General features: G+C 54.1%; 2 protein-coding genes and 1 long non-coding RNA gene across 3 annotated transcripts; all 3 read right to left on the bottom strand.

The window, feature by feature from the left end:
• Nucleotides 1–7,336: 7,336 nt before the first annotated feature.
• LOC133340829 (translocating chain-associated membrane protein 1-like) lies at nt 7,337–33,257 on the bottom strand. The gene is made up of 11 exons (XM_061549253.1): nt 32,990–33,257; nt 25,397–25,460; nt 23,611–23,726; nt 21,669–21,785; nt 19,800–19,858; nt 19,540–19,624; nt 16,927–16,997; nt 15,101–15,205; nt 12,554–12,697; nt 11,046–11,221; nt 7,337–10,380 (listed from the first exon to the last, which is right to left on the bottom strand). Exons 1-11 carry the CDS (start codon nt 33,107–33,109, stop codon nt 10,301–10,303), a joined length of 1,137 nt encoding a protein of 378 aa, XP_061405237.1. The 5' UTR covers nt 33,110–33,257; the 3' UTR covers nt 7,337–10,300.
• Nucleotides 33,258–42,076: 8,819 nt separating this feature from the next.
• Nucleotides 42,077–44,194, bottom strand: LOC133340760 (uncharacterized). The gene is made up of 2 exons (XR_009754936.1): nt 43,566–44,194; nt 42,077–43,213 (listed from the first exon to the last, which is right to left on the bottom strand). It is a non-coding gene; the product is annotated as an uncharacterized LOC133340760 (long non-coding RNA).
• Nucleotides 44,195–44,678: 484 nt separating this feature from the next.
• Nucleotides 44,679–69,841, bottom strand: LOC133340828 (COMM domain-containing protein 7-like). The gene is made up of 9 exons (XM_061549252.1): nt 68,808–69,841; nt 67,270–67,323; nt 64,553–64,643; nt 53,755–53,811; nt 53,506–53,543; nt 51,125–51,215; nt 48,518–48,567; nt 46,856–46,904; nt 44,679–44,786 (listed from the first exon to the last, which is right to left on the bottom strand). Exons 1-9 carry the CDS (start codon nt 68,928–68,930, stop codon nt 44,710–44,712), a joined length of 630 nt encoding a protein of 209 aa, XP_061405236.1. The 5' UTR covers nt 68,931–69,841; the 3' UTR covers nt 44,679–44,709.
• Nucleotides 69,842–72,089: the final 2,248 nt, after the last annotated feature.

Genomic DNA, 72,089 nt, shown 5'->3' with positions numbered 1-72,089 from the left:
GGGGGGTGGTGGTGGTGGTGGTGGGGGCTGCCGTGATTAATGACTCGGCTAATTAGCTCGTTACTGTGGCACGCGCCATCGTGTCAATGAGCGGGGCGTTAATTAGTGACACCTCAAGCGAGGGGCGCGAGCAAGTCACTCACACTCTCTCTCTCTTCGATTGCGACAACCTCGATTGGTGCTGTTTGTGTCTGGCCGTTTGGCGCCTCGGGGTCTTCGGGCTGGGCAACTGCCGTGGCTAGGAGATGTTAACTACCTCGCCTGGTCTACAGGAGGTCGTGGGTTCGATCCAGATCCTGACGCCTGCTGCTGTATATTTTGAGTTTGCGTGTCTCTCTCTCTCTCATCATCACGGTGGCTAGGAGATGTTAACTACCTCGCCTGGTCTACAGGAGGTCGTGGGTTCGATCCAGATCCTGACGCCTGCTGCTGTATATTTGGAGTTTGCGTGTCTCTCTCATCATCATCCTCACGGTGGCTAGGAGCTGTTAACTCCCTCGCCCGGTCTACAGGAGGTCGTGGGTTCGATCCAGATCCTGACGCCTGCTGCTGTATATTTTGAGTTTGCGTGTCTCTCTCTCTCTCATCATCACGGTGGCTAGGAGATGTTAACTCCCTCGCCTGGAATACAGGAGGACGTGGGTTCGATCCAGATCCTGACGCCTGCTGCTGTATATTTGGAGTTTGCGTGTCTCTCTCATCATCATCCTCACGGTGGCTAGGAGCTGTTAACTCCCTCGCCCGGTCTACAGGAGGTGGTGGGTTCGATCCAGATCCTGACGCCTGCTGCTGTATATTTGGAGTTTGCGTGTCTCTCTCATCATCATCCTCACGGTGGCTAGGAGCTGTTAACTCCCTCGCCTGGTATACAGGAGGTCGTGGGTTCGATCCAGATCCTAACGCCTGCTGCTGTATATTTGGAGTTTGCGTGTCTCTCTCATCATCATCACGGTGGCTAGGAGCTGTTAACTCCCTCGCCTGGTCTACAGGAGGTCGTGGGTTCGATCCCGACCCTGACGCCTGCTGCTGCTGCTGTATATTTGGAGTTTGCGTGTCTCTCTCTCTCTCACCCCGTGGTCGCGTGGATTTTTCTTGAGGTTCTCTGGTTTTCCCCCCTCCACATTTAGAATCAACATCGTTTAGAGAGCATTTGGGCTGCAATGAATTTCCACGTGATGATGATGATCGGCCCACTTTGGTGAACTATCGTTTATTAGCAGCCGGGTCGCGTCTGAAAACAACAGCTACACAGTTCAGTGGGCCTTACCTGGCAAAATCAAAACAAAAATCTTCTTGGTTCTTTCGGTAAAGTCACGTAGAATGGAAATAATAAAATAATGAAAATAAAACATCATAAAACAATTCTCACGACGTTTCGGCCACAACGCAAGCAGCCGTCCTCAGGTGGAGAACAGGTCTTGTCGAGAAGACAGAGTCTGAATGACACACCCCAGGCTTGGAGCGACTATTTAAGCTGGGATGGAGGGGGGAAGAGCGCCTTGACAATAGTGTGTAACATTCCATCCCTTTATTAATGTTACCCTTATCCCCTCCCTTTGATGCTGCTAATCCTGCATAATGCACGGGCATAATGACTTTAAACCCCCCGCCAAACCTCCTACGCATTTCACAAGTAGTACTAATCGCATATCTGCATTTCCCATAAATATGCTAAATCCCTCTTGATATGCAAATTACTTTGTCAAGGCGCTCTTCCCCCTCCATCCCAGCTTAAATAGTCGCTCCAAGCCTGGTGGTGTTTCATTCAGACGCTGTCTTCCCGACAGACCTGTTCTTCACCTGAGGACGGCTGCTTGCGTTGTGGCCGAAACGTCGTGAGAATTATTTTATTATGTTTTTTTTTATTATTTTATTATTTCCCTTCTACGTGATGACTTTACCGAAAGAACCAAGAAGAAAAATAGTTAATCGTCTATCATCCAATTGACCACCACGGGGAGATGGCACGATGACAAATACCTCCCCGCCCCGTACCGCCTTTGTCTCCCCACTACTCAGGTTTACACACCGGAGCACATGTTCGGGTTTTTTTGTTTTGTTTCAAGCTGAGTCGACCTAGGGGAGGCCCGGTCCTGTTGCCGATGTCACTCACCGCTGTTGTTGCCCGTGAGCGGGAATCGAACCCACGTGGGTCGTAAGCCGAGCGCCTCCACTCCCCCACACAGATAAAGTTCCCCCTTATAGCCTCACCATTCTGTTGGGGCAAGGGCTGTTAGCGAGTAGCAGCGCCTATGAAGGCCGGGGTGGAGTGGCGAGCACCACGCCCGGCCGCCTTTGTCTCCCCAGTAACCATTTGAGACTGAGGCGACCTCGGGGGAAGCCCAGGACCTGTCCACTGGTGTCTGTGGCCGTGAGCGGGAATCGATCTCGGCTCGCCGGGGTCGCTAACCGCTGCGCCACCGCTCCCCCATCCTCGCTCGCAGTTTGCAGAACGCACAGAGAACATGTCAACTCCAAACACAAACAACGGGGACCATCACAGGGTCCGGGATCGAACCCACGACCTCCTGAGTGGCAGGCGATGGCATTGAACGTCTCCTCGTCGTCACCGAGGCGAGAGGATTGCCTGTTCAACGGTTAACACGATAGGGTCGATCTTAATTTTGGAGCTTTCGTGACTGCGGGAATTACTCTTTGGTTCTTTCGGTAAAGTCACGTATAAAGATAAAATAATAAATTAAATAATAGCATACGCCGTTTCGATTGCAACACAAGCAATCATCATCAGGTATAGTGAAATAGCGACATAGAATCTAACCAGAAAACTATAGACAGACATATAAGCAGACAGATATCGCCAAGATACACAGAGAGAGAGTAACACAGGTACAGAGAGGGGTGATCGTCTCTGTGGGGTGGCCTTAAATAGACAGAGGGGGGGCGGAGGCAGAGAGAGGGAGGGGTTAGAGAAAACATTTACATGTCAATGAGTACGAAGAGACGTGACTTTACCGAAAGAACCAAAGAATAACGATAGGGTCGGGTCCGCTCACGGCTCACATCAGTGGCAGGCGAAGTCTGAAATAGCTCCCGGGCAACCACAGCCTTAGGGGCCGTCCATAAATGACGTCACGCGATTTTGGACGATTTTTGATCTCCCCCCCCCCCCCTTCGTCACACGGCGTCACAAAAAGTCAGACCCCCCCCCCCTCAAATATGACGTCACAAAGCTTTGCCCCCCCCCCCGAAAAAAAATATAAAACATGCTTCAAATCGCTTTAAACTATTGTTATTGTAGTGCGTATTTAATGTGGCGCTCTACTCTGATGTTGTAGGAGAAAATATTATTTAGAAGTCTATTTAATTAGGGAGAACGTGTTGTCTTTATTTATTTAAAGTTGCGCAATTTTGATGTGACGTCACATTTCTCACCCCCGCCCCCCTCCTCGTCACACATGTCTGACCCCCCCCCCACCCAGGTGCGTGACGTCATTTATGGACGGCCCCTTACGCACTGCCCAGCGTGGGTGAAGTATGATCAAACAGCCTCCTTCATCCAGCAGTGAATCGACAGATGACGTACACGCGTGTGTGTGTGTACTGTGTGTGTACTGTGTGTGTGCTATGTGTACTGTGAGTGTGTGCTATGTGTACTGTGTGTGTACTGTGTGTGTGTACTGTGTGTGTACTGTGTGTGTGTACTGTGTGTGTGTGCTATGTGTACTGTGTGTGTACTGTGTGTGTGTACTGTGTGTGTGTGTACTGTGTGTGTGTGCTATGTGTACTGTGTGTGTACTGTGTGTACTGTGTGTGTACTGTGTGTGTGCTATGTGTACTGTGAGTGTGTGCTATGTGTACTGTGTGTGTACTGTGTGTGTGTACTGTGTGTGTACTGTGTGTGTGTACTGTGTGTGTGTGCTATGTGTACTGTGTGTGTACTGTGTGTGTGTACTGTGTGTGTGTACTGTGTGTGTGTGCTATGTGTACTGTGTGTGTACTGTGTGTACTGTGTGTGTGCTATGTGTACTGTGTGTGTACTGTGTGTACTGTGTGTGAACTGTGTGTGTACTGTGTGTATACTGTGTGTACTGTGTGTGTGTACTGTGTGTATACTGTGTGTGTACTGTGCGTGTACTGTGTGTGTACTGTGTGTGTGTACTGTGTGTGTACTGTGTGTGTGTGCTATGTGTACTGTGTGTGTACTGTGTGTGAACTGTGTGTACTGTGTGTGTACTGTGTGTGTACCGTGTGTATACTGTGTGTACTGTGTGTGTACTGTGTGTGTACTGTGTGTGTGTACTGTGTGTATACTGTGTGTGTACTGTGCGTGTACTGTGTGTGTACTGTGTGTGTACTGTGTGCACTGTGTGTGTGTACTGTGTGTGTGCTATGTGTACTGTGTGTGTACTGTGTGTGTGTACTGTGTGTATACTGTGTACTGTGTGTACTGTATGTGTGTACTGTGTGTGTACTGTGTGTGTGTACTGTGTTTGTGTAGTGTGTACTGTGTGCTATGTATACTGTGTGTGTACTGTGTGTATACTGTGTGTATACTGTGTGTGTACTGTGTGTATACTGTGTGTGTACTGTGTACTGTGTGCTATGTGTACTGTGTGTGTACTGTGTGTATACTGTGTGTACTGTGTGTACTGTGTGTGTGTACTGTGTGTACTGTGTGTGTGTACTGTGTGTACTGTGTGTACTGTGTGTGTGTACTGTGTGTATACTGTGTGTACTGTGTGTGTGTACTGTGTGTGCTGTGTACTGTGTGTGTGTACTGTGTATACTGTGTGTGTACTGTGTATACTGTGTGTGTGTACCGTGTGTGTACTGCGTGTGTACTGTGTGTACTGTGTGTGTAGTGTGTGTGTACTGTGTGTACCGTGTGTGTGTACTGTGTGTACTGTGTGTGTACTATGTGTATACTGTGTGTATACTGTGTGTATACTGTGTGTGTTTATATGTCCTGGGCCTCCCCCGAGGTCGACTCAGCCTCACATGAGTACCCGGTGCGCAGTAACCATCGCCAGTGGGGAGACAAAGGCGGCCGGGCGAGGTGCTGGCCACCCACCCCCTCGTGTGCCACAGTGCCGGCCTTCATAGCTGCTGCTCGCGAACAGCACTTGCCCCAACAGTCTGTTGAGTCTTCATATGCATGTTTTTGTCTTTGAACCAATTGTGGGCCTCCTCAAGGTCGACTCAGCCGTAAGCGAGTAAAGCATCGGCAATGGGGAGATAAAGGCGGTCGGGCACGGTTCTGCCCGCACGTGCACAAACACATTCATCCTGCGGAGGGAGCTGGTAGGAACGGTGGGTTGCTCGGTCAATGGCCTGCAGGGTCAACGGCAGCGTGGCGTATTCCGCAAATATGCCCGACTGTGAGGGCGGGCACAAGCCGGCGTGAGTAGGTGAAACGTTGAGTTTTATAAGGGCACCACGGGGTGACCAGCCCCTCCCCACCCCCCACCCAGCCCCACCCCTCCCCACCCAGCCCCTCCCCACCCTTTCCACCCAGCCCCTCCCCACCCTGCCCCTCCCCATCCTCTCCACCCAGACCCTCCCCACCCTCTCCACCCAGCCCCTCCCCACCCAGCCCCTCCCCTCCCACCCCCCACCCAGCCCCACCCTCCCCTCCCAGCCCCTCCCCACCCCTCCCCACCCTTTCCACCCAGCCCCTCCCCACCCTCCCCTCTCCACCCAGCCCCACCCCTCCCATTATTGGATACACGACGGACGGACGGACACAATAATCCCCTGTGGACTGGTGCAACCAGGAGGTTCCTACCAGTATAAAACGCTGCTAAGCTCACGAGTTATCGGGCCGTTATTGATTGTGCTCAATCAATACTCAAGAGAACCGCACACGGAGGTCAGTCACGGGTACGAAGCCGCCGAGATGCTGCGTTCCAATCCGGCGTTTACCCGTTGCCTGCGACGAACCCCGACTCCCAAGCGGAGTGAGTCGATGGTCTAAGCCAAGTCACCAATGGCTCGCTGTGATATCCACTTCCGTGGGCTCTGTTGTGTGGATCAGTGTCACTTAAAGAATGGATCTCAGTGGTAGCGCTATGATGTCCACTTCCGTGGGCTCTGTGGTGTGGATCAGTGTCACTTAAAGAATAGATCTCAGTGGTAGTGCTATGATGTCCACTTCCGTGGGCTCTGTGGTGTGGATCAGTGTCACTTAAAGAATGTATCTCAGTGGTAGCGCTATCATATCCACTTCTGTGGGCTCTGTTGTGTAGATCAGTGTCACTTAAAGAATGGATCTCAGTGGTAGCGCTATGATGTCCACGTCCGTGGGCTCTGTTGTGTGGATCAGTGTCACCTAAAGAATGGACCTCAGAAGTAGCTCTGTGACATCCACTTAAGCGGGTTGCGTTCTCGAATAAACGCGTCGGGGCTCGCACCGCGGCGCGAGATTTCCGAATGGATTCCTCGGCGTGGGCGAGGTGGGGTGTGGTGGGGACGGGTCTTTCGTTAAGAATATAAAGAAAATCAATATACTGGTAGAAACCTCCTGCTTACACCAGCCGACATAGGGAATATTGTCCGTCCGTCGTACATTCAAAAATGAGAGGGGTGGGGCTGGGTGGAGAAGGGAGGGTGGGGAGGGGCTGGGTGGGGAGGGGAGGGTGGGGCTGGGTGGGGAGGGTGGGGCTGGGTGGGGGGTGGGAGGGGTGGGGCTGGGTGGGGAGGCGCTGGTCACCCCGTGGTGCCCTTATAAAACTCAACGTTTAACCTACTCACGCCGGCTTGTGCCCGCCCTCACAGTCGGGCATATTTGCGGAATACACCACGCCGCCGTTGACCCTGGCCATTGACCGAGCAACCCGACGTTCCTACCAGCTCCCTCCGCAGGAATGTGTTATATATAACACAAGCAGGTGTACCCGTTCTTCGCACGGAAATTAATAGTTTAGTCCGAGTGTGTACATATAGATTACCCCCCCCCCCCCAGCCGCGCATTTGTGCGGGGTACACGGCCTACGCGGAGGGTGGGGGGGATGCGTGACGTCAGTATGCACACTGCGTGACGTCAGCAGGCACACTGCGTGACGCTGCCGCATGCGGGTGACATCAGATCTGACGTCACCACTCACTTGCCGTGCAAAATATATCCATTATTGCACCCCCCCCCCCCCAAAAATACAAAAGTATATTTTTTTACTTTTTCCTTTATCTGAAGTCTGGAAGTTACCCACATGCCAAATTTCAAGTTTGTTGCATGTTGGGAAGTACGCTAAACATTTCGAACGGACACACATTTACAAATTTCCCTTTTTGTATATATATAGTAGATAGATATAGATGACTGAACAGCAAGGACACAAGAGTCACTCCCGTTTGGGAAAGGTGGCAGGCCACAGTTGTATTGTCTCATCGACGCCACACACACCACACACACACACAAACAACATCATCAGACGCACACTGGTGATGGTTGGCTGCAGGTCAAACACCAGAATCTTGCCCATAACCAACCAGCATCACCGCCACCCCCCCCCAACACACTCCCCGTATCCCAACCCCGCCCGCCCGTCTCTCCCCCGTCCTCTAACCTCAACCCGGGCAAGGAAACGCAGCCCACGGAGCAGAGGTCGCAAACGGTTTTGATTCCGTACCCGTACCCGGCCGCACTAGGGTCGCAATCAGGTACCCGATACCCGTACCCTACCTGATACCCGGCTACCCGTACCCGGCCGGGTATCGGGTAGGGTACGGATACCTGATTGCGACCTCTGGGATGAAGCCACGTTGCAGGCGCGGGTGGGTTGATTCTAGGAACTTGAATTGTGAGAGAGACAAGACGTTGGGAAATGAGTGACAAACGGTTACTCACCAGTGACTCACGGTCTACCCGTACCCGGCCGCACCAGGGTCGCAAACGGGTACCCGGCTACCCGTACCCGGCCGGGTATCGGGTAGGGTACGGGTACCTGATTGCGACCTCTGGGATGAAGCCATGTTGCAGGCGCGGGTGGGTTGATTCTAGGAACTTGAATTGTGAGAAGAGACAAGACGTTGGGAAATGAGTGACAAACGGTTACTCACCAGTGACTCACGGCCTACCCGTACCCGGCCGCACCAGAGTCGCAAACGGCTACCCGTACCCGGCCGGGTACGGGTAGCCGGGTATCGGGTAGGGTACGGGTATCGGGTACCCGGTTGCGACCTCTGCCACGGAGAGACCCCGCGCGTTGTTGCCAGCAGCCCAGGTAGACACTCGCCCAGGTAGACACTCGCCCTGTTGTCCCCCCACCCCACCCCCGCACCTCCGATTAGCACGGCCGGCTACGTACGATGGCAAAGAAGTTCAACATTCGCACAAACCGTCTCCCTTTCCTCCCGAGCCCTCGTATTAAAATCGTACTCTCATCAATTAAAAAGTCAACGGCACGGTACCGTCGCTGGTCACGTGGCGTGTCGGACCCGTGGCTCCACCCCCCCCCCCCCCTCCCTTGTGCTCGGCAAGCCGCGATTTGAAAAGAAATCATTCATCGAAAAAGGAAACCAAAATTACGGGCGCGCATCTCACGATCCGGCTGGTTGGCTACGTTGGCCCGCGTGGTGTTCGATGTTGTGGGGGGGGGAGCGGTGGCATTGCGGTTAGCGCACCCCAATCCCCCGCTTCACCGCCACCAGCAGCGTTTGACGAGTATCTAAACAGCGGTCACCGGCACTCCCCCGATGGTGTGTCCATCGCCGCGAGGGAGACAAAGGCGGCCGGGCGTGGCGGCGCGAGCCGCACCATCCCGCCGTGTGCCACGCCAGACCTCGCAGGAGGCGCTATTCGCTAACAGCACTTTGCTCCGAGTCTATCGAAGGCTCTACGGGGTGGGGGGAAGAGGAGGCTCGTGATCTCTGTAAAGTACATGTGCGCGCACGCGATCCTGCCCGGACACAAACACCGGGCGTCTTGCGATCCATCTGGTGGAGGCATCTTACGACCCAGATGGCAGCCGTCTTTACAACCCGGTGGAGACGCAGGAGTGGGTCTCACGACCACGAGGATATCGTACGAGGGGGGGGTTTGGGGGGGGGGGTTCGGTGGTGGCCACTGTAAACCTCCCACCGCCAGCTATAAAGGCGCAGCCCTGCAATCGCTTGCACAGGCCACTGCTGGCGGAACGGATCTCCACTGAGGGAGGGACCAATTATTCGTTTGTTATTGACCAAATAACATCGAATTATTTTTGCATTATTAATGAAGGGGGGGGGGCACAAGATGTGCTCCCCGGGGTCGTTGGTCGTCATTATTAACCACCTCGTGACCTCATCCTCCCTGAGTGGAGGTGAGTGGAGGTGAGTGGAGGTGAGTGGAGTACGAATTCATCACGATCCTGGAGAGAGCGGTGGGTGGGCGGGCGGGTGGTGGGGGGGGGGGGTCGTGAGTTTTGAATTTCACGACCACAAGGGAGGGTCATCACACTGCAAGCGCCCGCAACATACGGGGGGGGGGCATCGAAACATAATCGAGTCGGACAGACGCACCACTGCACTCGAAACGTCATCGGCGATCCATCGATAACCGATTGCAAGTCGTCGATTACCCATTTGTTGTCACAGGCCTGGAGGCGACTTCAAGGGAATAGGCGCGTTGAGGCGAGGGCGAGGCGAGTGGCGAGTGCCTTGTGGGGCTGGCGAGCAGAGCAACTCGCGAGTTGTCACGACGATGAGTCCGTGCCCGACTCATCGGCACGCCCGGCCACGAGAACAATCGCACGGGGGACTTGCAGTCGAACGTACACGCGCCACACACACACACACGCACGCACATGGCCTCAAGCGGTCACGCACACACGCAGGCACTCGCACACGCACAGCTAACACACACACAACCAACCCCTTTTCCTTGTGGCTCACACACACACACGCACACTAACCCGCACGCGCACACACTAACGCACACGCGCGCACACTAACACACACGCGCACACAATGACAAACTCAGAATAGCATCTACACAGGACAAAGCAAACGCAGGCACGGGCCGACTGGACGGCTAGGTGAGTGCGTGTTTCCGTGTGCATGTAAGTGAACGTGTGTGTGTGTGTAAGCGAATGTGCGGGTGCAAGCGAGTGAGCGCGTGTGGCGTGCGCGCATTTATGCCGAGGTACGCACGCACACACGCACGCACGGACGAACAAACTGACAGACACGTGGGTAGAGAGGCAGCCGGGCGGACGGCGTTGATGTCGCGGACGGTGGGCAGCGAGTGGGCAGCGAGCGTGCGGTGGCGGTGGCAACGGTGGGGGGGGCAATGCCCCCCCCCCACCCCTCGCAACCCGTGGCACCACGACGGCGGTCGTCACGGCGACGGACCCATCAGCCCCCTTCACTGAGACTTCTGCTTCTTGGCGAGGGCGCGCGGGGAGGCGTCGCTCTCACTCTTGGCCGCTCCGTTCACGTGCGACGCTGCGACACGCGGACACGCGGACACGCGGACACGCGGACACGCGGACACGCGGACACGCGGACACACGGACACACGGACACGCAGACACACGGACACGCAGACACACGGACACGCAGATACACGGACACGCAGACACACGGACACACGGACACGCAAACACGCGGACACGCAGACACACGGACACACGGACACACGGACGGGCACTTTCAATCACCGATTGTGTCAACCACGGCACCTATCCGCGGAGGAGTCCACCCACTCAGCGGATGATGGCCGAGCCGTGCCAATCGGCATCAATCGAACTCCGCCCACGGCTCCAGAGATATTGCAACTACTGCACTGCAGAGGCAACGAGGTGGATTTCGGGAACATGTCCGCCCGGTTTAAGCCACGGTGCGCAACTGGCAATGAACATTTCCACGAAAAACGAATGCACAACGGATTTTAGATCCTTCAATTCGGGGCTCAAGGGGGGCCAAATCCGCGAGCGATTAGTTCACGTCGAAATCCCGGGCCGCAAGTCGAAGAACAAACCGCACGCGGACAATGCGGGCAGCCGACTGCACGCCGCCTCTCAGGGCGCACGCCTTGCAAGCCTCGTCAGTAGAGGGCGACCACCGCCACGTACCGCCCCACCGCGTGCCCACCGAGGGCCCCGTCTCACCGGCGTCTTTGCGGCTCTTGCCCGAGCGCAGCGGGGGGCCCCCGCCGGCCTTGCGGGCGCCGGCGGCGGCGGCCTGGGCAGCGTGGCGGCTCTCGCGCCACCGCCGCAGCTGGAAGTTGAGGAACCGCCACATCATCCACACCTGGGTGAGGCACACGGCGGCCAGCGTGCTCATCCTGCACGCGCAGAGACACGCGCACACACAGAGAGACACACACACGGTCACACACTCATACATAGAGACACACTCACGGTCACACACACACGGTCACACATAGAGACACACACTCATACATAGAGACACACACACGGTCACACACATACACTCATACATAGAGACACACTCACGGTCACACACATACACTCATACATAGAGACACACACACGGTCACACACATACACTCATACATAGAGACACACTCACGGTCACACACACACGGTCACACATAGACACACACGGTCACACAGACACACAGACACACACTCATACATAGAGACACACACTCATACTTAGAGACACACTCATACATAGAGACACACACACGGTCACACACACACACTCATACATAGAGAGACACACACGGTCACACACACACACTCATACATAGAGACACACTCACGGTCACACACACACGGTCACACATAGACACACACTCATACATAGAGACACACTCACGGTCACACATAGACACACACGGTCACACAGACACACAGACACACACTCATACATAGAGACACACACTCATACATAGAGACACACACTCATACATAGAGACAACAACAGTCACACGCACGCACTCATACATAGAGACACACACGGTCAAACAAACACTCATGCACAAACACAGTCACACACAGATAATTTGTCATCATCGTTATCATCTGTGCGCATGTGCGTGCTCCATATGATGTGTGTGTTCCACGTGCGTGTGTGCCATGTGTGTGTTGCATGTTTATTGCATGAGACGCGTGTATTGCATGTGAGGTGTGTGTGCGTGTCCCACGTGTGTGCGCCACGCGTGCCACATGTCATGCGCGTGCATGCGTGTTCCGCGCGTGTGCTGCATGTGTGTGCGTGTCCCACGTGTGTGTGTGTGCGTGTCCCACGTGTGTGCGTGCGTGCTGCGTGTGTGTCCCACGTGTGTGCGTGCGTGCTGCGTGCGTGCTGCGTGTGTGTCCCACGTGTGTGCGTGCGCACTGCGTGTGTGTGCGTGTGTGCTGCATGTGCGTGCGTTTCACACGTGTGTGTGCGTGTCCCACGTGCGTGCGTGCTGCGTGCGTGCTGCGTGTGTGTCCCACGTGTGTGCGTGCTGCGTGCGTGCTACGTGTGTGTCCCACGTGCGTGCGTGCTGCGTGCGTGCTGCGTGCGTGCTGCGTGCGTGCTGCGTGCGTGCTGCGTGCGTGCTGCGTGTGCCTGCGTGTCCCACGTGTGTGTGTGTGTCCCACGTGTGTGTGTGTGCGTGTCCCACGTGTGTGTGCGTGTGTGCGTGCGTGCTCACGCCGCGTACCGCACGGTGACCGTGTTGAAGTTTCCGGTCGCCAGGTCGAGCCCCTGGGGGAGCGAGCGCGCGAGTCCAAACCACACTGTGAGCACAGTGAGGGTGAGCGTGGCGAGGCGCGCCACCACGAACAGCACGGCCCACACCGTGAACCTGCCCCACGGGGGGGGGGGGGGGGGTGACACAGAGGGCAATACAGCCATGAGGACGCATGGAAACACGGGGAGGCATGGGGGGACATGGGGCGTGTGTGTATTGCATGTTTTGTGCACGTGTGTGTGAGTGAGCGAGTGTGTGAGTGTGCTGTGTGTGTGAGTGTGCTGTGTGAGTGTGCTGTGTGTGTAAGTGTGCTGTGTATGTGAGTGTATGAGTGTGTGAGTGTGCTGTGTGTGTGAGTGTGCTGTGTGTGAGTGTGCTGTGTGTGTGAGTGTATGAGTGTGTGAGTGTGCTGTGTGTGTGAGCGAGCGTGTGTGAGTGAGCGTGTGTGTGAGTGAGCGAATGTGTGAGTGTGCTGTGTGTGTGAGTATATGAGTGTGTGAGTGTGCTGTGTGTGTGAGTGAGCGTGTGTGTGAGTGTGCTGTGTGTGTGAGTGAGCGTGTGTGTGAGTGAGCGTGTGTGTGAGTGAGCGTGTGTGTGAGTGTGTGAGTGAGCGAGTGTGCATGTCTGTGAGTGAGCGTGTGTATGAGTGTGCTGTGTGTGTGAGTGTGCCGAGTGTGCGAGTGAGCGAGTGTGCGAGTGAGCGTGTGTGCGAGTGAGCGTGTGTGAGCGTGTGTGTGAGTGAGCGAGTGTGTGAGTGAGTGTGTGTGCGAATGAGCGAGTGTGTGTGTGAGTGAGCGAGTGTGTGAGTGAGCGAGTGTGTGAGTGAGCGAGTGTGTGTATGTGTGAGCGAGTGAGCGAGTGTGTGAGTGTGTGTGCGAGTGAGCGTGTGTGAGTGAGCGTGTGTGCGAGTGACCATGTGTGCGATTGAGCGAGTGTGTGAGTTTTGTCTTGATTCAAAGCTTTCGTGACTGCAGGAATCCATACTCTTTAGTTCTTTCGGTGAAGTCACGGAGGTAGAAAATAAAATTTTATATAGCGACGTTTCCATCGCAACACAAGGGGTCGAAAGAAAATAAAAAAAACTGCTGGTTCAGCAGTTCCACTGCTGGATTATTTATTTATTCATTTCACCTGAGGACGACCGCTTGCGTTGCGATCGAAAAGTCGTGAGATCTTCATTATTTGTTCTACCTACGTGACTTTACCGAAAGAACCAAAGAATATGAGTGTGTGTGCGAGTGTTGTGCGTGTGTGTGACGTGTGTGTGTGTGACGCGTGTGTGTGTGTGACGTGTGTGTGTGTGACGCGTGTGTGTGACGCGTGTGACGCGTGTGACGTGTGTGTGACGTGTGTGTGTGACGTGTGTGTGTGTGTGACGTGTGTGACGTGTGCGACGTGTGTGTATGACGTGTGTGTGTGACGCGTGTGTGACGCGTGTGTGACGCGTGTGTGACGCGTGTGACGTGTGTGTGACGTGTGTGTGTGTGACGTGTGTGACGTGTGCGACGTGTGTGTGTGACGTGTGTGTGTGACGTGTGTGTGTGTGACGTGTGTGACGTGTGCGACGTGTGTGTGACGTGTGTGTGTGACGCGTGTGTGACGCGTGTGACGTGTGTGTGACGTGTGTGTGTGACGTGTGTGTGTGTGACGTGTGTATGTGTGTGTGACGTGTGTGTGTGTGACGTGTGCGACGTGTGTGTGTGACGTGTGTGTGTGTGTGACGTGTGTGTGATGTGTGTGTTGTGTGTGTGTGACGTGTCTGTGTGTGACTGTGTGTGTGTGTGACGCGTGTGTGTGACGCGTGTGTGACGTGTGTGTGTGTGACGTGTGTATGTGTGTGTGACGTGTGTGTGTGTGACGTGTGTGTGTGTGACGTGTGTGTGTGTGACGTGTGTGTGTGTGTGACGTGTGTGTGATGTGTGTGTTGTGTGTGTGTGACGTGTGTAGGTCTGTGTGTGACTGTGTGTGTGTGTGACATGTGTGTGTGTGACGTGTGTGTGTGACGTTGTGTGACGTGTGTGACGTGTGTGACGTGTGTGTGTGTGTGAGACGTGTGTGTGACGTGTGTGTGTGACGTGTGTGTGTGACGTGTGTGTGTGTGACGTGTGTGTGTGTGACGTGTGTGTGTGTTGTGCGTGTGTGAGTGACGTGTGTGTGTGTGACGTGTGTGTGACGTGTGTGTGTGTGACGTGTGTGTGTGGCGTGTGTGACGTGTGTGACGTGTGTGTGTGTGACGTGTGTGTGTGTGACGTGTGTGTGTGTGACGTGTGTGTGTGTGACGTGTGTGTGACGTGTGTGTGTGTGACGTGTGTGTGTGACGTGTGAGTGTGTGCGAGCGCGCGAGTGTGTAAGTGAGCGAGTGTGTTGTGTGTGTGAGCGAGTGTGTTGTGCGTGCGTGAGCGAGTGTGTTGTGCGTGCGTGAGCGAGTGTGTTGTGCGTGCGTGAGCGAGTGTGTTGTGCGTGCGTGAGCGACTGTGTTGTGCGTGCGTGTGTGTGCGACTGTGTGCGCGTGCTCACAGTCTGCGCACGCGCTCCGTGTAGAAGGAGAGGATGCGCGCCGTGTGAAACACGAGCTCCACCGCGTAGTGCAGCAGCAGCAGCACCAGCCCCAGCCGCCATAGCCTGCGAGCCACGCGGCCACCACACAACGTGACACAGCACACACACACAGCACACCACTCAGCGTGACACAGCACACACACAGCGCACCACTCAGCGTGACACAGCACACACACAGCACACCACTCAGCGTGACACAGCACACACACAGCGCACCACTCAGCGTGACACAGCACACACACAGCGCACCACTCACACAGCGCACCACTCAGCGTGACACAGCACACACACAGCACACCACTCAGCGTGACACAGCACACACACAGCGCACCACTTCAACATGACACAGCACACACACAGCACACCACTCAACGTGACACAGCACACACACAGCGCACCACTCAGTGTGACACAGCACACACACAGCACACCACACACACAGCGCACCACACAACGTGACACAGCGCACCACTCAGCGTGACACAGCACACACACAGCACACCACTCAACGTGACACAGCACACACAGCACACCACTCAACGTGACACACCACACACACAACGCACCACACAACGTGACACAGCACACACACAGCGCACCACTCAGCGTGACACAGACCACACACAGCGCACCACTCAGCGTGACACAGACCACACACAGCGCACCACTCAGCGTGACACAGCACACACACAGCACACCACTCAGCGTGACACAGCACACACACAGCACACCACTCAGCGTGACACAGCACACACACAGCACACCACTCAGCGTGACACAGCACACACACAGCACACCACTCAGCGTGACACAGCACACACACAGCGCACCACTCAGCGTGACACAGCACACACACAGCGCACCACTTCAACATGACACAGCACACACACAGAGCACCACTCAACGTGACACACCACACACACAACACACCACTCAACGTGACACAGCACACACACAGCACACCACTCAGCGTGACACAGCACACACACAGTGCACCACTCAGCGTGACACAGCACACACACAGCACACCACTCAGCATGACACAGCACACACACAGCGCACCACACACACAGCACACCACTTCAACGCGACACAGAACACCGCACACACCCCACACAGCGCGCCCACAGCATAACACAACACGAAACGCACACGCAGCGCCCACTCAACATAACAGAGGCAGAGTCTGAATGATCTTTGTCTTTGTTCATTCAGACTCTGCCTTCTTGACAGACCTGTTCTCCACCTGAAGATGGCTGCTTGCGTTGTGGCCGAAACGTCGTGAGAATAATTGTATTATGTTTTATTTTTATTATTTTATTATTTTCCTTCTACGTGACTTTACCGAAAGAACCAAGAAGCTGAATCCCTGCAGTCACGAAAGCTTTAAATCGAAATTTGGGTGTAAGAGTGTCAATGTGAGTGCCGGCGTGCACACGGAGGGGGGAGCAGCGGCCCCGTGCTACGAACCTGCTGGATCTGGATTTCATTCCCGGCCACGACCAACATCAGTGGCGAATATCTGAACTGATCCTGGGCCTCCCCGAGGTCGACTCTGCCTTAATTACCTGGTGCGGTGCATAATCATCTGTATTGGGGAGACAAAGGCAGCCGGGAGTGCTTGGTGCTGTTCACAACGCCGCCACCCCTTCACCCCCCCAGTAGTTGCGCCGTGCCGGCCTTCATAGGTGCCGGCCTTCATAGGCGCTCGCAAACAGCAACTTGCCCCAAACAGCCCACGTAGGCTATGCGGGGGAGCTTTGTCTGAGAGCTTGTGTACGTACGAGAGCACATAGGCAGCTGCGATGTGGATCAGGTAGAGTGAGATGTACTGGATTTGCCGCGCCATATCCTCCTGCAGTAACACACAAAGAGAAAGATCACCCACGTAGCCTTTTCACAGACTGCTGGGGCAAGTGCAGTTGGCGAACATCTCCACCGACACGATCACGGTACACTCTTCATTATAATAACAGGATCACGGCATAATCTTCATGACAATGATACTATCACAGTATAATCTTTATTGTAAGTATACAATCACGGTATCATCTTCGTCATAACGACACAATCATGGTATAACCTTCTTGGTTCTTTCGGTAAAGTCACGTAGAAGGGAAATAATAAAATAATAAAAAGAAAACATTTTTTTAATTTTATTACTTCCCTTCTACGTGACTTTACCGAAAGAACCAAGAAGATGAATCCCTGCAGTCACGAAAGCTTTAAATCGAAATTTAACCATGGTATAACCGTCATGGAAAAAATCTTAATTCACGAGACTCGATCGCGATATAACCTGCATCATGACAACACGATCGCTGCATAACGCAAGAAGACGCAGCGTGAAAGAGTAGGCCAAGGACCTTCGAACTTCCATCACAAGATAGTGCTGGTAGGGCCTCGACTAGGGTCTAACGACCCCCCCTACCCCACCCCCCCTACCCCACCCCCCACCTCACCTCCCCCGCTACCCCACCCCCCCTACCCCACCCCCCCCTACCCCACCCCCCACCTCACCTCCCCCCCTACCCCACCCCCCCTACCCCACCCCCCACCTCACCTCCCCCCCTACCCCACCCCCCCTACCCCACCCCCCACCTCACCTCCCCCCTACCCCACCCCCCCTACCCCACCCCCCCTACCCACCCCCCACCTCACCTCCCCCGTACCCCACCCCCCTACCCCACCCCCCCTACCCCACCCCCCCTACCCCACCCCCCACCTCACCTCCCCCCTACCCCACCCCCCCTACCCCACCCCCCACCTCACCTCCCCCGTACCCCACCCCCCCTACCCCACCCCCCACCTCACCTCCCCCCCTACCCCACCCCCCCTACCCCACCCCCCACCTCACCTCCCCCCTACCCCACCCCCCCTACCCCACCCCCCCTACCCCACCCCCCCTACCCCACCCCCCACCTCACCTCCCCCGTACCCCACCCCCCCTACCCCACCCCCCCTACCCCACCCCCCCTACCCCACCCCCCCTACCCCCACCCCCCACCTCACCTCCCCCCTACCCCACCCCCCCTACCCCACCCCCCACCTCACCTCCCCCGTACCCCACCCCCCCATGTGGAGGGGTGTAGCGGACGAACCCTTCGTCCACTCATCGTCAATCTTCAGTTGGGAAGGCGGAAAGGGGGGGGGGGGTTTGGAGTGATTTGGAAAACACGGGTGAAAGACCCGGCGCAGTGCGGAGGGCCGCTAGGGCTGGAGCGTGACAAGAAACCCCTGGTTACGCGATCGAGGCTCCCACAAGGCCGTGCGGGAGGGGGGGGGTGGGGGGTGGCGACAGTTTGGCACCAGCTATCGTCGCCTGCGCTCGTGTTTGCTCCGGTTCTCTGCGGCGAGCACAAGTGGGGCTCTCGCTGCCGCCCCCGGCGCCACTTCCGGCGGAAAGAGGCCGCCCCCCGAGATGCCGCACTGGAGGTGGTACTGGCCCCCCCGGCACTACCATGCTGCCCAGACGTCTTGGAGGAGGAACGCCATCGAGTCAACGGAACTGCGCCGCGCGAGTAGGAATCAGCGGTCGTACGGCTGCCTCGGCGTAGCGTCGCACAAGGCACTGGGAGATGCTGCCGGGAGCTGCTCGAACGCTACCCGCGCACCTCAGGTCTTTGTTCGGCCTGCATAAGCATCTCAGATGCATTGCCATTTGCAAGAGCACTCCCAGTCAAAACTACGGGGCCTACCTGCCCTCGCTCCAACACTTGAGACATGGGGATGCTTGGGGCGCGCGTTGAGCCGATAGGCCCCTTCTAGAGATGCCTGGAGTCGCGCTGAGGTAGCTAGATTTTATCCACCTCGCCTGGTATGCAGGAGGTCGTGGGTTCGATCCCGACCCTGACGCCTGCTGCTGTAGATTTGGAGTCTGCGTGTCTCTCTCTCATCATCATCACGGTGGCTAGGAGATGTTAACTACCTCGGCTAGTCTACAGGAGGTCGTGGGTTCGATCCCGACCCTGACGCCTGCTGCTGTAGATTTGGAGTCTGCGTGTCTCTCTCTCATCATCATCACGGTGGCTAGGAGATGTAAACTAACTCGCCTGGTATACAGGAGGTCGTGGGTTCGATCCCGACCCTGACGCCTGCTGCTGTAGATTTGATCTCCCCGTGGTCACATGGATTTTTTCCTCCGGGCCCTCCGGTTTTTCCCTCCACGTTTAGAATCAACGTCTCGCGTTTCAACTATTTAGGTTGCCATGAATGTCCACGTGATGATCGACAAGCCACTCTGTTGCGCTATCACTCGTGATGGCCAGGACGCTTCTGACAAAGAGCTGCATAGCTCAGTGGGGCCTTCCCCGGTGAAATAAAAGGTTTAGTTTAGTTGCGAATGGGGGTGGAATCGGGAGGGTGGTGGTGGCGGTGGGGTTGGTGCACGCGCTCACCTTCTTGATCTTCTGGAAGTAGAGCTCAGGGATGGCGTGCAGCCAGTAGGCCAGCTGCCCGATGAAGAAAAACTTCACAAGGAACCTGAGCAGCAGAAACGCACGCACGCAAACACACGCACACACAGCAAGAAGGGTCTACGCACCAGTCCACGGGTCTCCACGCAAGTCCACGGGTCTCTTGAGAAACCAAAGAAACCTCGACCGGAACCCAGCACCCCGGCGGCTGCCGCCTCCGTGAACTCCGCGTGGACACTCACGGCATCTCCGTATGCGGGTAGCCCTCCCACAGGCTGGCGGGGCGAGTCACGTCATTCTCCTGGAACTGGCACGCAGACACGCATGCACAACGACAACGATCGCCTGTATATAGCCCGAACGGACCGCCGGGGCAAGCGCTCTTATAGCGAGTGGTGGCCACGAAGGCCGGCGCGGCACACGAGGTGGGGTGGGTGGATAGCACCACGCCTCGACCGCCTTTGTCTCCCCAGTGGCGATGTTTACTACACGCCGCACCAGGAACTCACAGGAGGCTGAGTCGACCTAGGGGAGGCACCAGGACCGGTTCAGATAATCGTCACCGGTGTTTGCCGAGAGTGGGAATTGAACTCGGGTCGCTGGGTTCGTAGTGCTGTGTGGTAACCGCTACACTACACGCGTGCGCGCACACACACACACATGGTTTGTCACCAACCACAGCACCCCATCAGCAAGGCAAATGCGTAGCCGTGCAATCGCTTGCTCATACCACCGCTGGCTAGAGGGCATTTTATTTGGCACACTCTTGAATGTGTGCTGTGTGAGTGACTGCAAGTGTGAGTAGGTGACAGAGGAGGGTGAGTGTGCGAGTGAGTGAGTGAGTGAGTGACCGAGAGACTCGCCAAGGGAGTGAGTGACCAAGCGAGCGAGCGAGAATGAGTGAGTGAATGACAGTGAGTGAGCGAATGACCTAAAGAGTGACCGACGCTGAGACTGCCCTTTGACCTTCTGTCACTACGACCGGCAACCACTCCTGTGAACTTTGGCTCAGCCGTCACTCCGCCAGCATCCAACACGCAAACTCCTACAACAACAACCGCCATTCGCAACTAGGTGGCGGTGACGTCACCACGATGCCTGTGCCAGGCAATGTGTACGTTGAGGCCACGTGAAGTGTCGAACACCCGCTGGCACGAGGTCACGGGGCAGACCCAAGTGCTACGGGTCGAATGACTGAGACGACCGAGATGACTGGCTGATGCACAACCTGTGCGCCCCCACTGTGCCAACTTGCTGTGCTTTAGCCGCCCGGCGCTCCGCTCGTTGTTGAGAGCGTCGCTCCTCTCCCCTCCGTTGTTGTTGGAGGGCGACTGCCTCCAACTGCCCAGTAGCGTCCTTCACGAGCCTCCTCCACAGAGGCGATCTCGACACCGCTGGTACCAGTCATCGGCAAGTCCATTCACGTCCACATCCTCTTGTACCACACCACTCCATCTCCTCTCTAGCCCCTGCCGTGCGCATATAGCTCCTTCTATCCGGCCGAACAAAAGCTGTTTAGGCATGCAGTAACTGGGCATGTGGGCTACATGGCCCAGCCAACACAGCCTTGCCTGCCGGAGGAGCTCACAGATGGGACTTTGTCCAGATCTTTCAAGGATTTGTGAGCTCCTCACACAATCCAGCCTGGTTAAACCAAGGATGGATCGTAGGCAGGCCAGCCTAAATGTTTATAACCGGCGAAGATGTTCCATTAGGGGGGTCCACGTTTCGCAAGCGTAGAGGAGGGAATAACTGTGGCCGAGAAGACCTGAAGCTTCGTGTGGAGCGACAGACCAGGTAGCTTCCACACAGCGTTACGCAACCAATGAAAAGATAATGTCGCTCGACTGATTCGGAGTGAGACCACTGCTGTCAAATCGGAGCCGGTCATGAGCATACTGCCCAGGTAAGCTCCAGGTTCAGCAGCAGCGCCTCCAACTCCTCCTCTGAGTGAGCAGCAATTACCAGATCATCGGCATTAATTAACTACCACTAAACTACGAGACGCAAACTCCACGCACACACACACACACACGCAGCGTGAGAGAGAGAGAGAGAGTAGGAGCCCGTGTCTGGAATCGAACCCAGGCAAGGGCGAGGCTGTGACGTACGGGCAGAAGGATGTAGGCCGCCCACCCGACGGAGACGAGGTAGAAGGCGGCGAGCTGCCCGGACTCGTTGAACTTGCTGTGCTTCGTCTTGGAGAGGTGCAACCGCCGGTTGAGCCTCTACACCACCAGCACAACCACCATCACCACCACCAACATCACGACCATCACCACCACCATCGTCATGATGATCATCACGACCAATACCACCACCAACATAACGACCAACACGACCATCACCACCGTCATGATGACCATCACGACCAATACCACCAGCACAACCACCATCACCACCACCAACATCACGACCATCACCACCACCATCGTCATGATGACCATCACGACCATCACCACCACCAACATCACGACCAACACGACCATCACCACCGTCATGATGACCATCACGACCAATACCACCAGCACAACCACCATCACCACCACCAACATCACGACCAACACGACCATCACCACCACGATCATCATGATGACCATCACGACCAATACCACCACCACCATCACGACCACCACTACCATTATCATCATGACCATTACGGCCATCACCACCACCGCCATCACCACCACCATCACCACCATCAAAGACAAAGACCCCCCATGTAGCCTTAACAGACTGTTGAGGCAAGTGCTGTTAGCGAGCACCTATTAAGGCCGGCACGGCACGAAGGGATGGGTGGCCAGCACCACACTGGGCTGCATTTGTCTCCCTTGAGGCGATGTTTACCGACACACTGCACCAGGTACTAATTTTAGGCTAAGTCAACCTCGGGGAGTCCCAGGACCGGTCCAGATAATCCTCACTGGTGTTGATGGCCTTTAGCAGGAATCAAACTCTGGTCGCCGGGTTCATAACGCGGCGCGCTAACCGCTGCGCCACCACTCCCCCAACATACAAACTCCATCACCGCCACTGCCACCGCTACCACAGCGCGCCACCAACAACCGTCACGGGCATGAGAGAGCAAATGAGTTAAGCGAGCGTGTGTGCGAGCGTGAGAATCAAGTGAACAAGCGAGCGACTCGGTGAGTGACGACAGAGTGAAACGACTGATTGGGTGAGCGAGTGAGTGAATGAGTGATTGAGCAAACGAGTGAACGAGTCGGTGACTGAAAGAATGAGTGACTGAGTGATTAACCGAGTGAGCAAGTTGGTAAGCAAACAAGTGCGCGGGTGACTAAACAATTGAGCAAGTGAATGAATGAGTTGAGCAAGACAGCAAGAGTGCCTGGGTCTGTGAGTGAATGACCAACAGATTGAGTGAAGGAGCGAGCGATTGAGCAAGCGACTGAGTGAGTGCGCAAGCGACTGATTGACCGAACGAGCGACTGATTGAGTGATTTCTTGAGCAAGTGACCGAGTGAGTGTACAGGCGACTGATCAAGCGAACGAGCGAGCGACTGAGTGAGTGACTTATTGGCCAAGCGACCGACTGAGTGAGCGAGTGATTTCTTGAGCAAGCGGCCGAGTGAGTGCGCAGGCGACTGATCAAGCGAACGAGCGAGCGACTGAGTGAGTGACTTATTGACCAAGCGACCGACTGAGTGAGCGAGTGATTTCTTGAGCAAGTGGCCGAGTGAGTGCGCAGGTGACTGATCAAGCGAACGAGCGAGCGACTGAGTGAGTGACTTATTGACCAAGCCACCGACTGAGTGAGCGAGTGATTTCTTGAGCAAGTGACCAAGTGAGTGCGCAGGTGACTGATCAAGCGAACGAGCGAGCGACTGAGTGAGTGACTTATTGACCAAGCCACCAACCGACTGAGCGAGTGATTTCTTGAGCAAGTGACCGAGTGAGTGCGCAGGCGACTGATCAAGCGAACGAGCGACCGACTGAGTGAGCGAGTGATTTTCTTGAGCAAGTGACCGAGCAACACCGCAGGCGAACGAGCGAGCGAGCGATCGAGCGAGGAGCGACCGAGCGAGCACATACGTCGAGGCCGTACTCCTGCAGCACGGCGTGGCACACGATGACGAGCAGCGCGTAGAAGAGCGCCGCTGCCGCGTCCTTGGGCCCGTACTGGTAGAGGACGCGCTCCTCCTGCCCCTCTGGGCACGCACGCACGACAACAACCACCACAATCATCGTCGTCATCATCATGACAACACCGCCAAATCAAGTACGCATTTCCGTTCCTCCTGCCCCTCTGGGCGCGTGCACACACACCGACGCACAATCACCACAACCACCACCACAATCATCATCATCATTATCATTCATCGTTACCGTTACACCACCATCACAATAGCTCCACCATCATCACCATTGGCATAATTAGAACACCAACTCACGTAGAAATTCCCGTTCGTCCTGCCCCCTCTGGGCGTGCGCACACACACCGATGCACAATCACCGATGCACAACCACCATAACCATCATCGTAACAACACAGACTCTCACTTCCCCATTCCGGCTTATCCACTGTGAGATTAAAGCCTCCCCCACCCATGCAGCGTTGGTCGCGAAGTTTGATCGATCATGTTTGCGGTTGGGTCAGTAGTTTGGCGAGCGGATGAATGAGCGGAAGGGTGAGCTGTTGAGTCATTTGTTGGGTGAACAGTTCAGAGCGGAAGAGTTGGTGAGCAACTGGGTAAGTGGATGAATAAGCAGATGGTGAGCGGATGAGTGAGCAAATTATAGAGCGGATGGATGGATGGAGGTTGGGTGAGCGGATAGGTTGGTGAGCGATTGAGTGAACAGATGAGTCAGCGGATGAGTAGGTGAGCGAATTGGTAAGTGGATGAGCTAGTAGATGGGTGAGAGGAGCGGATAGGCAAGAGGATGAGCGAGCAGATGAGCAGGGCACCACGGTGGCGACATGTTAACTACCTCGCCTGGTACACAGGAATGTGTGGGTTTGATCCAAACCCTGATGTGCCTGCTGTATATTTGGAGTTTGCATGTTCTTTCTCTCTCATCACCATTACGGTGGCTAGGAGATGTTAACTACCTCGCCTGGTACACAGGAGGGCGTGGGTTTGATCCCAACCCTGATGTGCCTGATGTATATTTGGAGTTTGCATGTTCTCTCTCTCTCATCACCATTACGGTGGCTAGGAGATGTTAACTACCTCGCCTGGTACACAGGAGGGCATGGGTTTGATCCCAACCCTGACGTGCCCTGCTGTATATTTGGAGTTGTCATGTTCTCTCTCTCTCATCACCATTACGGTGGCTAGGAGATGTTAACTACCTCGCCTGGTACACAGGAGGGCGTGGGTTTGATCCCAACCCTGACGTGCCTGCTGTATATTTGGAGTTTGCATGTTCTCTCACTGTCTCCCCGTGGTCACGTGGATTTTCTCCAGCTCCTCCGGTTTGTCCCTTCACATTGAGAATTAACGTGCGCTAAGAGTATTTCGCTGCTATAAATGTCCACGTGATAAGCCACTTCCGTGAGCGATGAGTTGTGAGAGCCAGGTCGCTTCCCAAGAGCTGTACAGCTCAGTGGGCCTTACCTAGTAAAAATTAAAATAACTAAATATAACTCAACCATTGCTTAAGTGGATGAGTGAGTGGATGTGTGAACAGATAGGCGAGAGGATAGGCGAGAGGATAGGCGAGCGGTTGGGCGAGCGGTTGGGCGAGCGGTTTGGCGAGCGGTTGGGCGAGCGATTGGACGAGCGGTTGGGCGAGCGGTCGACTGAGTGTGGTCGAGCAATGTCCTGCCGCTACACCCCCCCCCCCCCCCCCTGCGTGCCCCCCCAGGCCTACATACCGCTGGCGGGCACAGTCACGTTGTACTGCAGCGTGATGAACACCACCGCCACTTTTGCCGTCACCTGCAGACAAGACACACGCGCAACACACACACATCCAGGCACAGAACACGCGCACAACACACACGCGCACAACACACACACACACACACAGAACACGCACGCAGACAAAACACGCACACGTGTGACCGTGAGCTCAAACCGCCTCCAACCGGCGTGGTGGGAACCAGACAGGTGAGTCAACACATGCATGTGTACACACACACACACACACGCATGTGTACACACACACACGCGCGCGCGCGCGCTTGCGTGCACTCACACAAATTACACACGCAATGGTGGCGCCCATACCTCGCAGCAAGAAAGCCCTGGGTTCAATTCCCGACGTTTGTGTGTGGAGTCTGCGTGTTCTCTACCGGATCTGTCAAGAGCGAGAGTGAGTGAGCCGAGTTTGTGAGTTCTCTCTTCCTGTTCTGGCATGGGTTTTCTCCGGTTTTTCCAGCCTCCTCCCACAGCTAAACAAATATAAACCCCACCGCAATGTCACTGCCAGTGGCCCAACATGCTGCAAGATTACGTGCAAATTACTCAATAGGGGTTCACATTCAACAGCAGAAGCAGCAGCAGCTACATCGCCCCCCCCCCCCCCCCGACCGCTACTGCGAAAACCTGGCAGGACCCTCCTGAAAAAACAGAAAAAAAAGAGTCCTGAGAATTGGCGAGATCTTCCCCGGGTAAGCAAACGTGATGGTAAGACACATCACCACCCTGTCACTTCATTGCTGGATGAAGGCCTAGAGAGCACGCAGAGTGTCGCTCGCAGTGGTCGCCTGGGCATACTTCGCCACGCTGGTCAACGCAGGTTGGTGGAGTCGTCGGCGGGGACGTGGACATGTATGCAAGTTGAAGTCGAGCCACAAACCTACACCAATACCCGCCATTCGCCGCTAAGCGATGGTGACGTCACCACGGTGCCTGTGCCAGGCCAGGTGCACTTTTGAGGCCACGTGAAGTGTCTCGCCGCTGACAGGAGGTCACGGGACAAACCCAGGTGCCACCGATTGGCTAATTGATGACTGGTAGATGCACCGGCTCTACCCCCCCACCCCACACACACGCACACACACGGACGACGGGTACGTACGTTGAACTTAATTCGCACCGTACGTAGCCAACCGCGCTAATCGGAGTAGCGGGCTTGGGATAGGGAGAGGCACAGAGTTGATTGGGTCGTCGCTTGCCACCGATGTTAACCGTGAATGCACGGCAGCGGTACCGAGATGGAAACAGCTCGTCGTTTTGCAAAGGGTGTCCAAGAGCTTGGACTGACACGTACATCGCAAACACGTGATGACACGTGTAAGCACAGATAAAGACAAGTCCCGCACCCCCCCACCCCGTATAGCATTAACAGACTGTTTGTTGCAAGTGTTGCCTGGAGCATTCTCTGCGGGTAGGAGACATTGATAGCTTTACAAAGTCCCAACAATTTAGTTATTTTAAGTTGTTCATTTTTGAGTTCGTGCAAATTTTGATTTGGCGAGCAGGTGGCATGGGGCTGGTCGTGCGGTGTGCTAATCGCTGCGCCACCGCTCCCTCTAACATGCGCACACTCATACAAAAAAACGCTAAGATGTTGGTCGTAGTTGTATCATCACTGCCAGTGGAGGAAGTGGATTTGCGTAAATTCACGAGCACAAAAACACACAGGATGCAATACACCCACACACACGCACACATCCTATATATCTACCACACATACACCCTGTACATCACACACACACACGCATGCCACTAAGTGGTGGTGACGTCACCACGCCGCTTGTGCCAGGCTATGTGCACGTTGAGGCCATGTGAAGTGTCGAACGCCTGCCGGCAGGAGGTCACGGAGAAAACCCAGGTGCCATGGGTCGACTGAGATGACTGGCCGATGCACCATCTGTGCCCCCTACTGTGCCAACTTGCTCTGTTTTAGCTGCCTAGCGCTCCGCTCGTTGTTGTGAGCGTAGCTCCTCCGCCCTCCGTTGTTGTTGGAGGGCGATTACTTCCAACTGCCCAGTAGCGTCCTTCACGAGCCTCCTCCACAGAGGCGATCTCGACACCGCTGGTACCAGTCATCGGCAAGTCCATTCACGTCCACATCCTCTTGTACCACATCACTCCATCTCCTCTCTAGCCCCTGCCGTGCGCATATAGCTCCTTCTATCCGGCCGAACAAAAGCTGTTTAGGCATGCGGTGGCTGGGCATGCGGGCTACACGACCCAGCCAACGCAGCCTTGCCTGCCGGACAAGCTCACCGATGGGACTTTGTCCAGATCTTTCAAAGATTTGTGAGCTCCTCAAACAATCCAGCCTGGTTAAACCCAGGATGGATCGTAGGCAGACCAGCCTAAATGTTTCTAACCAGCGAAGATGTTCCATTTCTAACCGGCGAAGATGTTCCGTTGTACATCAGACACACACCCTGTACATGACACATACACACTCACCCTGTACATGACACACACACACACTCTGTACATAGGGCAAGTGCTGTTAGCGAGCACTTATGAAGGCCGGCACGGCACAAGTGGCGGTGATGTGGCGAATACGACGCCTGGCCGTCTTTGTCACCCCAGTGCTCATGTTTGTACACGGCACCAGGTACTCACTTTAAGGCCAAGTCGAACTAGGGAAGGCCCAAGACAGGTTCAGATATTCGCCAACTTACTGGTATTAAGCCGGAATCAAACTTAGGTTGCCAGGTTCGTGCATGTACGCATCCATGAACTTCTTTCACACCGTACGTAGTCAACCATGTATACCATACACTGATACACACACACCTTGTATAACACACACACACGTATACCCTGCATGCCACACGTACACGCACACCCTGCATTACACACGTACACCCTGCATTCCACACACACCACGTACACCACACACACCACGTACACCACACACACACCGTACACCACACACACACACCGTACACCACACACACACACATACCCTGTACACCACACACACACATACCCTGTACACCACACACACACACACCTACCCTGTACACCACACACACACACCCCGTACACCACACACACACACCCCGTACACCACACACACACACCCCGTACACCACACACACACATACCCTGCACACCACACACACACATACCCTGCACACCACACACACACATACCCTGTACACCACACACACATATACCCTGCACACCACACACACACCCTGCACACCACACACACACACCCCGTACACCACACACACACACCCCGTACACCACACACATACCCTGCACACCACACACACACCCTGCACACACACACACACACACCCTGTACACCACACACACACACACCCTGTACACCACAAACACACACACCCTGTACACCACAAACACACACACACACTGTAAACCACAAACACACACACACTGTACACCACACACACACCCCCACACCCTGCACGCCACACACACATGTACACACACATGTACACAATGCATGCCACACACACGCCTCCACCCCTTATGCTACGCACACCCCCCGAACGCATCAACACCCACACATGAACTACTTACAAACAATGCAACGTGCGATTAGCCCGAGACTGCTTTGGATACGTGTGCTAATGAGAGACACGTACACTCGTACATCCTGTCGCAGTACTCGCCACTGAATTTGGAACCACGTGGGGCGAGGTAATGGCAACACTGGGCGGCCAGGCTCGTAGGCCACGTGCGCTTACAACCACTCACGTGACCCCCACAGCGACACACACAACAACAACAACCACTCGCGTCACCGCTCCCCCACCACACACAACAACAACCACTCGTCGCCACGAGGAGGAAGTGTTTGAGGAAGCGCCGCTCATCAACGCAACGCGACACCACAGAGAGCCACAACCAGGGACCCCTCCAAAGACCCCCCTCCCTACGAACCCCAGAATCAAGGACCACGGACCCCCCCCCACCCTGTCCCGACATACCCCACCCACGTACCCACAGAATCGGGGATTCCCCAGAATGAAGAGACTCCCCGATAGACCACAGAACCAGAGGCTCCACACACACCAGCGGTCGCAACCGGGTACCCGATACCCGTACCCTACCCGATACCCGACTACCCGTACCCGGCCAGGTACGGGTACCCGTTTGCGACCCTGGTGCGGCCGGGTACGGGTACGGGTAGGCCGTGAGACACTGGCGAGTCACCGTTTGTCACTCATTTCCCAACGTCTTGTCTCTTCTCACAATTCAAGTTCCTAGAATCAACCCACCCGCGCCTGCAACATGGCTTCATCCCAGAGGTCGCAATCGGGTACCCGATACCCGTACCCTACCCGGCCGGGTACGGGTAGCCGGGTATCTGGTAGGGTACGGGTACCCGTTTGCGACCCTGGTGCGGCCGGGTAAGGAATCAAAACCCGTTTGCGACCTCTGACACACACGCCACACTCTTGATCATCCTAGGATCTCCCACAGATCCCAGGATGATCAAGAGACTCCGCCCGATAGACCTCCAGAATCAGAGACCACCCTCTCCCATACTCCCAGAACGAAAGACCCCCACAGACGCAATCTACGACTGAAGAACCTTCTTGGTTGATAATTGGTTCTTTACCCTTCTATCTGGCAACAAAACTGACACCTTTTTGCAAGGAGTCATGTTTGCATAGACCGCAATACCTGCAGTCATAATACAAACAAAAGAACATAACTCTGATAATGTGCACTGTCCTTGAAGTTGATTGGTCCACACCCGAGACAGCTTTCCTTCGAGCCTAGTCTCATATGGGTTGGACCAGATGACGCCAAAAGGCGCACAACCTTCTTGGTTCTTTCGGTAAAGTCACGTAGAATGGAAATAATAAAATAATAAAAATAAAACGTTTAATAATTCTCACGACGTTTCGGCCACAATGCAAGCAGCCGTCCTCAGGGGGAGAGCAGGTCTATCTACTCGACAGACCTGCTCTCCACCTGAGGACGGCTGCTTGCGTTGTGGCCGAAACGACGTGAGAATTATTTTATTATGTTTTATTTTTATTATTTTATTATTTCCATTCTACGTGACTTTACCGAAAGAACCAAGAAGATAAATCCCTGCAGTCACGAAAGCTTTAAATCGAGACTGAAAAACCTACCCCCATCACCAAAAACTCCAATATTCGAACCCCATTCGCCAATACAATATAACACGAACCCTAAACCCATTAATCTCAACGCTCACCGAAAATACAAAACCTAACCTTGACCCATAAACCCGAACCCGCGACACTAAAACATTACCAGAGGCCGAACCTCTAACCCCATACTTTAAACCCTAAACTCGAACCCTTAACATAAACTGTAACCCTCCCGAAAGTTAAAACCTAACCCGTATCCTTAAAACCTTACCCCTTACTCCGAACACTAAATCCTAAAGATTTACACTAAACCTAATCTTCACCCTAACGGCCTGACCTCTAACCCTAAACCCTACAACTAACCTAAACCAATATCTCTAAGCCCTCGACTCAAACCTCATCACACCCCTAAAATAACACCGTAACCTCTATGCCAAACCACAAACTCTAACCCCTAACATTAAACCCTATCCTCTAACCACAAACTAACCCCTAACATTAAACCCTATCCTCTAACCACAAACTAACCCCTAACATTAAACCCTATCCTCTAACCACAAACTAACCCCTAACATAGTAGTAGGTTTTTACCCTTTTAAACTGGTACAAAACTGACACCTTTATTCAAGGCATCATGTTTGCAATAACCACAACACAAGACGTCAAAAAGGCAAACAAAAAGAAGCAACTCTGATAATGATAATAATATGTACCAGTTTAAAAGGGTAAAACCCTACTACTATATTTGTACCACTGGTAAAAGAGATCTCATAGTGTAAGCCCTAACATTGAACCCTAACCTCTAACCACAAACTAACCCCTAACATTAAACCCTAACCTCTAACCACAAACTCGAACCCCTAACGTTTAACCCCAACATATGTCCACCACTATTACACTCAGACTCCCCAAAAACACCTAAACATGAACCCGATCCCAGAGTAACCCTACATCATTCACTTATTCATCCAGTAAAGTCGCACTGGAGTTTCGTTAGGGAGGTTCCCTTGGCTACATCGGTGTTTTTACTACTTTAGGATGTTTCCAGCCATGTCATTACGACCGATCATCATTATTATTACTACCGTACCGTAATGAACACGAGGGTAGAGAGGAGACCACGTGGTCCACGTGCAGCCCAGGGACGGTGCGCTGCCATTGGACGGATCGCCTGGCTCTGATTGGCTACAAATTCTACATTAAACATTATTATTTGGTTCTTTCGGTTAAGTCACGTCTAAAGATAAAATAATAAATGAAATTAAATAATAGCATACGACGTTTCGATTGCTTGTGTTGCAATCGAAACGTCGTATGCTATTATTTAATTTAATTTATTATTTTATCTTTAGACGTGACTTAAGCCGAAAGAACCAAATAATAATTCCTGCAGTCACGAAAGTTCTAAAATTAAGATTAAACATTATTTTTCGATTTAAAGCTTTCGTGACTGCAGGGATTCATCTTTCTTGGTTCTTTCGGTAAAGTCACGTAGAAGAAAAGCAATAAATCAATACAAATAAAGCATTATAAAATAATATAATAATATATTGTGTTTTCTTTTTATTATTTTATTGTTTTCCTTCTACGTGACTTTACCGAAAGAACCAAGAAGATAAACATTTTTTGTGAGTTTAACACGTAGGCTTCCACAACCAATATCATCCATAATAGAGTGGTTTTTTTGGGGGGGGGTTAGATCGCGTGAATAAATATTTTTTTGTTACTTTACCAGGTAAGAGACGACCTGGCGATCGTAAATGAATATAGTAGCTCGCTCATCACCCATGTGGAAATGTTAAGTAGTTACCCAAACGCTCTCTTAAACGCGTGACGTTGATTCTAAATGTTTAGGGGGGTTGAGGGGGGGCAACCTGGAGGACCCGGAGAAAAATCCACGCGTCCACAGGGAGAGAGACACACAGACTCTTAATATATAGCAGGCGTCAGGGTCTGGATCGAACCCACGACCTCCTGTGTACCAGGCGAGGTAGTTAACATCTCCTAGCCACCGTGATGATGATGATGATGATGAGAGAGACACACAAACTCCAAATATACAGCAGCAGGCGTCAGGGTCTGGATCGAACCCACGACCTCCTGTAGACCAGGCGAGGTAGTTAACATCTCCTAACCACCCTGATGATGATGAGAGAGAGAAACACGCAAACTCCAAATATACAGCAGCAGGCATTGTCAGGGTTGGGATTGAACCCACGACCTCCTGTGTACCAGGCGAGGTAGTTAACATCTCACCAGATGTTGCTGTACGATCACCACTCCACTGCTGGATGGGGTCATCCCTCCCCCCCCCACACAAGCGATTGACCACTAAGCCACGTCACTCACCTCCCTGTCTCTCCACGCTTCTTCCTCTCACACACACACACGCGCACCATACCTCCTCTCTCCTCACTCGTCACCCCCCTCACCTCCTCCACCCTCGTCACCCACCTCGAACACCAGACCCAGCGCGATGAGCATGGCCCCGCACGACACGATGTCCGCGTGGTTCTGAATCACGAACTCGTGGCTCAGCACGGGCGGACTCTTGTTCTTTTTGCGCAGAACCATGGCTGCTGCTGCTGCTGCCGCTGTCGCTGTTCAGTGAAAGTCCTCCTCAGCTACTCGTCCACCTCCTTGTCCACCTCCTACCACCTCCCTCCTCCTCCTCCTCGTTCACCGCCGTCTCCTCTTCCTCCGCCTCGCCAGCTCAGCACTGACGCGTCTGCGTCATCGCGCACGGTTGACGTCATCACGCACGCACGCGCGCGCGCGAGAGACACGTGGCGTGCGTGGTGACGTCACCACGCATCGTGCGTGGTGACGTCACGGAGCCGGAGGGGGGTGGGGGGCGAAATCGCTTTTTATGTGTGCGGGCGTGGTGACGTCTCAACGCGGCGTGCGTGGCGACGTCAGACGCGACGTGCGTGGTGACGTCACCACGCGCCGTGCGTGGTGACGTCACGGCGTTGGGGGGCGGGGTCGCTTTTTGTGTGTGTGCGGGCGTGGTGACGTCATCGCGCATCGCTTCGTGGGGGGGGAGAGGGCGCGCGCTCGAACGCGCGGGAACGGTGGGTGACGTCACGACGCTGTGAAAGAAGAATCTGCCAGCGCAATGACGTCATCGCGCACCGCGAGGATGGAACAATGTGGAACGATGGTGACGTCACCGCGCGGCGGAGAGTTTGGACGTTTGGTTGACGTCATCGCGCAACATGCGGATCCGACACGTCAACGATTCCCGGTGGGCACGAATCGTGAACACAATTCAAGCAATCGATTTAATAATCTATTATTTGTATTATCCATAGCGATGCATGACCCCTGCAGTGGTAATGCAAGGCTTCTATGACCGTGCAGTGCTCGTATAAAACAATCGCTTGCAATAGGGTTAACGTTATGATATGACGTTTTCGATTCGTCTAACCGAGAATAGATTCGATTCCCCGTTACTTGCAGAGCAACGAATCGATTCGGCAAAGTCCCGTATCGATTCGGGCCCTGTGAATTACCCACAACGCCGCGCGCGTACGGCAACACATTTTGAACTCGCGTGTATATTTGATCATCATAACTATGTTGAAGGGAGTTAATGAAATTCACATTTTCCCCGCGTCATTCATTAGGCGTGTACTCATTTATTCTATCTTGCGTAACATTACGAATGAGAAAAATAACTAGTTCACCCCATAGTGTAAGCAAACAGTGGTACTGGTATAGTATATATACCGTACGCGGTATTGGTACACTCTGACGGTCTGCTGGTCGTGGGTCATTGCAAACACAGTAAACTCATAGTTTCATTGTCTTAACCCTCAACCCACTGCCCTCCTTGACCGTCATTTTACTCCTCTACATTTTATTAACACGCTTTGTCCTGTCATCTGCCCTATCATCACGGTCGCCTGGTGTGCAGGAGGTCGTGGGTTCGACCCCTACCCTGACGCCTGCTGCTGTATATTTGGAGTTTATGGTGTCTCTCTCATCATCATCACGGTGGCTATGAGATATAGACGCCATCCAGACATCCACCCTGCGTCCTTCCCTGTGGAAGAGGTATGTGGATGACACTTTCGTCATCTGGCCACATGGCCTCCCAGCATTGAACCACTTCTTGGACCACATCAATTCTAGACACCCATCCATCAGATTCACCATGGAAGTGGAGAAAGACGGTAAACTACCATTCTTGGATATTCTGTTTGAGAGGAGGCCTGACGGATCCTTGGGACATTCTGTCTACAGGAAAGCCACCCACACAGATTCCTACTTGAAACCGGATTCCCACCACCACCCATCTCAAAAGAATTCTCTCATCAAAACGCTATACCACAGAGCCCATGGCATTTCTGACCAACACCACCTGACCGGTGAATTAAGACATGTACATCGGGCCCTCAGGATGAACGGATACTCTGACCGCACTATCCGCCAAGCTGTTTCTCCCACCACACAGATACCACCACATGAAACCCCGACCAAAACTATCACGTTATCATACATAGCAGGCGTGACCAAAAAGATCTCCAAAATTCTAAACAAACATAAGATCCAAGTCCGATTCAGTACAGTGCATAAAATCCGTGATCTGATTCCACCTGTGAAGGATGTCGTTCCTGACTTACAGTATCCTGGAGTCTATAAATTGAGTTGCATTTGTGGTGATTGCTACATTGGAGAAACGAAACGTCATGTTTCTGATCGTGTCCGCGAGCACAAGTCAGATCTGAAACACGGCAGAACTGATTCTTCGGCCGTTGCCGATCATTGCTACAACTCGGTGGGCTCTCATGAAATTGTCTTTTCCGAGACCAAGGTTCTCTGCAAACCTCCCGGCTACCATCAAAGGTTTGTACACGAGGCCATACACATATACAAACACAGACATAATTTCAACCGTGATGATGGGTACAAACTTAGTAATCATTGGAAAGATGTTATCAACCACGCAAAAAAGACTTAATTACACTTTTTTGGACCATCTTATCTGACAGGCACTATTTTACTTTATTTTACCGAGTGTTAACATCCCCAGTGTTTAACAGTACTCTCTTCATTGTTCAGCCAGCACTGGTATAAACATGGGCATTTACGTTCTTTTCTATCATGTGTATCAACAGGTGCTTGTACACACACATGTCCACGTACACTTACACCCCAAACTCTCTTTTGGCCTCCACTCCCCCTCTGTCCAATGCGTTGGCGTGTGCAGCAGTAGTTGCTTGCGCACAACCACGCTCTCTTGCACCACGTCGTACATTCTTTTGCCCCCTCCCCCTCCCGATGCGTTCTACTTGGCACTTCGTGCCGTCTTTGAGCCCCGCCCCCCTCCCTCCCGATACGTTCCATTCATTGGCTACCACATTCTGATGAGCTCCCCCCCCCTCTCCTCCCCCCTCAACTTGCTTTTAAGGGATTACATCTTGAATCATTGCCTCACTTGAGACAGTAAATCTGGCTGTGATGGTTCCACCTGATGACAGAGACTTGTGTTGCCTCCGAAACGTCGTGATTTTTATTTTATTTTACTTTTATAAATTTTAATGTTTTACCTACGTGACTTTACCGAAAACACCTAAGAATATAAACTACCTCGCCTGGTCTACAGGAGGTCGTGGGTTCGACCCCGACCCTGACGCCTGCTGCTGTAGATTTGGAGTTTGCAGTGTCTCTCTCATCATCATCACGGTGGCTATGAGATATAAACTACCTCGCCTGGTCTACAGGAGGCCTGCTGCTGTATATTTGGAGTTTGCGTGTCTCCTTGGTCGCGTGGATCCTTCGGGTTTTCCCCTCCACATTTAGAATTGACATCCACACGTGTCGAGTAATTTGGGCTGCTGCTATACATGACCACGTGGTGATGATGACAATTAAAGGCCGCTACGTTGAGCAGGTCGCTTCTGAAAAAATACCCCATACGTGTAGCTCTGTGCGTCTTGCCTTGTAAAATAAAAAAAACACATTTTTGCTGCGGAGGGAGCTGGTAGGAACGTCGGGTTGCTCGGTCAATTGCCTGCAGGGTCAACGGCGGCGTGGTGTATTCCGCAAATATGCCCGACTGTGAGGGCGGGCACAAGCCGGCGTGAGTAGGTGAAACGTTGAGTTTTATAAGGGCACCACGGGGTGACCAGCCCCTCCCCACCCAGCCCCACCCCTCCCACCCCCCACCCAGCCCAGCCCCTCCCCTCCCCACCCAGCCCCTCCCCACCCTCCCCACCCAGCCCCTCTCCACCCAGCCCCACCCCTCCCATTTTTGGATGCACGACGGACGGACGGACACAATAATCCCCTGTGAGCTGGTGTAACCAGGAGGTTCCTACCAGTATAACAACTTTCGTAGTATCCAGTGCTCGAACCTAAATGAAACTAATTATATTCACGAATCATAACATTGGTGGTGAAAAATCGAGAATTGAAGCTGTCGTGACTGCATAAATTACTATACTCACTGTTTTTCGATTTAAAGCTTTCGTGACTGCAGGGATTCATCTTCTTGGTTCTTTCGGTAAAGTCACGTAGAAGGGAAGTAATAAAATAATAAAAATAAAGCATTATAAATAATATAATAATAATATTATAATATTATACTTATTTTATTATGTTTTATTTTTATTATTTTATTACTTCCCTACTATACTCATTGTTTTTTGTTCGGTAAAGTCACGTATGTAGAAATAAAATTAAAATCACGACGTTTCGAACGCAACACAAGTGCTCGTCGTCAGGTGTAAATGGGAGTAAAACGCACAGCGAGGGGACACACAGAGGGGCACCAAGTATGTGTAATATTAACTTCAAATCCTGCTTGGAGCGGGGCGACAGGGTGGGGAGGGGGGTACGGTTGAAGCAGCCCATCATCCATCGGGGGGTAGATACAATTGTCACCACTTTGCGGGGAAGCCAACAACTGTGAAAACGACATCGGGGCCGTCCATAAATGACGTCACGCACCTAGGGGGGGGGGTCAGACATTTGTGACGATGTGTGACGAGGGCGGGGGGGGTGTTTGAGAAATGTGACGTCACATCAAAATGCGCAACTTTTAATGAATATAGACAACACGTTCTACTTAATTAAATAGACTTTGTAATACATGTTTTGTCCTACAACATCAAAGTGCAGCGCCACATAAAATACGCACTACAATGACGATAATTTAAAGCGATTTGAAGCATGTTTTATTTTCAAAATGGAAGTATGGTTTTGGGGGGGGGGGCAGAGCTTTGTGACGTCATATTTGAGGGGGGGGGGGTCTGACTTTTTGTGACGCCGTGTGACGAGGGGGGGGGGTCAAGAATCGTCCAAAATCGCGTGACGTCATTTATGGACGGCCCCATCTGTGAAAAAGAACTTGATGGCTCATGGGATGAATGTTCTGATTCTGCTTGTCCTATGGATAATCTCACCCTCGCCATATTAACGTGGAATTGCCACCACTGGCTCCGCAGGGCTGTCAGCTATGGCTGCAGAGTTTGGTGGTCCATGTTGTTTAAGTCGTTTATTGTGAAAATTCGGTCACAGTTCCTATGATCACTGTTTCATTGCTTTTATGGCTTTATTTTGGTGATTTTCGAAAAGTGTTTTGGTTTGGCCATGTTTGTTTGTTGTAGTACAGAGTTAGACTGATGGCCTTAATCTAAGTTGTCTTGTGGTTGTTGTTGTTGTTTGACTTGCATCCCACTGGGATTTTTGCACACAGCGTTGGTGTACGGTGCCTTTTATGCAATATTTTGCTGTCTTTTCTTGGATTTTCTGTTTGCCCATAGTCGCATAGTCACTTTATGATGTTTTCTTGTTCATGTTTTTGTTTCTTTGCGGTTGCACCCGATTCAAGAGCCGAATGGCTCACAGGGCTATACCTAATACATGAGCTTGAACTTGAAGGGGAGAACCAGCAGGGCATCTTTGCCCTGAGCCTGTGGAGTTTTCCGGCCCAATGCGACTGGGCAGGGCGTGGTTTCGCCCAAGCCCATCGGTGGGCAGGCTTCTGGGGTCTCATCAGCACGGTCTTGAAACCCTATTGGGGGCAATGGTCTAAATATACAGCACCGGGTTAACATACTCTTTGGTTCTTTCAAGCTCATGTATTAGGTATCTAGCCCTGTGAGCCATTCGGCTCTTGAATCGGGTGCAACCGCAACAAACAGAAAACATGAACAAGAAAACATCTTAAAGTGACTAAGTGCAAACAGAAAATCCAAGAAAAGACAGCAAAATATTGCAGAAAAGGCACCGTACACCAACACTGTGTGCAAAAATCCCAGTGGGATGCAAGTCAAACAACAACAACAACAACCACAAGACAACTTAGATTAAGGCCATCAGTCTAACTCTGTACTACAACAAACATGGCCAAACCAAAAAACTTTTCGAAATCACCAAAATAAAGCCATAAAAGCAATGAAACAGTGAGATTGTCCACGTGGCAAGGTTTAAACCTGCCCAGAGTCCGGGAATTGCCATCTGTGTGCGTCGGGTGGCACAAATTGATTTGTTACCGAGATCTGGTAACAAATCGACCGGTATCGAGCCACCAACTCCCTACCACCCCCAGCAGCATCACACCCCTTACGGACGACCTTTGTCCGCGAAGGGGCTAAACCACCAAAGAGCGGCTCTACACCAATAGAGCGAGACCAGCTGCGCTTGGCCCGCGACTGGAAAATGCTAGCTGACATTGGCCGGCAACTTGTGTTTCCTCCGGAGATCGCAACCACCACCCTAAGACCTGACATGGTGCTCTGGTCCCGTTCGCTCAAGAAGGTCTTCATCATTGAGCTCACAGTACCCTGGGAGGACTCAGTAGATGAGGCTTATGAGCGAAAACATCTGCGCTATGCCGATCTAGCTGCTGAAGCACGGCATCATGGCTGGAACACAGAAGTCCGACCAGTGGAGGTGGGCTGCAGAGGTTTTGTGGCAACATCTACAACCAGACTGCTTAGAGACCTGGGAATTAAGGACCAGAGCCAGCGTTCGGCAATCAGAGCTGTATCGGAGGCGGCAGAAGGCAGCAGTCAGTGGCTCTGGATGAAGAGGAAAGACCCCAGCTGGGCCCCAAAGTGAGAGGGCCAGGAGGTATGCAGTCAACAATGCTTGACTCAGGGATGAGGACGCCCCTGCCATGCATAGTCCCATGGGATGTTGGCTATCAACAACAAGGCAACTCCTATGACTAATTGGGAATGGGACGCAAGCGTAGGATTGATCACCCTGTCGCTGGCCGCCTTTGGGGAGGGTGTATAGTATGAAAGGCCGAAACACCCTAGGACCCAAAGGTTCACTACTGACGATGCGCTCCCCAAATTTCACCAGGCTCACTGTTCATGAACTCTTGGAAGTGCTTGCACAAAGGATAATAACATCTCATCCTGTGTTCTTTGGAATCAGTAGAACTTTATCGCAGACGACTGCCAGGGTTGAGAAATGTATCGGTGTTTGGTCTACAGAAGGGTTGGAAACCGTAGCACTCACTCAGCCACTCAGTCACTCACCTACTTACTTCCTCACTCACCTTGTCACTCACCCACTCACCTTCTCAATCATCCACTCACCCATTCATTGACTCATCCACCGTCACTCATGCACATTCACTCACCCACTCAATGATACACTCACCCACTCACCTTCTCAATGATCCACTCACCCATTCATTGACTCATCCACCGTCACTCATGCACATTCACTCACCCACTCAATGATACACTCAGCCACTCAGTCACTCACCCACTTACTTCCTCACTCACCTAGTCACTCACCCACTCACCTTCTCAATGATCCACTCACCCATTCATTTACTCATCCACCGTCACTCATGCACATTCACTCACCCACTCAATGATACACTCAGCCACTCAGTCACTCACCCACTTACTTCCTCACTCATGCACTCAGCCAGTCAATCAATTATCCACTCAGCCACTCACTCACCCAAGCACCCACCAGGGTTGCCACCTGTCCAGGGTTGGTATCTGCGTTTGGGCTGCAGGAAGGAACTTGCACCGAGTTCTGGTACCGGGCTTGTGTTGCAACTTTTAAACATAAACCTACCAGCTGACCGAGAAATGTGTCTCTCTGGGTTTTGCTCAAAAGTGGGAAAAAAGCCAGAGATGGCGACACTTCACGATCCTTTAAGTCACAAACCTACACATAAGACAAACGTCCCCCGTACAGCCTGAAAAGACTGTTGGGGCAAGTGCTGTTAGCGAGCACCTATGAAGGCCGGCACGGCACACGAGGGGATGGGTGGGCCAGCACCACGCCCGACCGCCTTTGTCTCCCCAGTGGCGATGTTTACACACCGCACCGGGTACTGATTTGATGCCGAGTCAATCTAGGGGAGGCCCAGGACCGGTGCATATAATCGTCACTTTTTGTTGGCCGTGAGCAGGAATCGAACTCAGGTCTCGCCGGGTTCGTAGCGCAGCGTACTAACCGCTACACCACCGCTCCTCACTACAAAAAGACAAAGATCCCCCGTATAGCCTGAACAGACTGTTGCGGCAAGTACTGTTAGCGAGCACCTATGAAGGCCAGCACGGCACACGAGGGGATGGGTGGGCCAGCACCACGCCCGACCGCCTTTGTCTCCCCAGTGGCGATGTTTACACACCGCACCAGGTACTCATTTGAGGCCGAGTCAACCGAGGGGAGGCCCAGGACCGGTTCAGATAATCGTCACTGGGTGTTGGCCGTGAACGGGAATCGAACTCGGGTGGCCAGGTTTTTTAGCGCAGCGCGCTAACCGCTACACCACCGCTCCCCACTAACACAGACACACAGACGGAGCGCATGTACAGGAGCTCTCGGCCACCGTTCGTTACGCAACAACAAAAACCACTCCGTAGTCACCATTGGAACCTCATTTGCCAGTAACAAAATGATAATTGGCACCTTTTAGCGTCATCTGGTCTAACACCATGTGAGACTAGGCTCTAAAGAAAGCTGTCTCGGGTGTGGACCAATCAATTTCAAGGACAATGCATATCATTATCAGAGTTATGTTTTTTGTTTGCATTCCGACTGCAGGTATTGTGGTCAATGCAAACATTACTCTTGGTAAAAAAAAGGTGTCAGTTTTGTTGCCAGATAGAAGGGTAAAAAAAACAATTATCATATTTTTTACTGGCAAATGAGGTTCCAATGGTGTAAATGCTTACCCCGAGCTCTCATACTCTGATGGTGCATTGTCTTTGAGTTGTGCGCCTTTTGGCGTCATCTGGTCCAACACCATGTGAGACTAGGCTCTAAGGAAAGCTGTCTCAGGTGTGGACCAATCAACTTCAAGGACAGTGCATACATTATCAGAGTTGTGTTTTTTGTTTACATTCCGACTGCAGGTATTGTGGTCAATGCAAACACGACTCTTTGTAATAAAGGTGTCAATTTTGTTGCCAGATAAAAGGCTAACAATCCGTAGTCGTTCTTGAAGCACTGCATTGTGGGCACTCTCGTTGTTCGGTCGCCCCACACCTCCTACGAACGCGGTTAGGCTACGTACGGCGGCGAAATAAGTTCAACACGCGGACACGCACCCACACATACCATCAACATTTATTTGAGCAGCAGCAGCGACCAACATCGGTGGTGACCGGACACAAGACGACACAACAAACGCATTTTGTTCAGGAACCGCCGATGTTTCGTTGCATAATTCACAGAGCCTGTGCTCGTTCACTATCCGCGCCCCGTGCTGATGTTGTTGTTGATTGAAGCGCGTGGTTTTCCAGCTAACTAGAGATGTTAAGTACCTCGCCTGGTCTACAGGAGGTCGTGGGTTCGATCCAGACCCTGACGCCTGCTGCTGTATGTTTAGAGTTTGCGTGTCTCTCTCTCACATCATTATCATCACGGTGGCTAGGAGATGTTAACTACCTCGCCTGGTATACAGGAGGTCGTGGGTTCGATCCCGACCCTGACGCCTGCTGCTGTATATTTGGAGTTTGCGTGTCTCTTTCTCTCATCATCATCACGGTGGCTAGGAGATGTTAACTACCTCGCCTGGTCTACAGGAGGTCGTGGGTTCGATCCCGACTCTGACGCCTGCTGCTGTATGTTTAGAGTTTGCGTGTCTCTCTCTCACATCATCATCATCATCACGGTGGCTAGGAGATGTTAACTACCTCGCCTGGTATACAGGAGGTCGTGGGTTCAATCCCGACCCTGACGCCTGCTGCTGTACATTTGGAGTTTGCGTGTCTCTCTCTCTCTCATCATCATCACGGTGGCTATGAGATGTTAACTACCTCGCCTGGTCTACAGGAGGTCGTGGGTTCGATCCCGACCCTGACGCCTGCTGCTGTATATTTGGAGTCTTCGTGTCTCTCTCTCTCTCTCATCATCATCATCACGGTGGCTAGGAGATGTTAACTACCTCGCCTGGTATACAGGAGGTCGTGGGTTCAATCCCGACCCTGACGCCTGCTGCTGTACATTTGGAGTTTGCGTGTCTCTCTCTCTCATCATCATCATCACGGTGGCTATGAGATGTTAACTACCTCGCCTGGTCTACAGGAGGTCGTGGGTTCGATCCCGACCCTGACGCCTGCTGCTGTATATTTGGAGTCTTCGTGTCTCTCTCTCTCTCTCATCATCATCATCACGGTGGCTAGGAGATGTTAACTACCTCGCCTGGTCTACAGGAGGTCGTGGGTTCGATCCAGACCCTGACGCCTGCTGCTGTATATTTGGAGTCTTCGTGTCTCTCTCTCATCTCTCCCCATGCTCGCGTGGATTTTTCTCCGGATCCTCCGGGTTTTCACCTCCACATTTAGAAACACGCGTTTAATAAGCGTATTTGGCTGCTCTAAATTGCCACGTGATAAGCCGCTTCAACGAGCTATCATTTGTGTGAAAAAAAACGACATTTCTCAGTGCGCCTTACCTGCTAAAACATAAAAAAATAGTTCGGCTTTTAATTATTTACCACGGATTTGACAACCTCCATCGTCATGGGGCCGAGAAGCCACGAGACGAACACGCGGAGGTCACGTGGCATCTGTTCGACCTCCAGGTCACAGGTCACGTGGTGCCCACGTGACCTCACCTCGACACGTGGCCTCCGTGTGCGCGTTCGTCTCGTGGCAATTGCCGTGGAGTTTTCAATTCAGAAATCTGCGGCAGTGCCCCCCCCCCACCCCCCCACCCCAAAGAGTTCCTCGTCTCTGGCTGTACTGCCCAGGGCTGCTTCCCCCACCACGGAGCTTCCGCGGATGTTTGCTTTGCCCCCCGTCGCATGCAGCGTCCACACGAGCCCCAACCGCGTGGGCAACGGGGCAGCGGGGCCAGGATTTGGCGAGAGAAATCGACTCGCTGAAAGAATAATCATCGCCGCGCCGTTCCGACAAACAATCGTGGCGCTTTGACAGTTGCTGCGAACGTCACGTGGCGGCCTCTCGTGGCTGCAGGGGTCAAGAGGTCAAGAGAGCAAGTTGCGTGCCAGCGGCAAGCCAGAGGGAGTGTGCACGCACCACGAGCTGCAATCCTCACTCCCCTCCTTCTCTCCGCTTTCTCCGTGGAAGCTTCCGAGGCTTCCCTCCCTTCCCGCCCCCCTTCTGCCCTTCCCCCTCCCTCCCCCCTTGCTCCTGCCCTACCCCCGCCCTTCCTCCCTCCTGCCCTCTCTCTCACAGAAAGCTCTCCCTTCGCTCATTACAACTCCTCTCCGTCCCATCTCTCTCTCTGCCCCCCTCACTCTCACAGGAAGCTCACGAGCCTCTCCCCTCCCTCCCTCTCCCTCCCTCTCCCCTGCCCCCCTCTCCCTCCCCTCCCTCTCACAGGAAGTTCTCGAACCTCCCCCCCCTCCCTCCCTCCCTCAGCCCCCTTCCTCTCCCTCTCTCCCTCCCTCCCTCCCCGCCCTCCCTCTCCCCCGCTCTCCCTCCCTCCCCGCCCTCCCTCTCCCCCGCTCTCCCCCCTCCCTCCGCCCCCCTCTCCCTCCCTCCCTCCCTCCCTCAGCCCCCTTCCTCTCCCTCTCTCCCTCCCTCCCTCCCCGCCCTCCCTCTCCCTCCCTCTCCCCTGCCCCCCTCTCCCCTCCCCTCCCTTTCCTCTGCCCCCCTCTCCCTCCCCTCCCTCTCACAGGAAGTTCTCGAACCTCTCCCCCCTCCCTCCACCCCCCTCTCCCTCCCTCAGCCCCCTCCCTCTCCCCCGCTCTCCCTCCCTCCCTCCGCCCCCTCTCACAGGAAGCTGTCAAGGCTCGCTTTCGCCCTCTCCATCTCGTGCAGGAAGTTGTAGAACTGCGGCAGCGTCAGCTCTGCAATGCACACGGAGACGTGCACCCTGTCACTCACTCACCCTATCACTAACTCACCCAGACACTCACCCCGATGCTCACTCACCCCGACACTCACCCAGACACTCACTCACCCCGACACTCACTCACCCAGACACTCACTCACCCAGACACTCACTCACTCAGACACTCACTCACCCAGACACTCACTCACTCAGACACTCACTCACCCAGACACTCACTCACTCAGACACTCACTCACCCCGACACTCACTCACCCAGACACTCACTCACCCTATCACTCACTCACCCAGACACTCACTCACCCCGACACTCACTCACCCTATCACTCACTCACCCAGACACTCACTCACCCAGACACTCACTCACCCAGACACTCACTCACCCAGACACTCACTCACCCTATCACTCATTCACCCAGACACTCACTCGCCCTGTCACCCACTCGCCCAGACGCCCACTCGCCCCGACACTCACCCAGACACTCACCCCGACACTCACTCACCCCGACACTCACTCACCCAGACACTCACCCCGACACTCACTCACCCAGACACTCACTCACCGCGACACTCACCCACCCAGACACTCACCCAGACACTCACTCACCCCGACACTCACTCACCCAGACACTCACTCACCCAGACACTCACTCACCCAGACACTCACTCACCCCGACACTCACTCACTCAGACACTCACTCACCCAGACACTCACCCCGACACTCACTCACTCAGACACTCACTCACCCAGACACTCACTCACTCAGACACTCACTCACCCCGACACTCACTCACTCAGACACTCACTCACCCCGACACTCACCCACCCAGACATTCACTCGCCCCGTCACTCACTCGCCCCGACACTCACTCACCCCGACACTCACTTGCCCAGACACTCACTCGCCCCGACACTCACTCGCCCTGACACTCACTCACCCCGACACTCACTCACCCAGACACTCACTCACCCAGACACTCACTCACCCAAACACTCATTCGCCCAGACACTCACTCGCCCTGTCACCCACTCGCCCAGACGCCCACTCGCCCCGACACTCACCCAGACACTCACCCCGACACTCACTCACCCCGACACTCACTCACCCAGACACTCACCCCGACACTCACTCACCCAGACACTCACCCCGACACTCACTCACCCCGACACTCACTCACCCCGACACTCACCCCGACACTCACTCACCCCGACACTCACTCACTCACTCCGACACTCACTCACCCAGACACTCGCTCACCCAGACACTCTCTCACCCACTCACCCAGACACTCACTCATCCCGACACTCACTCACCCCGACACTCACTCGCCCAGACACTCACCCCGACACTCACTCACCCCGACACTCACTCACCCAGACACTCACTCACCCTGACACTCACCCCGACACTCACCCACCCAGACACTCACCCACCCAGACACTCACTCACCCAGACACTCACCCCGACACTCACTCACCCCGACACTCACTCACCCAGACACTCGCTCACCCAGACACTCGCTCACCCACTCACCCAGACACTCACTCATCCCGACACTCACTCACCCCGACACTCACTCGCCCAGACACTCACCCCGACACTCACTCACCCCGACACTCACTCACCCAGACACTCACTCACCCTGACACTCACCCTGACACTCACCCACCCAGACACTCACCCACCCAGACACTCACTCACCCAGACACTCACTCACCCTGGCACTCACCCACCCAGACACTCACTCACCCCGACATTCACACCGACACTCACCCAGACACTCACTCACCCAGACACTCACTCACCCAGACACTCACTCACCCAGACACTCACTCACCCTGGCACTCACCCACCCAAACACTCACCCACCCAGACACTCACCCACCCAGACACTCACTCACCCAGACACTCACCCACCCAGACACTCACTCACCCCGACACTCACTCACCCCCCACTCACCCAGACACTCACTCACCCCTCTCACTCCCGCGCTCGCTCACCCCCTCCCTCGCTCACCCCCACGCTCGCTCACCCCCACGCTCGCTCACCCCCACGCTCGCTCACCCAGGTAGACGTTCTGAAGCTGTGTTCCTTTCCTCAGCACGAGTTTCAGCTGCACAGACAGAGAGCGAGAGACAAACATCATCACACACCAACAACAACAACAACCACCGCCACCGCCACGCTTGTGCCAGACTAGGTGCACCGTGGCAGGCTGGGACCACGAGCAATGTGTGGAAGGCTCGCCGCAGGCAGGAGGGGGTCACGGGACCGACCCGGGGTGCCAGGGGTTGACCCACCGAGATGACTGGCGGACACACCAGCTGCGGCATTTATCGCCGCACGTACAAAGACAAAGATCCCCCGGGTAGCCTGTAACGGACTGTCGGGGCAAGTGCTGTCAGCGGGTAGCACCAACGAAGCGGGTGGGTGGCCAGCATGACGGCTGGCCGCCTTTGTCTCCCCGGTGCTGACATTTGCACTCACAACACCAGATGCTCATTTAGGTCCGAGTCGACCTATGGGAGGCCCAGGATGAGTTCAGATGATCGTCACCGATGGTGGTGACCGGGGGAGGGAATCCAACTTGGGTCGCCGGGTTTGTGGAGCAGAGTGCGCTCACCGCTGCGACACCGCTCACCCCGTGCCCGCACACAAAGACAAAGGTCCCCCGTGTAGCCTGTAACAGGCTGTCGGGGCAAGTGCTGTCAGCGAGCAGCACCAACGAAGGCCGGCGCGGCACACGAGGGGGTGGGTGGCCAGCACCACGCCCGGCCGCCTTTGTCTCCCCAGTGGCGATGTTTACTACACACCGCACCAGGTAACTCATTTGAGGCCCAGGGGACCGGTTAAGATAATCGTCACTGGGTGTTGGTGGCCGTGAGTGGGAATCGAACTCGGGTCGCTGGGTTCAGAGAGCGGCGTGCTGATCGCTACACCACCGCTCCCCACGCAGCAACAACCGCCATATGCCACTAAGTGGCGGTGACGTCACCACGGCGCTTGTGCCGGGCTACGTGCACTTGAAGGGCACGTGAAGCGTCAAACGCCCGCTCCCCACAAATACAGTCATACCTCGGTACACGACCGCTTTGGTATACGTCGAATTAGGTACACGTCGTGTTTTGACGAGAGAAAAAATGTCTTGGGATACGACGTCTTGCTTGGGATACGACGCGCTTGCTAGAACTTGTGTGGGTCGTGACGAGTCACCGCGTACCCGCGTAGACCCCCGTTCACGACTGAAACAAAGCGCCGCTCCTCAGCCTGCCTGTCGATCTCGTTCAGTGCACGACCCTTGCTAGAACTGTGAATTTTCACGTGTTTTTTGTCATTTTAACGTGAATTTTTTGCAAATTCATTCAAGATGGCAAGGTAAAGTGATGTTACATTTTGTTTAAATTTCAATTTATTTATGCATTTTAATCTATGTATGCATTTTAGTAATAAGTAGTGTCTAAATTAATTTATACAACCCCATATGCCATGTAAAATATCATTTCTTACACCCTAGAACGGACTTTCCCTTTATTTCTTATGGGAAAAATTCGTTTGGTATATGTCATTTTCGGTATAATTTCTACCTTCCGGAACGAATTAACGACGTATACCGAGGTGCCACTGTACGAGCACACACACGCACACACGCTATGGACACACACGCACACATGCACACACGCCACGACAGGCAGAGGGAAGTAAGCGATGCCCGGGGGAGGGGCTCACCTGCAGGAAGATGCTGCCCAGTGCGGTGACCTCACTGCTGCCCGTGGTCACTGTGTCCAGCGCAACGGCACAGAGAGGGGGGGGGGGGGGTGCGCAGGGCAGGGAGATGGAACGGCACGGCCGGAACGGTACCAGGGTGGTGGCCGCGCCATGGTGACACTCACCGCCTCGCAGCAGGGAAGGCCTGGGTTCGATTACCGACTCGGGCACTTACTGTGTAGAGTTTGTGTGTCCTACACCTATTCTGTAGAGTGAGTGGAGTTTGTGTGATCTCCCCCTGTTCTACAGAGTGAGTGGAGTTTGTGTGATCTCCCCCTGTTCTACAGAGTGAGTGGAGTTTGTGTGATCTCCCCCTATTCTACAGAGTGAGTGGAGTTTGTGTGATCTCCCCCTGTTCTACAGAGTGGAGTTTGTGTGATCTCCCCCTGTTCTACAGAGTGAGTGGAGTTTGTGTGATCTCCCCCTGTTCTACACAGTGGAGTTTGTGTTATCTCCCCCTGGTCTACAGAGTGAGTGGAGTTTGTGTGATCTCCCCCTGTTCTACAGAGTTAGTGAAGTTTGTATGATCTCCCCCTGTTCTACAGAGTGAGTGGAGTTTGTGTGATCTCCCCCTGTTCTACAGAGTGAGTGGATTTTGTGTGATCTCCCCCTGTTCTACACAGTGGAGTTTGTGTGATCTCCCCCTGTTCTACAGAGTTAGTGGAGTTTGTATGATCTCCCCCTGTTCTACAGAGTGAGTGGAGTTTGTGTGATCTCCCCCTGGTCTACAGAGTGGAGTTTGTGTGATCTCCCCCTGTTCTACAGAGTGAGTGGAGTTTGTGTTATCTCCCCCTGGTCGACAGAGTGGAGTTTGTGTGATCTCCCCCTGTTCTACAGAGTGAGTGGAGTTTGTGTGATCTCCCCCTGTTCTACCGAGTGAGTGGAGTTTGTGTGATCTCCCACTGGTCTACAGAGTGGAGTTTGTGTGATCTCCCCCTGTTCTACAGAGTGAGTGGAGTTTGTGTGATCTCCCACTGTTCTACAGAGTGAGTGGAGTTTGTGTGATCTCCCCCTGTTATACAGAGTGAGTGGATTTTGTGTGATCTCCCCCTGTTCTACAGAGTGGAGTTTGTGTTATCTCCCCCTGGTCTACAGAGTGAGTGGAGTTTGTGTGATCTCCCCCTGTTCTACAGAGTGAGTGGATTTTGTGTGATCTCCCCCTGTTCTACAGAGTGGAGTTTGTGTTATCTCCCCCTGGTCTACAGAGTGAGTGGAGTTTGTGTGATCTCCCACTGTTCTACAGAGTGAGTGGAGTTTGTGTGATCTCCCCCTGTTCTACAGAGTGGAGTTTGTGTGATCTCCCCCTGTTCTACAGAGTGAGTGGATTTTGTGTGATCTCCCACTGTTCTACAGAGTGAGTGGAGTTTGTGTGATCTCCCCCTGTTCTACAGAGTGGAGTTTGTGTGATCTCCCCCTGTTCTACAGAGTGAGTGGATTTTGTGTGATCTCCCACTGTTCTACAGAGTGAGTGGAGTTTGTGTGATCTCCCACTGTTCTACAGAGTGAGTGGAGTTTGTGTGATCTCCCCCTGGTCTACAGAGTGAGTGGAGTTTGTGTGATCTCCCCCTGTTCAGTGGCCGCCCTGGTCAATATGGCTGTGTGCGTATTAACCGTAATAATACCACGTGCCGGCTTTACGTACGTATGTATTTTGTATGTGTATCTATGTTGAACTTCTTTCGCGCAGTACGTCACCAACCATGCGAATTGGAGGTGCGGTGGAAGGATAACAATGTAAACTCAGTTTCAAAGAAATTAGTTTATCAGTCTAGATGATGATTTAAAAGCGCACAGCTCCACTGCCTTCCCAGTATGAGAAGAGCGTTCCAGACGGCCGCCACGCGATTACGATGACCGTCTTTGTTCAACGGCTCGCAGCCAAATCAACTTTCCTTCACACCGCTCGTAGCCCACCGCTCTCATCGGAGACGCCCGCTTCACTCGCAGCGGCGCTAGGAGCCCCGAGGAGTCGTGCGCAAGAGTTGGGCACACCGTGTTGCCGGCGGCACGACCCAAATTTGCAGAATTAGAAAAAAATTACTCTATTGGGATCAAAGAAAAAAGACAAAGATTCCCTCGTGTAGCCTTAACAGACTGTTGGGGCAAGTGCTGTTCGTGAGCGGTCGCACCTATGAAGGCCGGCGTGGCACACGAGGGGGTGGGTGGCCAGCACCACGCCCGGCCACCTTTGTCTCCCCAGTGGTGATGTTTTTTTACACACAGCACCAGGTGCTCATTTGAGGTTGAGTCGACCTAGGGGAGGTCCAGAGGACTGGTTCAGATAATCGTCACCGGTGTTGGTGGACATGAGCGGGAATCAAACTCGGGTCGCCGGGTTCGTAGCGCAGCGCGCTGACCGCTACACCACCACTCCCCACCTCCACACACCGCACACTCACTCAGAAACTCTCGCACACTCGCACACCACACTCTCGCTCACACACTCGCACAGCAGTCTCACACACACACCACACGCTCGCACACCACACTCTCGCACCACACAAATCTCACGTTTAATTAAAAAAAAACTACAAAAACGAAAAGAGGTAATCGATGTTGAACCCTGACCTCCGAACTTCCACTCCAGGTCGACGAGCTGGTTGATGGAGAGAGCGCGGCCCAGCGCCGCCCGCGCCAACAGCGGCCTCCTCTCCTCCCACTGCGAAGACAAAGATCCCCCGGGTAGCCTCTAACAAGGCGGTCGGGGCAAGTGCCGTTGGCGAGTAGCTGCATCTACACGAAGGCGCGTCGCGAGGGTGGTGGGTGGCCAGCACCGCCTTTGTCTCCCCAGTGGCGATGCTCACTGCACACCGCACCGGGTACTCACGTTGAGGCCTACTGGAGGCCGACGATTGCGAGCGGGAATCGCTCCCGGGTCGCCGAGTTCGTGCGTCGCGCTAACCGCTGCGTCGCCGCTCCCCCATAAAAAGACAAAGACCCCCCGTGTAGCCTTAACAGACTTTTGGGGCAAGTGCTGTTAGCGAGCACCTATAAAGGACGGCACAGCGCACAATGGGGGGTGGGGGTGGGCAGCATCAAGCCCAGCCGCCTTTGTCTCCCCAGTGGTGATGTGCACACACGACTCTGTTGAGTCAGATAATCGTCGCTGGTGTTGGCCGTCAGCGGGAATTGAACTCGGGTAGGCCGGAATTTGTAGCCAATCGCGCTAACCGCTGCGCCGCCGCTCCCCCCCCCGCACGCACACAAGTCGCGTAACGTCGTCAGAGTAGGAAACGTCGTCACATCGCGGCGAACGTCAGAGGTCGCAACCGGGTACCCGATACCCGTACCCTACCCGATACCCGGCTACCCGTACCCGGCCAGGTACGGGTACGGGTAGCCGTTTGCGACCCTGGTGCGGCCAGGTATGGGTAGGCCGTGAGTCACTGGTGAGTAACCGTTTGTCACTCATTTCGGGTAGGGTACGGGTACCGGTAGGGAACGGCTACCCGTACCCGGCCGGGTACGGGTACAGGTAGCCGTTTGCGACCCTGGTGCGGCCGGGTACGGGTACGGGTAAGGAATCAAAACCCGTTTGCGACCTCTGGCGAACGTCGCGATCACGTCACCGTTATCGGATCGAGAAACATCGCAAATCGCCGTCATGCATCGTCAACCATCGTCACACATCGAACAAAGAGGTTGCTTCTGCGGCCGTCTGGAACGCTCTTCCTCCCGATAATAGGAAGCCTCTATAGCTATGCACTTTTAAATCGTCGTCATCTAGATTGACTAATTTCTTTACAACTGCTTCTTGTGTTTAGTTTGCCGTCCTTCCCCCGGCACTTCCCAATTAGCACGGTTGGCTACGCACTGTTCGAAATAAGTTCAACATCCATAAATATGAGTGTGGGTCTCGGTGGGTCTCTGTGGGGTTCTGTGGGTCTCTGTAGTTCTACATTAGTCTCTGGATCTATGTGGGTCTCTATGTGGGTCTATGTGGGTCTCTATGTGGGTCTCTACGTGGGTCTCTACGTGGGTCTCTACGTGGGTCTCTACGTGGGTCTCTACGTGGGTCTCTACGTGGGTCTCTACGTGGGTCTCTACGTGAGTCTCTACGTGGGTCTCTACGTGGGTCTCTACGTGGGTCTCTACGTGGGTCTCTACGTGGGTCTACGTGGGTCCTCTACGTGGGTCTCTACGTGGGTCTCTACGTGGGTCTCTACGTGGGTCTCTACGTGGGTCTCTACGTGGGTCTCTACGTGGGTCTCTACGTGGGTCTCTACGTGGGTCTCTACGTGGGTCTCTACGTGGGTCTCTACGTGGGTCTCTACGTGGGTCTACGGGGTCTCTACGTGGGTCTCTACGTGGGTCTCTACGTGGGTCTCTACGTGGGTCTCTACGTGGGTCTCTACGTGGGTCTCTACGTGGGTCTCTACGTGGGTCTCTACGTGGGTCTCTACGTGGGTCTCTACGTGGGTCTCTACGTGGGTCTCTACGTGGGTCTCTACGTGGGTCTCTACGTGGGTCTCTACGTGGGTCTCTACGTGGGTCTCTACTGGTGGGTCTCTATGTGGGTCTCTATGTGGGTCTCTATGTGGGTCTCTATGTGGGTCTCTATGGGTCTCTTCCTTCCGATAATAGGAAGCCACTGGAGCCGTGCACTTTTAAATCATCATTTAGATTGACAAACTCATTTCTTTAGAACTGCTTTTGTGTTTAGTTTGTTGTCCTTCCCCGGCAACTCCCGATTAGCATGGTTGGCATGGTTGGCATGGTTGGCATGGTTGGCATGGTTGGCATGGTTGGCATGGTTGGCATGGTTGGCTACGTGCAGTGGAAAAGAAGTTCAACACACACGCACACGTAACCACCGCTATCACGTGGTAATTATCAGACCACGAAGCATCGTTATGCAGTGCCGCCGTCGTCATCGTCGTCGTCGTCATCAACATCTCTGCCCTGTCGGCTTCAGGGATGAGCCCCACTTGCTGCACCGCCAGACGAACCTGGGCGAGGAAGCAGCGAGACTTCTCCTTCGACAGACCTGCCAGGGCACAGATGCAAACACGCGCACGGGGGGTCAGCCGGTGATCCAGCACTCACAGAACCACTCCCGCCACTCCCCTCGCTCACTCGCCGGTGGTCAGTCACCTCCGCCTCGCTCTACTGCTACCACCACAGTGATGGACTACAGGCAACCGCGTGCAGCAGCGTTAGCCACCGATAGGAGAGCCCCGCCCGACGATTGCCCTCACCCAGACTCTGCAGCTCCTCCTGGATCTGATCCGCGTTCAAACTCCTCCTTAGAGACCCTGGGGGAATATCGGGGTCAATGGGCGGAGGGAGGGGGGGAGGGGGGGCGGAGGGAGGGGGGCAGAGGGTGGGAGGGGTACACGCATGGGCTTAGGTTGTCAACGGTCACTCACACAAGAGAGAGGTCGCTTGGGGCCGATCGGGGCAATGGAGACACCCCCAGAAATCTGAAGCTACCAAATCTCTAGGAAGCTCACCCGTGGTGGGGCGGGGGGAGTGGGGGGAGCTGGTAGCCCCGCCCTCTTCCCTCTGTTGGCCACGCCCATTTTGTAGAGCCCCACCCAATCAGCAACTAGCACAACCCATTTTTTCATGGCCCCACCCACTCAGCCGCAAGCCCCCTGCACTTGTACGTACATTGAACCTCTTTCGTACCGTGCGTAGCCAACCATGCTTTTGAACTCACATTTTTTTAATTAAAATTATTTTAAACAATTTTTTATTTTACTAGAAAAGACCCACTGGAGCTACGTAGATTTTTTTTTCAGAAGCGATATGGCCATCACAAATGACATCTCAACAAAGTGGCTTATCATCGTGTGGAAATTTATAGCAGCCAAATACTCTGAATGCGTGATTTTGATCCTAAATGTGGAGGGAAAAACCGGAGGACCCGGAGAAAAATCCACGCGACCACGGGGAGAGAGCGACACCGCAAAACTCCAAATGTACAGCAGCAGCAGGCGTCAGAGTCGGGATCGAACCCACGATCTCCTGTATACCAGGCGAGGGAGTTAACATCTCCTAGCCACCGTGATGATGATGAGAGAGAGACACGCAAACTCCAAATATACAGCAGCAGGCGTCAGAGTCGGGATCGAACCCACGACCTCCTGTAGACCAGGCGACGTAGTTAACATCTCCTAGCAACCGTGATGATGAGAGAGACACGCAATACAGCAGCAGGCGTCAGAGTCGGGATCGAACCCACGACCTCCTGTAGACCAGGCGACATAGTTAACATCTCCTAGCCACCGTGATGATGAGATAGAGAGAGAGACACGCAGACTCCAAATATACAGCAGCAGGCGTCAGAGTCGGGATCGAACCCACGACCTCCTGTAGACTAGGCGAGGGAGTTAACATCTCCTAGCCACCGTGATGATGATGAGAGACACGCAAACTCCAAATATACAGCAGCAGGCGTCAGAGTCGGGATCGAACCCACGATCTCCTGTATACCAGGCGAGGGAGTTAACATCTCCTGGCCACCGTGATGATGAGAGAGAGAGACACGCAATACAGCAGCAGGCGTCAGTCGGGATCGAACCCACGACCTCCTGTAGACCAGGCGAGGGAGATAACATCTCCTAGCCACCGTGATGATGAGAGAGAGAGACACGCAATACAGCAGCAGGCGTCAGAGTCGGGATCGAACCCACGACCTCCTGTAGACCAGGCGAGGTAGTTAACATCTCCTAGCCACCGTGATGATGAGAGAGAGAGACACGCAATACAGCAGCAGGCGTCAGAGTCGAGATCGAACCCACGACCTCCTGTAGACCAGGCGACGTAGTTAACATCTCCTAGCAACCGTGATGATGAGACACGCAATACAGCAGCAGGCGTCAGAGTCGGGATCGAACCCACGACCTCCTGTAGACCAGGCGAGGTAGTTAACATCTCCTAGCCACCGTGATGATGATGAGAGAGAGACACGCAGACTCCAAATATACAGCAGCAGGCGTCAGAGTCGGGATCGAACCCACGATCTCCTGTATACCAGGCGAGGGAGTTAACATCTCCTGGCCACCGTGATGATGAGAGAGAGAGACACGCAATACAGCAGCAGGCGTCAGTCGGGATCGAACCCACGACCTCCTGTAGACCAGGCGAGGGAGATAACATCTCCTAGCCACCGTGATGATGAGAGAGAGAGACACGCAATACAGCAGCAGGCGTCAGAGTCGGGATCGAACCCACGACCTCCTGTAGACCAGGCGAGGTAGTTAACATCTCCTAGCCACCGTGATGATGAGAGAGAGAGACACGCAATACAGCAGCAGGCGTCAGAGTCGAGATCGAACCCACGACCTCCTGTAGACCAGGCGACGTAGTTAACATCTCCTAGCAACCGTGATGATGAGACACGCAATACAGCAGCAGGCGTCAGAGTCGGGATCGAACCCACGACCTCCTGTAGACCAGGCGAGGTAGTTAACATCTCCTAGCCACCGTGATGATGATGAGAGAGAGACACGCAGACTCCAAATATACAGCAGCAGGCGTCAGAGTCGGGATCGAACCCACGATCTCCTGTATACCAGGCGAGGGAGTTAACATCTCCTGGCCACCGTGATGATGAGAGAGAGAGACACGCAATACAGCAGCAGGCGTCAGTCGGGATCGAACCCACGACCTCCTGTAGACCAGGCGAGGGAGATAACATCTCCTAGCCACCGTGATGATGAGAGAGAGAGACACGCAATACAGCAGCAGGCGTCAGAGTCGGGATCGAACCCACGACCTCCTGTAGACCAGGCGAGGTAGTTAACATCTCCTAGCCACCGTGATGATGAGAGAGAGAGACACGCAATACAGCAGCAGGCGTCAGAGTCGAGATCGAACCCACGACCTCCTGTAGACCAGGCGACGTAGTTAACATCTCCTAGCAACCGTGATGATGAGACACGCAATACAGCAGCAGGCGTCAGAGTCGGGATCGAACCCACGACCTCCTGTAGACCAGGCGAGGTAGTTAACATCTCCTAGCCACCGTGATGATGATGAGAGAGAGACACGCAGACTCCAAATATACAGCAGCAGGCGTCAGAGTCGGGATCGAACCCACGATCTCCTGTATACCAGGCGAGGGAGTTAACATCTCCTGGCCACCGTGATGATGAGAGAGAGAGACACGCAATACAGCAGCAGGCGTCAGTCGGGATCGAACCCACGACCTCCTGTAGACCAGGCGAGGGAGATAACATCTCCTAGCCACCGTGATGATGAGAGAGAGAGACACGCAATACAGCAGCAGGCGTCAGAGTCGGGATCGAACCCACGACCTCCTGTAGACCAGGCGAGGTAGTTAACATCTCCTAGCCACCGTGATGATGAGAGAGAGAGACACGCAATACAGCAGCAGGCGTCAGAGTCGAGATCGAACCCACGACCTCCTGTAGACCAGGCGACGTAGTTAACATCTCCTAGCAACCGTGATGATGAGACACGCAATACAGCAGCAGGCGTCAGAGTCGGGATCGAACCCACGACCTCCTGTAGACCAGGCGAGGTAGTTAACATCTCCTAGCCACCGTGATGATGATGAGAGAGAGACACGCAGACTCCAAATATACAGCAGCAGGCGTCAGAGTCGGGATCGAACCCACGATCTCCTGTATACCAGGCGAGGGAGTTAACATCTCCTGGCCACCGTGATGATGAGAGAGAGACACGCAATACAGCAGCAGGCGTCAGTCGGGATCGAACCCACGACCTCCTGTAGACCAGGCGAGGGAGATAACATCTCCTAGCCACCGTGATGATGAGAGAGAGAGACACGCAATACAGCAGCAGGCGTCAGAGTCGGGATCGAACCCACGACCTCCTGTAGACCAGGCGAGGTAGTTAACATCTCCTAGCCACCGTGATGATGAGAGAGAGAGACACGCAATACAGCAGCAGGCGTCAGAGTCGAGATCGAACCCACGACCTCCTGTAGACCAGGCGACGTAGTTAACATCTCCTAGCAACCGTGATGATGAGACACGCAATACAGCAGCAGGCGTCAGAGTCGGGATCGAACCCACGACCTCCTGTAGACCAGGCGAGGTAGTTAACATCTCCTAGCCACCGTGATGATGATGAGAGAGAGACACGCAGACTCCAAATATACAGCAGCAGGCGTCAGAGTCGGGATCGAACCCACGATCTCCTGTATACCAGGCGAGGGAGTTAACATCTCCTGGCCACCGTGATGATGAGAGAGAGAGACACGCAATACAGCAGCAGGCGTCAGTCGGGATCGAACCCACGACCTCCTGTAGACCAGGCGAGGGAGATAACATCTCCTAGCCACCGTGATGATGAGAGAGAGAGACACGCAATACAGCAGCAGGCGTCAGAGTCGGGATCGAACCCACGACCTCCTGTAGACCAGGCGAGGTAGTTAACATCTCCTAGCCACCGTGATGATGAGAGAGACAGACACGCAATACAGCAGCAGGCGTCAGAGTCGAGATCGAACCCACGACCTCCTGTAGACCAGGCGACGTAGTTAACATCTCCTAGCAACCGTGATGATGAGACACGCAATACAGCAGCAGGCGTCAGAGTCGGGATCGAACCCACGACCTCCTGTAGACCAGGCGAGGTAGTTAACATCTCCTAGCCACCGTGATGATGATGAGAGAGAGACACGCAGACTCCAAATATACAGCAGCAGGCGTCAGAGTCGGGATCGAACCCACGATCTCCTGTATACCAGGCGAGGGAGTTAACATCTCCTGGCCACCGTGATGATGAGAGAGAGAGACACGCAATACAGCAGCAGGCGTCAGTCGGGATCGAACCCACGACCTCCTGTAGACCAGGCGAGGGAGATAACATCTCCTAGCCACCGTGATGATGAGAGAGAGAGACACGCAATACAGCAGCAGGCGTCAGAGTCGGGATCGAACCCACGACCTCCTGTAGACCAGGCGAGGTAGTTAACATCTCCTAGCCACCGTGATGATGAGAGAGAGAGACACGCAATACAGCAGCAGGCGTCAGAGTCGAGATCGAACCCACGACCTCCTGTAGACCAGGCGACGTAGTTAACATCTCCTAGCAACCGTGATGATGAGACACGCAATACAGCAGCAGGCGTCAGAGTCGGGATCGAACCCACGACCTCCTGTAGACCAGGCGAGGTAGTTAACATCTCCTAGCCACCGTGATGATGATGAGAGAGAGACACGCAGACTCCAAATATACAGCAGCAGGCGTCAGAGTCGGGATCGAACCCACGATCTCCTGTATACCAGGCGAGGGAGTTAACATCTCCTGGCCACCGTGATGATGAGAGAGAGAGACACGCAATACAGCAGCAGGCGTCAGTCGGGATCGAACCCACGACCTCCTGTAGACCAGGCGAGGGAGATAACATCTCCTAGCCACCGTGATGATGAGAGAGAGAGACACGCAATACAGCAGCAGGCGTCAGAGTCGGGATCGAACCCACGACCTCCTGTAGACCAGGCGAGGTAGTTAACATCTCCTAGCCACCGTGATGATGAGAGAGAGAGACACGCAATACAGCAGCAGGCGTCAGAGTCGAGATCGAACCCACGACCTCCTGTAGACCAGGCGACGTAGTTAACATCTCCTAGCAACCGTGATGATGAGACACGCAATACAGCAGCAGGCGTCAGAGTCGGGATCGAACCCACGACCTCCTGTAGACCAGGCGAGGTAGTTAACATCTCCTAGCCACCGTGATGATGATGAGAGAGAGACACGCAGACTCCAAATATACAGCAGCAGGCGTCAGAGTCGGGATCGAACCCACGATCTCCTGTATACCAGGCGAGGGAGTTAACATCTCCTGGCCACCGTGATGATGAGAGAGAGACACGCAATACAGCAGCAGGCGTCAGTCGGGATCGAACCCACGACCTCCTGTAGACCAGGCGAGGGAGATAACATCTCCTAGCCACCGTGATGATGAGAGAGAGAGACACGCAATACAGCAGCAGGCGTCAGAGTCGGGATCGAACCCACGACCTCCTGTAGACCAGGCGAGGTAGTTAACATCTCCTAGCCACCGTGATGATGAGAGAGAGAGACACGCAATACAGCAGCAGGCGTCAGAGTCGAGATCGAACCCACGACCTCCTGTAGACCAGGCGACGTAGTTAACATCTCCTAGCAACCGTGATGATGAGACACGCAATACAGCAGCAGGCGTCAGAGTCGGGATCGAACCCACGACCTCCTGTAGACCAGGCGAGGTAGTTAACATCTCCTAGCCACCGTGATGATGATGAGAGAGAGACACGCAGACTCCAAATATACAGCAGCAGGCGTCAGAGTCGGGATCGAACCCACGATCTCCTGTATACCAGGCGAGGGAGTTAACATCTCCTGGCCACCGTGATGATGAGAGAGAGAGACACGCAATACAGCAGCAGGCGTCAGTCGGGATCGAACCCACGACCTCCTGTAGACCAGGCGAGGGAGATAACATCTCCTAGCCACCGTGATGATGAGAGAGAGAGACACGCAATACAGCAGCAGGCGTCAGAGTCGGGATCGAACCCACGACCTCCTGTAGACCAGGCGAGGTAGTTAACATCTCCTAGCCACCGTGATGATGAGAGAGAGAGACACGCAATACAGCAGCAGGCGTCAGAGTCGAGATCGAACCCACGACCTCCTGTAGACCAGGCGACGTAGTTAACATCTCCTAGCAACCGTGATGATGAGACACGCAATACAGCAGCAGGCGTCAGAGTCGGGATCGAACCCACGACCTCCTGTAGACCAGGCGAGGTAGTTAACATCTCCTAGCCACCGTGATGATGATGAGAGAGAGACACGCAGACTCCAAATATACAGCAGCAGGCGTCAGAGTCGGGATCGAACCCACGATCTCCTGTATACCAGGCGAGGGAGTTAACATCTCCTGGCCACCGTGATGATGAGAGAGAGAGACACGCAATACAGCAGCAGGCGTCAGTCGGGATCGAACCCACGACCTCCTGTAGACCAGGCGAGGGAGATAACATCTCCTAGCCACCGTGATGATGAGAGAGAGAGACACGCAATACAGCAGCAGGCGTCAGAGTCGGGATCGAACCCACGACCTCCTGTAGACCAGGCGAGGTAGTTAACATCTCCTAGCCACCGTGATGATGAGAGAGAGAGACACGCAATACAGCAGCAGGCGTCAGAGTCGAGATCGAACCCACGACCTCCTGTAGACCAGGCGACGTAGTTAACATCTCCTAGCAACCGTGATGATGAGACACGCAATACAGCAGCAGGCGTCAGAGTCGGGATCGAACCCACGACCTCCTGTAGACCAGGCGAGGTAGTTAACATCTCCTAGCCACCGTGATGATGATGAGAGAGAGACACGCAGACTCCAAATATACAGCAGCAGGCGTCAGAGTCGGGATCGAACCCACGATCTCCTGTATACCAGGCGAGGGAGTTAACATCTCCTGGCCACCGTGATGATGAGAGAGAGAGACACGCAATACAGCAGCAGGCGTCAGTCGGGATCGAACCCACGACCTCCTGTAGACCAGGCGAGGGAGATAACATCTCCTAGCCACCGTGATGATGAGAGAGAGAGACACGCAATACAGCAGCAGGCGTCAGAGTCGGGATCGAACCCACGACCTCCTGTAGACCAGGCGAGGTAGTTAACATCTCCTAGCCACCGTGATGATGAGAGAGAGAGACACGCAATACAGCAGCAGGCGTCAGAGTCGAGATCGAACCCACGACCTCCTGTAGACCAGGCGACGTAGTTAACATCTCCTAGCAACCGTGATGATGAGACACGCAATACAGCAGCAGGCGTCAGAGTCGGGATCGAACCCACGACCTCCTGTAGACCAGGCGAGGTAGTTAACATCTCCTAGCCACCGTGATGATGATGAGAGAGAGACACGCAGACTCCAAATATACAGCAGCAGGCGTCAGAGTCGGGATCGAACCCACGATCTCCTGTATACCAGGCGAGGGAGTTAACATCTCCTGGCCACCGTGATGATGAGAGAGAGAGACACGCAATACAGCAGCAGGCGTCAGTCGGGATCGAACCCACGACCTCCTGTAGACCAGGCGAGGGAGATAACATCTCCTAGCCACCGTGATGATGAGAGAGAGAGACACGCAATACAGCAGCAGGCGTCAGAGTCGGGATCGAACCCACGACCTCCTGTAGACCAGGCGAGGTAGTTAACATCTCCTAGCCACCGTGATGATGAGAGAGAGAGACACGCAATACAGCAGCAGGCGTCAGAGTCGAGATCGAACCCACGACCTCCTGTAGACCAGGCGACGTAGTTAACATCTCCTAGCAACCGTGATGATGAGACACGCAATACAGCAGCAGGCGTCAGAGTCGGGATCGAACCCACGACCTCCTGTAGACCAGGCGAGGTAGTTAACATCTCCTAGCCACCGTGATGATGATGAGAGAGAGACACGCAGACTCCAAATATACAGCAGCAGGCGTCAGAGTCGGGATCGAACCCACGATCTCCTGTATACCAGGCGAGGGAGTTAACATCTCCTGGCCACCGTGATGATGAGAGAGAGAGACACGCAATACAGCAGCAGGCGTCAGTCGGGATCGAACCCACGACCTCCTGTAGACCAGGCGAGGGAGATAACATCTCCTAGCCACCGTGATGATGAGAGAGAGAGACACGCAATACAGCAGCAGGCGTCAGAGTCGGGATCGAACCCACGACCTCCTGTAGACCAGGCGAGGTAGTTAACATCTCCTAGCCACCGTGATGATGAGAGAGAGAGACACGCAATACAGCAGCAGGCGTCAGAGTCGAGATCGAACCCACGACCTCCTGTAGACCAGGCGACGTAGTTAACATCTCCTAGCAACCGTGATGATGAGACACGCAATACAGCAGCAGGCGTCAGAGTCGGGATCGAACCCACGACCTCCTGTAGACCAGGCGAGGTAGTTAACATCTCCTAGCCACCGTGATGATGATGAGAGAGAGACACGCAGACTCCAAATATACAGCAGCAGGCGTCAGAGTCGGGATCGAACCCACGATCTCCTGTATACCAGGCGAGGGAGTTAACATCTCCTGGCCACCGTGATGATGAGAGAGAGAGACACGCAATACAGCAGCAGGCGTCAGTCGGGATCGAACCCACGACCTCCTGTAGACCAGGCGAGGGAGATAACATCTCCTAGCCACCGTGATGATGAGAGAGAGAGACACGCAATACAGCAGCAGGCGTCAGAGTCGGGATCGAACCCACGACCTCCTGTAGACCAGGCGAGGTAGTTAACATCTCCTAGCCACCGTGATGATGAGAGAGAGAGACACGCAATACAGCAGCAGGCGTCAGAGTCGAGATCGAACCCACGACCTCCTGTAGACCAGGCGACGTAGTTAACATCTCCTAGCAACCGTGATGATGAGACACGCAATACAGCAGCAGGCGTCAGAGTCGGGATCGAACCCACGACCTCCTGTAGACCAGGCGAGGTAGTTAACATCTCCTAGCCACCGTGATGATGATGAGAGAGAGACACGCAGACTCCAAATATACAGCAGCAGGCGTCAGAGTCGGGATCGAACCCACGATCTCCTGTATACCAGGCGAGGGAGTTAACATCTCCTGGCCACCGTGATGATGAGAGAGAGAGACACGCAATACAGCAGCAGGCGTCAGTCGGGATCGAACCCACGACCTCCTGTAGACCAGGCGAGGGAGATAACATCTCCTAGCCACCGTGATGATGAGAGAGAGAGACACGCAATACAGCAGCAGGCGTCAGAGTCGGGATCGAACCCACGACCTCCTGTAGACCAGGCGAGGTAGTTAACATCTCCTAGCCACCGTGATGATGAGAGAGAGAGACACGCAATACAGCAGCAGGCGTCAGAGTCGAGATCGAACCCACGACCTCCTGTAGACCAGGCGACGTAGTTAACATCTCCTAGCAACCGTGATGATGAGACACGCAATACAGCAGCAGGCGTCAGAGTCGGGATCGAACCCACGACCTCCTGTAGACCAGGCGAGGTAGTTAACATCTCCTAGCCACCGTGATGATGATGAGAGAGAGACACGCAGACTCCAAATATACAGCAGCAGGCGTCAGAGTCGGGATCGAACCCACGATCTCCTGTATACCAGGCGAGGGAGTTAACATCTCCTGGCCACCGTGATGATGAGAGAGAGAGACACGCAATACAGCAGCAGGCGTCAGTCGGGATCGAACCCACGACCTCCTGTAGACCAGGCGAGGGAGATAACATCTCCTAGCCACCGTGATGATGAGAGAGAGAGACACGCAATACAGCAGCAGGCGTCAGAGTCGGGATCGAACCCACGACCTCCTGTAGACCAGGCGAGGTAGTTAACATCTCCTAGCCACCGTGATGATGAGAGAGAGAGACACGCAATACAGCAGCAGGCGTCAGAGTCGAGATCGAACCCACGACCTCCTGTAGACCAGGCGACGTAGTTAACATCTCCTAGCAACCGTGATGATGAGACACGCAATACAGCAGCAGGCGTCAGAGTCGGGATCGAACCCACGACCTCCTGTAGACCAGGCGAGGTAGTCAACATCTCCTGGCCACCGTGGCGCCCAGCCTCCGGCGTGTCGCGTTACCTGCCTGTCTTGCCGCCCAGTAGCAAACCAGCCAGTGTGCCGGCACCAACAATAAGACATCGTCAGTGTGTGTGAGGGCTGCCACACCATTTGAAACCATTGGGAGTTTGACAGCAGCACGACGATGATGATGGGTGGGCGTTTTCACACGAGTGTCTGGTCGGTGGGGAGGGGCACACATCAGTGGGCCACACTGAAAGGCCACCAGGGGCCTGCCACTGGCCTCAGCTCTGTGGTCGTCGATACATTGAGGCGAGGAATGATGTTTATTATATGCGCGGGAGGAAGCCGGAGCGCCCAGAGAAACATCCACGTGTACGAGGGGGGGGGGGCGGCAACGCTGTATCCCGCAAACGGCCCCCACCCCCACACGCCCCCCCCCTCCCCCGCCCCCTTTGTGTCCCCCGCCACTGCTCCCCCACCCTGAGCGACGAGCACGAGTTGTCCGAGCAGCACCTTGGGCTCCGGCAGGCCCAACGCAAGTCCCTCCAAGCGCCCAAACAACTTCTGCGCCTGCAGACACCACACACGCACCACACGCACACACACGCACACCACGCGCACCACACACACGCACCACACGCACACGCACACCACACACGCACACCACGCGCACCACACACACGCACCACACGCACACGCACACCACACACGCACACCAACATGCACCACACACACGCACACACACGCACACGCACACACATGCACACGCACACACACCACGCGCACCACACACGCACCACACGCGCACCACACACACGCACCACACACACGCACACACACGCACACGCACACACATGCACACGCACACACACGCACACCACGCGCACCACACACGCACCACACGCGCACCACACACGCACCACACGCGCACCACACACACGCACCACACACACGCACACACACACACACGCACACACATGCACACGCACACACACGCACCACACGCGCACCACACACGCACCACACGCGCACCACACACACGCACACACACGCACACGCACACCACGCGCACCACACACACGCACCACACACACGCACACACACGCACACCACGCGAACCACACGCACGCCACACACGCACACCAACATGCACCACACACACGCACCACACACACGCACCACACGCACCACACACGCACCACACACACGCACCACACACACGCACCACACACACGCACACACACGCACACACGCACCACACACGCACCACACACGCACCACACACGCACCACACGCACCACACACGCACCACACACACGCACACACGCACCACACACGCACCACACACGCACCACACACGCACCAAACACGCACACCAACATGCACCACACACATGCAACGCACACTTACAATTACACACTCAACATGCACACACACGCGCGCGCGTACACACGTGTGCGCACACACAAAGACAAAGGTCCCCCCATGTAGCCCACGCAGGCTGCTGGGGCAAGTCCTCTTAGCAAAGGGTACCCCCGACGAAGGGCGGTGGACGCGGTGGCGCCTGTGAAGGGGGGGGTTGGCACAGACAATGCCCCGCACAGCCCGCCCGCCCGCCCGCCTTTGTCTCCCCCCAGCGGCGATGCCTTTGCACAATGCGCTAGTCGTTGTCAGGGTGACGACCTTAGGGAGGAGGCCCAGCATTGGTCCAAAGACACGTGCCGACACACAAAACTAGAGCCACGTGCAACCGTAACTTTAAAGATCTGCTCGATTGAGGCTTCCCCGTCCCATGCGAGTTTTTGTTTGGGACGGGGCTATCACGTTTGGGGTGGAAGGCTGTCGATGCTGGCAAGGAGGTCACGGGACAGGACAAGGTGCCACCGGCTAACCGAGATGACTGAAGATGCATCACCTGTGCTCCCAACTTTTCCTACCCTTAACAATAAACACGTTACCTTCGGAGTGGGCAGGTAGGAACTTGGTTGGACAGCGCATTCGTGCACGACAGACAAATATGCACGACAGACAGACAAATCATCCCTGGTGGGCAGTGTGGAACCTGTTGCTCCTACCTGTATACAAGATCACGTGACTTAAGGGAGCCAGGCAGACAGCCAGGTAGCCAACCCCCTTCACTATCGCCCCCTCCCCCTTGCTTAGGCCCCTCCCCTGACCTCCCCCTCCCTTAGGCCCCTCCCCTGACCCACCCCCCTCAGGCCCCTCTCCTGACCCCCCCTTCCCTTAGGCCCCTCCCCTGACCCCCCCCCCTCCCTCAGGCCCCTCTCCTGACCCCCCCTCCCTCAGGCCCCTCCCCTGACCCCCGCCTCCCTTAGGCCCCTCCCCTCTCCGTACCCGGCAGTAGGTCTCCACCAATCAAAGAGCTGTTTATATTATATATTTTATTATGCTCGACAGTCAGACAAAAACTCCCTGGTGGGCAGTGTGGAACATTCTTCCTACCTGTATAAGAACCACTGCCATTCGCGACTAAGACAAACTAAAAAATGTTTTTTTATCAGGTAAGGCCCACTGAGCTATGTAGCTCTTTTTCAGAAGCGGCCTGGCTACCACAATGATAGCCCAACGAAGTGGCTTATCATGTGGAAATTGATAGCAGCCAAATACTCGAAACGTGCGTTTCTAAAATGTGGAGGGGAAAAACCGGTGGGCGCGGGGAAAAAATCCACGTGACCACGAGAGTGAACATCTCGCCACCGTGGCGCCCAACTAAGTGGCGGTGACGTCCCCACCACGGTGCCTGTGCCAGGCCAGGTGCACTCTGGGGCCACGTCAAACGTCGAAGGCTCGCCGCTGACAGGAGGTCACGGGACAGACCCAGATGCCGTGGGTTGACTGAATGAGACGACTGGTAATTGCACCTCCTGTGCCCCCTGCTGTTCCAACTCGCTGAGTTTTAGCCGCTCGGCTGTTGCTGGAAGATGACCGCCTCCGACAACAGTGGAGGGTGATTTTCCCACCCACAAAAGACAAAGATCCCCCGTATAGCCTGAACAGACTGGTGGGGCAAGTGCTGTTAGCGAGCAGGTATGAAGGCCGGCATGGCACACGAGGGGGTGGGTGGCCAGCCCGGCTGCCTTTGTCTCCCCAGTGGCGATGTTTACACACTGTCCCACCCTCACACACACAGACACGCGTTTACAACAACAGCAGCTGGTTGAGGGGCTCGTGTAACCTGGTCAGGGTGAGTGAGTAACTCCAGAGCCAGGGCCGAGACGTCCGAGAATTGCTGCAACAAAATTAACAACAAGCATTACAGTTGATTCTCTGTACTAATTTGCAAGAGTGAGTGAATGGGTGGGTGAGTGGGTGGGTGAGTGGGTGGGTGAGTGGGTGGTTGGGAGAGTGGTTGAGGGAGTGGGTGGTCGAGTGGGTGGGCGAGTGGTTGAGTGAGTGGGTGAGTGGGTGGGTGAGTGAGTGAGTGGGTGAATGGGTGGGTGGGTAAGTGAGTGGGCGAGTGGTTGAGTGAGTGGGTGAGTGGGTGAATGGGTGGGTGAGTGGGCGAGTGGGCGAGTGGGTGAGTGGGTGAATGGGTGGGTGGGTGGGTGAGTGGGTGAATGGGTGGGTGGGTGGGTGAGTGGGCGAGTGGGCGAGTGGGCGGGTGGGCGGGTGGGCGAGTGGGCGGGTGGGCGAGTGGGCGAGTGGGCGAGTGGGTGAGTGAGTGGGTGGGTGAGTGGGTGGGTGGGTGAGTGGGTGGGTGAGTGGGTGAATGGGTGGGTGAGTGGGCGAGTGGTTGAGTGAGTGGGCGAGTGGGTGGGTGGGTGTGTGAGTGGGCGAGTGGGCGAGTGGGTGAGTGGGCGAGTGGGCGAGTGGGCGAGTGGGTGAGTGAATGAGCGGGTGAGTGAGTGAATGAGTGGGCGAGTGGTTGAGTGAGTGGCTGAGTCAGTAGCATCGGCCACAGCTTACAGGACCAACAGCAATGGCAACTGTTGTTCGCCAATTCAGCTCCCACAACAACAACAGCAGCAGCAGCAACAAACCACATCAGCTGTCACACCACAGCTGCTATATCAGCAATTTACCACTAGGCGGTGGAAGTAGCGATCTCGCCACGTAACGGCAGCAATTTGAGAACACGTGAAGTGTGGGTATTATACCTACACTTCACACACGTGCTGCCCTTCTGCCCCCTCCCCTTCCATCTCCTCCCCTGCCCTTCCTTCCATCTCCTCCCCTGCCCTTCCCTCTCCTCCCCTCCTCCGCTACCCTTTCCTCCCTCTCCTCCCCTGCTCTTCCCTCTCCTCCCCTGCCCTTCCCTCTCTTCCCCTGCCCTTCCCTCTCATCCCCTGCCCTTCCCTCTCCTCCCCTGCCCTTCCCTCTCCTCCCCTGCCCTTCCCTCTCCTCCCCTGCCCTTCCCTCTCCTCCCCTGCCCTTCCCTCTCCTCCCCTCCTCCGCTACCCTTTCCTCCCTCTCCTCCCCTGCTCTTCCCTCTCCTCCCCTGCCCTTCCCTCTCCTCCCCTGCCCTTCCCTCTCCTCCCCTGCCCTTCCCTCTCCTCCCCTGCCCTTCCCTCTCCTCCCCTGTCCTTCCCTCTCCTCCCCTGCCCTTCCCTCTCCTCCCCTGCCCTTCTCACCACCCCCCCGCCCCAGAGTTCCTTGACAGTGAATTCCCTTTCCCCCCACGCCCGTGCCAACTATTCCCTATCCCCCTGCCCTTCCCTCTCCGCTCCTAGACCCGCGCTGCCCCCCCCCCCCCCAACACGCCCCCACGTTCACCTGCACCGTGAGCCCCTCCGCCATGGACTTGGCCGCGTCCGCCACGCTCGACGCTTCGGGCCCGGGGCCTCCTGCGGGGCCCAGGCGCCGCGGGGCCGGGACGGGCCGGCTCGCCTCGCTCATAGCGAGCACGTGGGGGGGGGGGGATGGGGGTCTTAGGGATAGGGGGAGCAGGGGGAGACGCAGGGAGACTCAGTGAGAAACACAGGGAGACACAGAGAGACACAGGGAGACACAGAGAGACACAGGGAGACACAGAGAGACAGAGTTAGAGACACAGGGAGAGACACAGGGAGACAGAGTGAGAGACAGAGTGAGACAGAGTTAGAGACAGAGGGAGAGACACAGGGAGACACAGGGAGAGGCACAGGGAGACAGAGTGAGAGACACAGGGAGAGACACAGGGAGACAGAGTGAGACTCAGGGAGACAGAGTGAGAGACACAGGGAGAAACACAGGGAGACGCAGTGAGAGACACAGGGAGACAGAGTGAGACACAGGGAGACAGAGTGAGAGACACAGGGAGACAGAGTTAGAGACAGAGGGAGAGACACAGGGAGACGCAGTGAGAGACAGAGTGAGAGACACAGGGAGACAGACAGACACAGGGAGACAGAGTGAGAGACACAGGGAGACAGACAGACACAGGGAGACAGAGTGAGAGACACAGGGAGACAGACAGACACAGGGAGACGCAGTGAGAGACACAGGGAGACAGAGTGAGAGACACAGGGAGAGACACAGAGAGACACAGTGAGACACAGAGAGACAGAGTTAGAGACACAGGGAGAGACACAGGGAGACGCAGTGAGAGACACAGGGAGACAGAGTGAGACTCAGGGAGACGGAGTTAGAGACGCAGGGAGACAGAGTTAGAGACAGAGGGAGACAGAGTGAGACACAGGGAGACAGAGTGAGAGACACAGGGAGACAGAGTTAGAGACAGAGGGAGACAGACAGACACAGGGAGACAGAGTGAGACTCGCTGAAACAGAGGAAGCGTGCACACTGACAGCTGACTCGTCACGTGGCCCTCCGAGTCACGTGGGCTGCAAGGAATCGATTCACGCCAACTTGGGCGATTCAAGTTGACTCGCCTGGGTTGCTGGAATCGATTGAGAATCGATTATTTCGTCGATTGTGACGATTTCCAACACAAGACGGAACCCCAGAAAGACAGACTTTTTTATCTTCTATTTAAATACAAATAATTAAGACAGTAATGTGTATGTCTCAAAACCAGCTGGGCTACTTCCCGACATGGACACAAACAACAGGGAGAGAAAAATCTGAAAATCCAAAATTTTATGATTTTAAGGCCCCCAAATCTCGATTTTAAAATGCCCCACAAACACGTTTGTGCCTGGTGTATGTCACTGTTTATCTGTATCTCTCTCTCTGTAGGTCTCTCTGTATGTAGCTCTGTCTGTCTCCATGTATGTTTCTCCTTCTGTCTCCATCTCTGTGTTTTTCCTGTCTAAATAAAAAATCTTGCTGTGGTTTTCCCACCTGATGATGATTGCTTGTGTTGTAATCGAAACGTCGTGATTTTATTGATTTTATTTTCTACCTACGTGACTTTACCGAAAGAACCAAAGAGTATGGATTCCTGCAGTCACGAAAGCTTCAAATCTAGATTCACGTAGTCGTCATCCAGCCATTCTCTGGTAGGTATTCCTCTTCCATCCGGTTCCTTCCATTTTAAATCCTTTATATTAAGTTCACTTGCTTGCTTGCTTGCGCGCTTACGACCGTGCAAATCTTTCGGTCGTTTTTTAACCCACTTCCCGTGATCCAATCGAGCTGACATTTTCCACACAGACTCGTTGTGCGTGACAATTAATGTTCGTGAAATTTTTTTTCCAAATTTCACACTATTTATTTAATTACCAATTGCTTAATGGTGCAATGCAATCATCTGACCCATAGGTGGCAGCCATCTCAAGCCAGAGGACGAGAGTACTCTAGCCGCCACGCATATAAAGGATTTATAGTGAAAAACTTGTTTTTACGGGTTATACTTGTTACACGCTTTTATTACACGCTTTTATTTATCTCACTTCATCTGTTGTATCCTCAAAAAATAAATCTTGTAACTCAATTTTTACACACTTCCCAATGTGCTATCGACTGCAAACTTGAAATAGCTATGTCATACTGATGACAACACGATATTCTATCATAAGAAATCCAAAACATATTTTTCAACATTTTACACGCTTTTATTTAACTTACTGTGTGTGTTGTCGTATCCAAAAATCTTGTAACTCAATTTCAACCGTATTCCCAATGTCGTATCGACTGCAAAACTTCGTATAGCTATGTCATACTGATGACAATACCATATTCTATCATTGAAAATAAAATATCTATATTTTTAAACGATCTTTTTAACGACTCTAATTGTCCACGCTCAACTCACGTTGCCTGTCAATCACCACGGGGTCCCTGACGTCACGGCAAGCCTCTGGGAGCCACGCCCAGGGGCGGGGGGTGTGGAAGGAGGGGAGGGGCGATGGGGGCAGGGGGAGGGGCAGCTCGGACAGTACATTTCATTAAAGCGTGTTTAAAAAAAGTTTTTTTTAAATATTTTATTCCCAACAACACCCTTTTAATTTTCCTCTGTTGTCCATCCATGTCGTATCGACTGCAAACGTTGTCTTAAGAACATGCGTGTTCAGTACAGCTTTGTATGCCTGCGAGACGTGGACATTAACAAAAAAGACTGACAGAGATTAGAAAATACATATTGGTACTGTAAATGTATTCACACCGAAGGATACTGCTGCGTCTAAGCCGTGCCCAAAGAGTGACCAACGTGGAAGTAAGAAAAAAGTTGCACAATAGAAGAAGACTCCGATGATGCAGGCAGTGATGAGAAGGACAAACTGGCACGTGTCGGATGGACAACAGAGGAAAATTAAAAGGGTGTTGTTGGGAATAAAATATTTTAAAAAACTTTTTTTAACACGCTTTAATGAAATGTACTGTCCGAGCTGCCCCTCCCCATGCCCCTTCCCCCATCGCCCCTCCCCTCCTTCCACATGCCCCGCCCCTGGGCGTGGCTCCCAGAGACTTGCCGTGACGTCAGGGACCCCATGGTGATTGACAGGCAACGTGAGTTGAGCGTGGACAATTAGAGTCGTTAAAAAGATCGTTTAAAAATATAGATATTTTATTTTCAATGATAGAATATAGTATTGTCATCAGTATGACATAGCTATACGAAGTTTGCAGTCGATACGACATTGGGAATACGGTTGAAATTGAGTTACAAGATTT

The sequence above is a fragment of the Lethenteron reissneri genome, chromosome 10 (assembly GCF_015708825.2).
Source record: "Lethenteron reissneri isolate LAM-NWPU_2019-01 chromosome 10, ASM1570882v1, whole genome shotgun sequence".
Taxonomy (NCBI): domain Eukaryota; kingdom Metazoa; phylum Chordata; class Hyperoartia; order Petromyzontiformes; family Petromyzontidae; genus Lethenteron; species Lethenteron reissneri.
Note: the sequence above shows the minus strand (reverse complement) of the source record. Positions and strands in the feature narration are given on the sequence as shown.

What these genes read in the sequence shown, in the direction of transcription:
- LOC133340829 (XM_061549253.1), bottom strand. Translation starts at nt 33,109, where the DNA reads ATGGTTCTGCGCAAAAAGAACAAGAGTCCGCCCGTGCTGAGCCACGAG. An exon ending in CGCTGGGTCTGGTGTTCGAG is followed by an intron (nt 25,461 to 32,989) that starts GTGGGTGACGAG and finishes TCTTGTCTGCAG; the next exon opens with GTGACGGCAAAAGTGGCGGT. An exon ending in CAAGAGCCGCAAAGACGCCG is followed by an intron (nt 10,381 to 11,045) that starts GTGAGACGGGGC and finishes CGCGTGTCGCAG; the next exon opens with CGTCGCACGTGAACGGAGCG.
- LOC133340828 (XM_061549252.1), bottom strand. Translation starts at nt 68,930, where the DNA reads ATGAGCGAGGCGAGCCGGCCCGTCCCGGCCCCGCGGCGCCTGGGCCCC. An exon ending in TACTCACTCACCCTGACCAG is followed by an intron (nt 64,644 to 67,269) that starts GTTACACGAGCC and finishes TGGTGTCTGCAG; the next exon opens with GCGCAGAAGTTGTTTGGGCG. An exon ending in TGGGCAGCATCTTCCTGCAG is followed by an intron (nt 46,905 to 48,517) that starts GTGAGCCCCTCC and finishes CTGTCTGTGCAG; the next exon opens with CTGAAACTCGTGCTGAGGAA.